The following is a 70,143-nucleotide window of genomic DNA, read 5'->3' as shown; positions in this document are numbered from 1 at the left end:
TGACCTTATTCTTTACCAAAGGAAGCTTGTTTTGATGCTAAATGTTAGGTTGCTTAAAAATGTTGGTGTGGTCTGGGTCTCCCTTAACTCTGCTTTGTGTCCCTTTCTTTTTGTAGCCTTTCATCACTGACATTGCCATTGCTTTTTCCCTGGTGACTGATGGTTAGACTAGGAAATCTGTGGTATGGTCTGTGATGTACATCCTTCTTAAAATGAACTGTTCCAGGATATTCAGTCCTTATTAATAGTTTCTTTGCCCTTGAGAAATGGTGGGTGGGGCGGGGGAATCCTACAAACATTGCATTGGATTAAGAGACAGGAATCACACGTGATGTGATTCTGAGTAACAGCATGTGTGCAGGGGTGCAGGTATTTGATAGGATATCTGTCTGATTGCACCACAGATGTGTATATATCTGCCTTTCCTGGAGGCTGTGCCGTCCCCTTCCCCATCCGTGTTAGGTGTCCCTCTGTGTTGCCTGAACACCTCGCTGTAGCACTGCCTACACGCTACTGTAATTGCTGTTTGTCTTTTCCCTTAGAATGTGAATACTGATTAATGAGAACTTTCTTTCAGATAGTATTCCAACTCTGCCAGATTTAACTCCACTTTTCATCACTATTGACCCGGAGAGGGACACAAAAGAAGCCATCGCAAATTATGTAAAAGGTGTGTTTTATTCACAATACTTTACATCTGTTTAGCTCTTAAAGTTTTTGAAAGATCAGCTTATTCAGACCTTGGAATGCTTTGTAAGATACGGGGGACATATGGTACTGTCACCAGTTTTACAGGTGGATGAAAAGAGGCTCAGAATTGTGACTGTGGCCGGTAAGTAAATAAATAAGAGGCCTCTCAGTTCCTGGTGCAGGGCTCTTTATTTTGTCACAGAGGAAAGATTGAACTTGGCCTTCATATATCAACAAAGTAAAGAGACCCTTGAATTGAGGGGACACATTGCTTCTGATTCCAGCTCAGTACCTCACTCTTCCCTTTGTAAAATTAGGACAGACAGACATTCTGGGAGTATGTTCATTGGGAGATTAAAGAAAAATTATTAAATATAAGCACATTTTGAATTCATAGTATATATTTTATAAATCTAAAATATTAATGATAAACACATTTATAACCATTTTAAGGAAGAATTTCAATTCAAACATCTCAACATGCACTTAAAAACTATTAGAAGGTACTTTTAAAGACTATAAATTATGGTAGAATTAAGGATGAATATTTAGGTTCTTATGAGCTTGGGTAATTTCTCTGAATTCAAGTTTCTTCAGCTGAAAAAAGTGATGAGAATAAAAATCTGATCAGACAGGTTTTGTTGTTGTACTAGTGTGTGGAACATGCGTGCTTAAAAATCAGGAATTTCCATTTTAATTATGGTGGAATTGATATAAGCTACTCGTCAGAAGGACTAATGAATAGTTTTCTATTTATTTTTATTGTATGATACCTTCTAATGCATATCCACTAAAACTTTGAGTTATTTTAAAATGTGTCTTATGTAAGACATGCTGTATATTTTATTATTTAACTCATGTATTGAGAGATAGTTGACATATAAAAAGAGTACATACTTAAAGTGCACAGTGTGTTACCTTTTGACACATGTGTGCAGCTGGGAAACCATCACCGCAGTCAGAGTGAACATATCCATCACCCCCAGCAGCTTCCATGTGCCCTTGCTAATTCCTCCTTCATGTCCCTCCTCTGCACCCACCTCCTGTCTCCAGGCAACCACTGATCTGCTTTCCATCAATATAGATTAGTTTGCATTTTTAGAAGTTTATGTAAATGGAATTATACAGTATATGCTCTTTCTTTTTAATGACTTCCTTCAGTGTAATTATGTTGAGATTCATCCATGTTGTAGCGTGTGTCAATAGTTCATTCATTTTTATTGCTGAGTAGTATCCCATTGATGGACATTGGAGTTACTTCCAGTCTTTGCCTATTACAGATAAAGCTGCTGAGCACTCATGTACACGTACGTCTTTGTGTGGACACATGCTTTCATTTCTCTTGAGTAAATACCTGGGAGTGGAGTGGCTGGGTCATGTGATAGGTGAATGTTTAACTTTTTAAGAAACTGACAAACTTTTTTCCAAAGTGGTGGTACATTTTTACACTCCCACTGGCAGTGTATGAGAGCTCCAGCTCCTCCACATCCTCGCACACTTAGTAGGGTCAGTCTTTTTATTTTAGCCACTTCAGTAGATGCTTAGTGGTATCTCATTGTGGTTTTATTAATGCATTTCCCTTAATTACTTTTAACATTAAGCATCTTTTCATGCCGTTATTTGCCATCTGTATGTCTTCTTTGGTAAAGCGTCTCCACATCTTTTACCCATTCTTATGGGGCCGTTTAATTTTACTTATTTATTTATTGTTTATAGTCCTGATACAAGTCTTTTATCAGGTGTATGATTTGCAAATATTTCCTCCCGGTCTGTGGCTTGTCATGTCAGCCATGGCTTTTGAAGAGCAGTTTCCATTTTGATGAAGTTCAGTTTATTAGCTTGTTCTTTCATAGATAATTTTTTGGTTTCATATGTGAGAGATCTTTGCCTAACCCAAGGTTACAAAGGTTTGTTTTCTCGTTGGAGTTTTAGAGTTTTTATTATATACAAGCAGAATTTATGTCCACAGTTTACAGGTATGTCAGAAATTTGAGCAATAGCATCGTTATTTTCTAAAGCAGTAAAAAGCAGGTATAACTCATTGGGTGATAAATGATCTCCAATTTAAACGTGTGTCATACTGGCAATTGTTTATTATCACATATTAACCAAACCTTAGATAATCCCCAAATGAGTAGACATTTGAGTTGCCGTACCTAATGGAAATACCAAAACCTTACGGTAATATTCTTCATCAGCAGGTACATACAGTGATTGGTGATGTGATCATTTCTATGCATTTGGGAGGGATTTTTAAATATTTAAGTTGGTATTTAGAAAATTACTGCAGTTTCAACAATTTTTTGAAAAGGTTTGGATGTGCAACTAACTGAGGCTTCACTTACCTTCTCTTCATTTAGTCAGAGCGTAGGGAAGAAGAACAAGCTACCTTGCTTTTTCAGTATCTGAGCAGTTTTTCAATTTAGAATGAATTAGTCCAAAGAATAAAAATAGGCTTCCTCTACCTTTGGAAGAAGGTACTGCTGTTAAAATGTTGGACTCGGCTCAGTAGTCTGATGAATCCAGGTGTTTTAAGTGACTTCCCCAGCTTACTTACATAAATTCCAAAAACTTAATAGCAAATGCATGCTGTGAGATTATGTGTTAGAAAATGAGATACAGGTATTTTGATCTGGTATGAACTAATTGTCAGCAAACTTTTTTCTCATATGATACAATGGAAAACTGTTGTGCTTAATTCATAATAATATCTTTAAACTTCAGCATATCTCAGAACTACAGCTAAATATTTAAGAACCACTAAATTAACAAAAATTGTGATTTAAATAATTAGAATATATTCCCTCCAGCTCTTTACTAGTCATGAAAGGATTTGACTTATATATTACCAAAAACCAACTTTTGGTTTCATTGCTCTTCTCTATTAATAGCCTGTTTTAAGTTTCATTGATTTCTGCTCTAATTCTCTTCTTCCGCATACTCTGGATTTAATTTGCTCTTTTCCTAGATCCTAAGGTGGAAACATATTACTGATGTTAGATCTTCTTTTCTACTATATGTATTCAATAAGTTGTGTTTCCATTTTTATTTTATTCAAGATATTTTTAAAATTTCTCTTGAGATTTCTTCTTTGGCCCATGTATTATTTAGAAGTGTGTTTAATTTCCATGCGTTAGGGGATTTTCCAGATATCTTTCTGCCATTGATTTCTAGTTTAATTCCAGTGTGATCTATCTTGGTGAATGTGACATATATTACAGAGGAGAATTTTCATTTGTTCTATGTGAATTTGTTTTTCTTTGAAACATGAAGAAATGTTTAGGGACTCACAGGAAGAAAGTGGCAGTAGGGCTGCTGTATAACTGATACTGTTTTTTGAAGTGTAAGGATGGTTGTTTTGCTTGCTTCTTTTTCACTGTCTTTTTCATTTTTTATTTAGAATTTTCTCCCAAACTGATTGGCTTAACTGGCACAAAAGAAGAGATCGATCAAATGGCCAGAGCATTCAGAGTGTATTACAGCCCTGGCCCCAAGGACGAAGATGAGGACTACATAGTAAGCAAATGCACTGCTTTCAACACCTGGACAGGCTCCCAGGTCCCAGACGTTCATACAGCTTTCCGTGACGATGGCTTTAAAAATGAAATTAAAACGAAAGATAATCTGAGATCATAGCGAATTCCTTAATAATTCGGGATGTTTGAAAGGATAGAAGAAGTATATATATTTTTTGAAGGATGATTGTTTAATTTATATTCATTGTTCTTAGAGTTTAATTGCCTGCTTTTCTAGTGGCACATAAAATTATAGGGCAATATAAAATCAGGGATATCTTAGATTCAATAGAATATAATATAATCGTTTGGGGCAAAGCTCATTTTAGTTGATAAACATTGTATTGGTTCTCTCTGCCCTCAATGAAGAGGTATAAGAAATATACTGCTTTTGAGAAATAGTGTTAGGCCGTAGGGAACTGCGTTTTTGGGTTGAGTGAGTAAGAATTCTGAAAAGCAAGAGAAAAGAAAGCCATAGGCAGCTAGACTTCCCATAAGATTTCTTTTCATACCAACTATGCGTTTGCATAATTTTGTGTTTAGTTGCATTTGCAGCTATTATGCTCTACGTAATTAGGTACTTGATAAAGTTTTTTTTAATGATGAAGAACAAATTCTATCAGGTTGTTCTCCTGTAGCTCTTATATTAAAGAGCCGTCTTCACGTTCATCAGCGCTGCCCAGGAGTCCTGGGTCACCTTGTTCCTCTTCTCGTCAGTGGTTTCACAGTGAAGCATAAGCGCCACCCCTACGCACCCAGTTTCCTTCTCAATGTGGACGTTTTTCCCTATCACATGAAGAGTTGACATTGTATTTTAGTATTATTTCAGGTTTTTTCCTCAGTTGTCATGCTCTAATTTCTCTATAGTATTGGTTAGACAAAGTGATTAATCATAAGAGCCTTTCCAGCCACAGAGCTGGTTTTGTAGAAAGAAAGATGGTCAGGATCTTGAGTCGTTGCTCTTCCAGCAACGCCATGGCCAGCTCCCAAGAGTGACATGCAGAGGGGACATCCCACTGTGGTGCTTTGTTTCTACGGCCCACTGTGATTTCCTCACCACTTTTGAACCTGGAGCACATGTGCCCCTGTAGCTTTTTTTTTTTTTTAATATTTTATTTATTTATTTATTTGGTTGTGCTGGGTCTTAGTTGTGGCAGGTGGGCTTCTTAGTTGTGGCATGCGAACTTTTAGTGGTGGCATGCGTGTGGGATCTAGTTCCCTGACCAGGGATCGAACCCAGGCCCCATGCGCTGGGAGCACAGAGTCCCAACCACTGCGCCCTCAGGGACGTCCCAGCACTGTAGCCTTTGGCCTAAATTAAAAGCACGTTTCTGGTCCCTTTGCCTTAAGCCCACACAGTAATCTTATTTTCTAGTTCTGGTGCCTCATAGACTTAGGGAAACTTGGGTTCGTGGGAGAAAAAGACAAGAAAAGTGAGCATTTTCTTCTTACACCCTAAGTTTAAGGAAAGTAGAGGGACCCTACTGTGGCTTCCTCTTGTCACGCCAGCAGCATGAGAAGAATGAGAGGAGAGCAGAAAGGAAGCCGTGGAGAAACAAGAGCTTTTCAGAATTCTGTACTCTTCCTATGAAAGAGAGCTGTATTGACTGGTTTTGAGGTTTAACCTATGATGATAGTGGGAGCAGTTGAGCTAGTCCGTCTGACTTCCGGTGCTGAATAGTTTTATTCAATTGTTTACATACGTACAGTTGTTAACTAGGTAACACCCTTTAGTCTTGTTGCTTATAGCTCATAATTCTAGAGTTAAAATAAATTTTACAAATTAGAGCAAACAACTTATAAAACTCAAGTAAAACATTCAGTTAACGTAATAAGAGATACTTGGCTGAAACCGAAGCGCTGCTCACCACAGGAATGTGATTTGAGACACCCACCTCTATAGTCAGCCGCCCCTCGCGGTTTTTTACTTAAATTGCTTTGGAACCTTTCATTGTGTAGCCTACCTGGACTGGTTGTTCTTGACTTAGTAAGAATGCATCTTTTTTTTGTCTGACCGTAACCAGCAGTATACAGCGAGGTGCCAGGGAGCTCGTAAACATAAACAAGGTTTGGGCACTCTAAGGTAGCCATGCAGATAATCCAGAATATGGATATTAACTTTTTTAGTCTTAAAAATCAAGATGTAAATATGTACGTCTTATGGAGATTCTTGGATCCTCTAGAACCCATCCCAGACCCCATTTTGACAAATAAATACTGGTCTACTGCCATAAGAATGTGACGTTTGATAAGAATCAGTGAGTTCACTGCTGTACATTTGCCAAATCAACCAGTAGGGGGAGACACTCTCCAGCTTCTTGGGTTTTTCATTAGTATGACTTCTGTCCCTTGAGGTTACAGATTTTCATCCACAAGATGGTATGGGGAACTTCTCTTAAGATTTAAGGACATGTAGGGAATGAGGGAGTACCTTAAAGGTTGAGATATAAAAGAATGAAGTTTTCTTAATCTCGATAGCAACAGAGGTGAGCTTCTGGCTTTGAATACGAGTGGCATCCTCTGACCCATAGTATATGTAACCCAGGTTACAAACGTTTAGGATTCCACTGAAAGCTAAATGTGCACATCATTGCGTTATATGTATAGTATTACATTATTTTCTAAATATTAATTAGGAAATACTTTTGCAAAAGAATACAAATAGCTTTCACACCTAAGAAAAGATGTTCAGTTTTATTCACAATAAAAGAAATGTGAATTGTATAATGTGATGCCATTTTTCACCTGTTAGATCAGAAAGGCCAAAGATATTGTCAAAATCTAATTTAGGAAAAGAGAAAATGCTGTAGTGTTGGAGTGAAATTGGACCGGCTGGCACTTTCATGCATTGTTGATGGGAATTAAACTGATACGCCCTTGTAAGAAGGCTGTTTGTCAGTATCGTCAGCCTCTAAAGTGGAATACTTTTTAGGTTAGAGACCCCATTTTTTGGAATTTGTCCTACAGAGATAACCTATAGCATTGTTTGTAAAAAAGACTGAAAACCAAGCAACCATTCTTTAAAAGGCTACTATATATGTACTGATACAGAACAACGCCCAGTATATTGCTAAGTGAGAAAACAAGTATAGTGTGTTGTTAATTCTGTCTAAAAAGAAATAGGTGGTTATCGACACACTGATAGACGCAGAGGGTTTCTCTGGAAGAATAACAGCAGGAACTGGTGGTAGTGGTGCCCTCTGAGGAGAACTGAGGGACTCTGGGAGTCTGGAAGGAGTGGAAGACTTCATTGTATACATTTACTGTGTATTCTTTCATTCTTATTTACATATGATTTGCTGTGCCCACAACCCAAGTGAACACTGAGACGTGACCACTGACAAGTTTGACAGTTTGTGTAGAACGATATTTTTATTATGTATTAGAAAGTAGTTTATGTGAAGAACACTCATAAAATAAGCCCAACACACGCTGAAATTCTGGTTTTTTAAGGGGGAGAGAGAATAGAAAGAATAGGAAAGAGGAAGAAATGGGGAGAAAGAGAGGTGTAAGCTGTGGAGTAGGGCTTTAAGAGACACCTGGAGACCTGGTTCTGACTCTGTCAGACAACTGGAGAAACGGGGGTTCCCTGTCCTCCCGCGGTGAATTACTCGCAGCCCCTCAAGATCGCCAGCTGTCTGAGCCCTCTGGGTCTGCATTCTTTCCTTATGTGAATGAGCAAGTGGCTCTTTCCATTTACTCTCTCTTTATGAATGTGTGTGTATAAAAGCACGATAACCTAACAGACACATCGTGTGTGTCTGGGTACATGTGGGGTGTCTCCAGCTTGGTATGTATGATCGCATTCCTGTCTTTCTTTTTGTCTTGCCAAACAGCAATCAAGCCTGGAATAAATTCCAAGAATTCTAAGTGCCAAGTCTTCAACTCATTTAAAATTGGATTTGTCGAAGCATATAACTAAAAAAAATTGATGGCTAGTCTAAACTTTAGGTGGAGCTAGGAACACTTTAAGAACTTTGCCATGAAAGTGGATAATGGATTTAAGGTAACTCCTTGGGGGTGTAGCACTTACGGCTCCTGAGGAACTTCTGGGTGATGTGCTTCAGGTAGGATTGTTCAGTGTAGTAACATTTCTTAGGGGAGGACAACACTCGTTCTCATGTTTCCATCTGAGTCACTAATATGAGGACTAAATACTGTATTAGAATTTATATATTATATATTTAGTGGTTACTTTTCTGTTTTTGTTTGTAATATAACATGGTAAGCAGAATTTAGCCTGTTGAATGATAACCAGTTCTTCCTAAAACATAAAAGAATATACCCAAGAACTTAATAAAGAAAGTATTTTTCACCAACACTTTTAATCCCGTGTGGTGTCTCTTTATAATATGGTTAAGGGGTCAGATGAAATATTTTACTCATAAATGTAGGCTCTTCCCAAGCAGGCCTTGCTGTTCGACAAGCATTGGCTGTTTAATGAAGGCTGCCAGTGGCCATTTCTTAGAAGTGCGTTCTTTTCTCAGAAATTATGTGGATGAGTGTGTTAAGGACTGAACCAAAAGAATTCCAAGTTCTAGCTGACGTGTCAGGCAACAGTCGGCACGTTTCTGGAAAGATTTTAGATAATTCCTTGCTGTGTACTTAGTATAATAGACTTAGGCCTGTTCCATAAATAATAGATGCTACAAAGGTTGCTTAACTAGTAATGTGAAGTCTCTTATCCTGCAGCATTTATTCAGTAAAATAAGCAGCTTATTTTGGTGAACTTTTTGTCATCCTCTCCTTCCCCCCCTTTTCTCTGCAGGTGGATCATACAATCATAATGTACTTGATTGGACCAGATGGTGAGTTTCTAGATTATTTTGGCCAGAACAAGAAGAATGCAGAAATAGCTGGTTCGATTGCTGCGCACATGAGGGAACACAGGAAAAAGAGCTAGCCAAAGCAGTGCGGCCGTGCGCTATTCTGCTAAAGAGGAAGGAAGCTTTGTCTCCCATAGGGGCCGATACTTATATGTATATACATGCAGCCTACGGAATGGCCTTCATACCAGGAGAACACCTAAATTTTGGGCAGGGCATGCTACTCTTGGGTTCAGCAAGGATGGATTCTTGGAACTGTAAAGATTACAACCAGAAGTCTCCCAAATGGTCGCCTTGAGACCAGAGGACCAAGTTTCCGTGAAGCCAGCAGAATGGACCTCAGGGAAGGACGCAGCCGGAAAAGACGCAGCCATGGGGTCTCTCCACGTGAGCAGGGCCGTCTGATCAGCATGGCTGTCTCTCCAGTGTCTTGGACTCCTGCTCTGTCAGGTTGTAGTGAATTTCCAGGAAGAGCGTAACTGCCATGGTGACCTTGCTTTCCTCTTTGAGTTCTTGGTGGCTGATAACAATCAAATTAGGCTCTCTGACATTCACAGTTGATCTTTATGCTTGAAAGCATTAGTGTAGTCTTGCTTGTTAATGAAAATCACTGTCAGGTTTGCATTGTGTTCCCCTGTCAGCAGGTGCTGATTTTACTAGTGGAGAGAAAATCTGTTGTTTGGGGCAGACCATTAGATCAGATTCCCTAGGGATCTTTCATGTGATTTTTAGCTGAATGATGTGCCAGGCTTTCAGGGACCTGCCAAATGGGTATAAGAGGATACAAATCATGAGTGTGTACAGAGTACCTTCCTGCCTGTACTGGATTGCACTTGTCTGAAATAAAGGTGTGCTCAGTTTTGCAGCTTGGACAACCGTGGCCTTTCTCGTGGGTGCAGAGATGGCAGCTTATAGCTCTCTGGGCTGAGACCCCCCCAGACTCGAGGGGGTGGGTAGGTGGGTGCTTGTTAAAGTGCAGGTTCCCGGGCCCAGGGCTGGGTTCACTGAGCTGAGGAAGGATGCAAAGACCTGCGTTCACACGTGCCACCCCAGGTGCCTCCGATGCGGTGGCTGGGGGACTGGGGCCTCGAGAGACTGTTTTGAGGGTGGAGGAGGGCAGGTTTGGATCTGGGTGAGTTAGGTGCGTCATCTTCTGGTGCATCCATCCACAAAGTGCTAGGCAGACAGCCATTCAGGAAGATGCTGGCTTTTGTTTCTGAATTTAACTTCCCTGCTGTCTGGACTTGACCGTTTATCACCATTCTCCACCTGAAGCTGCTGCAAAGCCTCTAAAAGTCTCAACAAACCGTAACAGGTGTGGCGCCTCATCAGACATGGGCTTTCCTTGCACATCAGTTCTGTGCTCTGTGCACGTGACATGGCGCTATCTTTTGGTTTTTAAATTCTCAATACTTATGTTAAAACCTACTATAGATATTTATGTCAAGGCAATGTGAAAAAGAAAAGTCATAAACTCTGTAGTGGTTATGGGCTGAACTTTCCCCCAGATTCATGTGTTCGTTGAAGTCCTAACCCAGTGGAGACAGTCTCTAAAAGGGTGATAAAGTTAAAATGAGGCCTTTAGGGAAGGCCCTCATCCAACATGCCTGGTGTTCTTATGAGAAGAGATTGGGACACAGGCAGAGAGGAGACCACGTGAAGACACAGAGGGGCCTCCAGAAACAAGCCCTGCCGACCCGTTCATCTGGGACGTCTAGCCGCCAGAACTGCTGAGACAATAAACATCTGTGGTTCAAGACCCGGTGCTGTGGTACTTTGTGACAGCGCCCTAGCGGACTCATACAGTGCCATTCTCCTTTTAGGTTCCCTTACTAAAAAAATACCAAGATTTAGTTTATATGAACTTCAACTCAGGAGTAGTTGGTTTGGAATGACTTTCCTAGGAACCTTGTCAAGAAGGTGAGGAACTTAATAAAAGACTACTCTCATGTAACAAAGATCTTAAGTATCTAAAATGCCAGACATTTAAAAAGATGGTCTGTTTTAAGCCACAGAACATTTGTGTGGATCACTTTGCAGCAGCTAGTGCCGGAGAAAATTCAGTCTTCATTCTCAGCTGTTGCAGGTTAGAGCTTGTGTCATGATCCAGAAAAGGAACAGAAGCTTTTGAAGAAAGCTTTTATTTGCTCTTCATTCCAGTGTCAAGTTTAAAGGCTTAGAAGCAGGGAAAGGCACCTCAGATGACAAATCTCTCTACTCATGAGCGGACAATCCCAGAGATTAAGGTGCTGGCTTCACTCCTGAATCTAGCTTAGAACTTGGGTCCCAATTTCTAGTCAGGTCCCTGCCTGTTCCAGTGCTGTGGGGCGCTCATGGGGAACTTGTGAATCCAGACAAAACGGGGGCACTGTGTACCCATGGGGCAACCTTTCCATTGTGAATCTCGGGAAATTAAAATCAAGGCTGCCTCTCAGCAAAGTGCCACTTGCAGACCTTGACCAGGGTGGGTTATGGTGTTTTTGCTGGACTCTTCAGTGGAATTAATATTTTAAGAAATGGCATTTATTTGAAAATTATAAGAATGCTGTCCATGCAGCAGGCCCGGAAGTACTTTCTGCATCTGGCTGTCTGTGAGGTAGCTGATACCTCAGGTGTAAGAGCCGAGACTCACTGAATCCAGTAGAAAGCCCGTGTGGGTTGGACAGCTAATATGAACCCAGTAAATGATTTGAAATTGTGAATGCATCTGCATGAGAGATTGTAAAATATCTCATTGTTTTTAAATACAAGGTTAAATTAAAATTTTCAAATCACCAATAGTGCTCTAAAGAAGTGTTTTATTTTGCATATAGGACAATTTAAATTGTGTGTGTGTGAGAGAGAGAGCTACCCTTTCAAAGAGCAGTCACACAAGCATTTTTCATCCATTTAGCTGATACTTTTTACTCGTAGTTCTGAGTTACATTACTCTGTAAAGATATGGGTGGTTATTCCTATTTATTAATGAGGTACAATTAACCTCTAGCCACATGTTCCTTAATACCCTCTTTAGAACTTAGGTATTTTCTATTCATTTAAGAATGTACTTTAAAGTTTATTTGTCTTTCCATGATTATAACATAAAAATTTGGAATATACAGAAAAGTTGAAGAAATTTTTAAACCACCATTGTTCCACCACCACGGAACTATTTGGATGCATTTCCTTTGGATCTTCAACATTAATCTTTTATTGTAGTGGAAATCCACCAATGTGTTCCTTTAAAAATTAGACATGGCAGGTCAAGCTCAAGTCTCTCTAACCAGCACTCCCCCACCTTCCTCATAGGCAACTGCTGTTTAGTGTTGGGTGGGTATCATTCCAGAGTATTAAGGACCCACTCAGGCTGTGTTCTCAGGCTCCAGTTATGAACACTTAAGTTAAAACTAGCACGGTGCTGCTCAGTTTTTATGTAGCTGTTATTTTTGTTATATTTTGTATAATTATATTATTGAACTTGAAGGTAGCCCGAAATAGCCCCCTCTTGCCAAGGTTAGGTAGTGGATTAACTAGAGGGGGAAAAAAAAAAAAACAGTTTTCAGGGCAAACTTCAGGTGTCCCCTCACCATTGTTGACTGATGGCGTCATTTCAGGTGTGTTGGTGGAGAGACTTCGTTCTCTGGGAATGGTGACGTGGAACTGGGGACCACACGGCCAGTACCCTTCAGAGCTGGCCGGACTCGGGCTCCTCCCCCGCAGGTGTGGCCGGTGTGCAGCGCCTGCACGCAGACTGTCCGTCCAGCGTGCGTTGCTCCTCAGGAGTTCCTTGCCCTGAAACCAGCCTGGTTTCAATGCTGACGATGCTGAGGTAACCTCTTGAAGCCTTACTTTTCTTACCTGTAACCTGGGGATATAATAGCACTGGTGTGGTAAGGTCGGTGTGAGGGTTAGGGAAGCCGTGTAGAACACCAGCACATGCTCGGGAAGTGATGGCTGATGTTATTTTTGGTCCTGATGAGGGCAGTGATTTGAGGCTTGCTTAACAGGTGGTGACAGCAAGTGGGTTTGATTATAAGTGTTTTCTACCCTGCCTCCACCCCCCTGCTCCCCACACTCGAGCCTGCCTTGCAGTATCCTAATTCCTGGAACTCCCCCATCTCCTGTCCCCCCCCACCCCATACATACCCGAGCCTGGAGCTGTTTGGTCACGTTGCCTTAATGAACTCTTCACACCTGTTTTCTTAAATGGTATTCAAGTATAGAAAAAAAAGTTTCTGGGAAAAACCATCAGGTTGAAACCAGAAGTTTTGGGGCATTTGGTCCTGACAGGACCAGCAGGGCATGAGTACACGGTCAGAGCAGCTTCTTCCTCGGGAGTGGGGTGGGCGCAGGGGCCTGTTAGTCTTCAAGCAGCTCTGAGTCTTCCAAGGAGGAGGGCAGTCCTCCAAGTTCTAGAATGTGATGCTCAGGACAGCGGGTTGTCGGAGGGCTGCCGGCTGCAGCGAGGGCTTCGACCGCAGGTGCAGCTGCTCTGTCAGATTGTGACTGTTCCTATCAAGGATTTCTGGCTTTAACGATGGAGTGGCACTCCCACTTTGACCTCAGGGGCCAGTTGCTGTGTCTGGCTGCTCAGATTTTCCTGGGGCCTGGTTTCTGCCAGTCTGGGCCAAGTTGGTTTAATTCTGTGCCATCTCTGCCTGTGCTCGGCTCACCGGGTGGTGCTTACTTGCCCTCGAGGGTCCAACAGCAGGTCATGAGCGAGCATTTCTCCTCCTCTGGCCCCAGGACACCCGCTGTGCTCAGCAGCCTGTTCGTCTGTCCCTTCAGTATTTACCGCGCATCTGCCACGTGCCAGGACTGTTCTCTGCGCTGGGAGACCGGAGGGAACTCTCCTAGCTGGGGGAGCTCGTCTTTAGTATGGCAGACAGACCATCAACAGATAAATGCATAAAGTGGCATCAGATAATCGTATAGTGGGGAAGAAAAATAAGGTAAGGGCTTGGAGAATAACGAGGATGGGTATTAGTGTGACTGGTCATGGAACGACTCTTTCAGGAGGTGACCATTTGGAAACTGGGAGTGAGCCATGTGAGTGTCTGGGGGGGAAGCCCCTGACCCCAGAGTGAGCATGGGACGCTCAAGAAGAGCAAGGAGCCCAGCGTGACAGTGGCCGGTGAATCAGGCAGGGCAGGAGGCTGGAGAAGGGGCCGGAAGCCACATTCATTGGGCGCTGGAGTCCACGGCAGGGACTCTGGCTCTATTTTGAGTGTCGGGGAGGCCCTGGAAGGGCCGAAGGCAGAGCTTCATCTGACCCATCCACCAGGCGCCCACCATGACCGTTGCTTTGATTCACGTTAGGAGTCTGAGGGCGCTAATGTTGCCCCTCCTAGGGGGTCTTAAAAGTCACTCACTTTGTGTCATACTTCAGGAGAACATCTCTGTGGATATTTAATTGAAGGAAAACTTGAGTTTTCTTTTTCCTTTTTATTGTGGGAAATTTTAAACATACTCAAAGAGTGGCCTAGTTTAGTGAACTTGATATGCCCATCACCAAGCTTCAGTAACTCTCAAGGTGGCTGACCTTGTTTCTTCTACACCTCCGCCCATTCCCACCCCACCCAGTCCCGCGTGTGTGCACATCTGTAAAAGGTACCAACTCAGTCTTTTAAAAACAACCACAATCTCATTATCACACCAAAAAATATTTATTTTTGCTCAATATCACTGAATATCCAGTCAGTGAAAAGTCAAGTTTGTAAATTGGGTCCTTTGCTTTCAGGGAGCCACAATACCTCATCGTGGAGGGGTGTCCTGCCCGCCTCGCACGTGTGACTGTGTTTGCGCCCGGTCAAGGAGGACACAGGGCTTACCACTCCCACTCACGGGGGAGGCAGTACGCAGGTCGGCCTCTTACCCAACCAAACTTGGGTCCCCTCACCCACACGCAGTAAAGCCAATGCACTGACACCGGGTGAAGTACAGCATTTATCACAGGGCACCGAGCAAGGAGTCCAGGTAGCTGGTGCTGGAAAGGCCCAAACTGCCCCGACGACCTTTGGGGAAAGGTGTTTAAAGACAGGGTGAGGGAGGGGCGTGGTGGGGTGCGTGATCAGCTCGTGGACACTCTTCTGATTGGTCAGTGGCGAGGTAATCGAGAGTCAGCACCGTCAACCTGGTTCCAGCTGGTCTGAAGTCTACGTGCTTGTGATCAGCATGCAGTCAACTTCTTCCACCTGGTGGGAGTTTCAGTATCTGCAAAGCAGCTCAAAGGAAATGGCTCCGAATATTATCTACAGCCCTTGAGGAGGAACTAAAGATCCCTGACTTTAATAGCTACACTCTTATTTTGTCTTACTTGACTCTTTTCCTTTCGTCTGTATTTTCTTACTTCTCTGATTAATTTTTCTCTTTGGAACTCAGGGAAGGCCTAGGAGGCTAAAACTCTCCTGCGGACGAGAGGCTGGTGGAGGATATGGGCGGGGGGAGGGGGTCTGTTCTGTGAAGGCCCCACAGGGTCCTGCATGGGTACAGGACCAGGTTAGAAAGACCAACTCACTTGTCTTGGATTTTTTATTTGTAGAACAGGGATAACTGAGGATGAGATGAGATGCTGTGAGAACAGGGAATGCTAATCTACAGTGGCGATGAGAACAGTGCTCACCTGCGGCAGGAGGTGGGCGGTTACTATGAGAAGCGCAGGGCTCCTTCCGGAGCCGTGGAGACGCTCTGTGGCTGGATCTGGGCGATGACTTGCGTAGCTCAGGAGGTGTTAAGTATAAACTTCGGGTGTTTGCATTTGATTGTCTGTAGTCTATGACTCAAAAAAACAAAAAACAACTGAGGAGGGGAAGAAGAGTTCCCACGAAGGGCACTTGAAAGAAAACAGTGCGATGTGGAGAAGGCATCGGCCATCACTCAGCAACTCACTGCAGCTTGGACGCGGGAACGCAAGCTACCAGCTCCTCCAGGTTGCAGGTGAGAACCGGCTGAAAGGAGCCTCTCGGAGAGCTCTGACAGAGCGGAGGCGGGATGGGGCCGGGGGTCATGCAGGCGGTCAGATGAGGGCTCCTCAGCCCCACTCAGCAGCTCTGGTGACTCGAGCTGGAGGATGGGGCTAACGGGCCTGGCTCAGAGAGGCAGAGCGGTTTGCTCAGCGGCCATGGGGGCACTTTCTGGGGCCCAGGACGCCGAACGGGGAACGAACTGGAGGGGAGAGCAGGCAGTTTCCCCTCGGGTTGCAGGTAGCAGCACTGGGTCACTGTCAGCTGCGGGGCTGGTGACTCGTGTGCCCGCCGAGTCCCTTTTTGTGGACCAAGCCTAGGTGCTGCTGTTACACATGAGCCGTGTGAAGTACTCCTTGAGGGGGTGGTCCTCAGCTGGGGGCCCCCTATCCAGTCTCCACTGGGATGATGCAGAGGTACGGGGCCAAACTGAACTGTGTAGATGGTACGACAGCCTCCCAGTCTCGAGAGCCTTGGGCTCTGCATCTGCTGGGTGCCGAGGTCTCTCGGATGACCTTGAGGTTGTTGTGTCATCACGGTATCAGACGTGGCAGAGACCATCCCGTACGTCCTCGCTGTGTAGGAGAGGAAGGGCCAAGGGGGACCTGTCTGCAAGTCTGCAGCAAAGCTAACCCTAGACCTCCCTCTACAGCCTTGATGCCCAGAAGTGGTCTCTGGACCAGCAGGATCACCTGAGAGCTGACTAGAAACGCAGAACCAGGCTCCATCCAGGTGTCCTGAGTCAAAATCTGTAGTTTAACAAGATCCCCACGTGATTTTTATGCACATTAAGGTTTGAGGACCACTGCTCTGCAGCACATTGGCTTTCCCCGCCCCCGCCCCCCCCACTCCAATACCACGGAGCCTACTAATTTTCTCCCAATAGAGAAGAGAGAAAGTTAAGAATAATGAAGTAATTCATCTTTCCCTGACCAGGAAGCTCTTTAATTAATTTTGCTTCCTTGAAACACATAATTTGAAAGCATCTCTCAAGTAAACAAATTCCATTTTCTGGTAATTATTTGATCACTCCATTTAAAATTTTTAATCAAAGACATATATTATTCCCTATCAGAACTTCTGTTCAGCATAGGATACCAAGGGTTTCTCCACTGAGTTGCTGTAATTCCAGCAAAAAGGAGAAATAAGCTGTTTGGTTAGCCTGTGAGGCTTTATCAAGGCTAAATGCAGTATTTCCATTTGAGCATTTTCAAATACTGAATTGAAACCAGATTGAGGACCATTTGACTTCCACCCTGCCCTTGCGCAGTCAGGCTGATGAGAACAGCCGACGTAATTAAATGAAGCTGAGGGAGGCTAAATCTGCCCGTCTCCTGGTCAGCTCAGACGCCAGAAAGCCTCTCAGTTACAGAAGAGAGTGGGGCTACGGAGCCCTGAGAGAATCAACTTCCACCCTTAACAGGGACAGGCATGAAGGGTATAATTTAGTTTATATATACACACCTCAATAAACTTTAAAAATTTGCAGGGGGGCTTCCCTGGTGGCGCAGTGGTTGAGAATCTGCCTGCCAGTGCAGGGCACACAGGTTCAAGCCCTGGTCTGGGAAGATCCCACATGCCGCGGAGCAACTGGGCCCGTGAGCCACAACTACTGAGCCTGCGCGTCTGGAGCCTGTGCTCTGCAACAAGAGAGGCCGCGATAGTGAGAGGCCCGCGCACCACGATGAAGAGTGGCCCCCGCTTGCCGCAACTAGAGAAAGCCCTCGCACGGAAACAAAGACTCAACACAGACATAAATAAACAAACAAATAAATAAAAATTTAAGGAAGAAAAAAAAAATTTGTAGGGGCATTTTTTGGGAGCTCAACAAAAAAGATTCTGAAATTAATCTGGAAAAATAAATGTGCAAAATAGTTCAAGGAAAGATACAGGAAAGTAAGGGAAGACAGTAAAAATAATAACAAGGAGAAAAGACTTGTCTTACTGTTACTAAAATATATTACAAAGCCATAATGATTTGTTAAAGTGTAGTGCTTACCTAGCATTCAACAGGTGGATGAAGTCACAAATGAAAGTATGGAAACAGACATGTGGCTTATAAAACTTGACTGTGTGACAAAGGTAGTATATTGTACTGGTGGTGATTACTAAACATTAATACTGGAACTTAATGAACTTAACGAAATGAAGACAGAGATTCTAATGCGACATCCTCCTTTAAAATGAACACGCCGGAGGGCAGCAGCCCACTCACGCGGGTCTCTGGTGGGCAGTGCAGTCTACTGCACCACACGGTCAAACCCTCCGCAGCCCGGAGCCTGCCAGTTCGCAGCTGGACCGGTCAGAGCCAGCTCTGGAACACGGACAGAAGAAGGCTGCGCCGATCAGCAACAGGAGCCGAATGAAGCGAGAAGGTCATGACGAGGAGGGGCCGGAGCCGGGCCAGCGCGGCCACCACGAGCCGGGTGCAAACCGCTCAGCAAAGGAGGCCTGTGGGTAGAGCAAGAAGCTGGCGGGCAGAGACAAGTGGGGCCTCAGAGTCAACAATTTGACACGCCTCCTCCAGCGCACGCATATTTACTTACTCGCACATGGTCTACGTGTACTACTGCACAAACATTTGGCAAGTGGTTGTCAGGGGTAGCATGTGGGGAAAAAAGCAGACATCTGAAAGGATGAGATAACAAATAAATGGTATTATTAGCCCAGGTGATGGATGCCTGAGTGTTTTATTATTCTATAAACTGAACACGTATTTTTGTACATCTTATGTACGTTTGTTCTAGTTTCCTGTAAAAACTGTAAACGTATATGTACTCAGGTAGGATGGCTGATGTTTTCTTCCCACACTCCAATGTGGTGTGTGCTCCTGAGTCTGGAGACCAGTGCTTTAGGCTGCCTAGGCTTCCCGGATTTTGATGTCACCTACATCCACTCTAACACTACCCGCCCTCCCCATCCCACCTCCTTTCTGTGGAGGTTCTGCATGAGATTCTGTTTTTTGCAACCATAAAATGCAGACTAAAATAGTAGAGAAAGCTTTTGTAAACATGATACTAAAGGCAAAAAGCATAGAGTAAGTCATTGCTAGGCCTGATCAAGATCATAGAGTTACTATCACTAATATATAAGGAATGTTTACAAATCCATAAGGACATAGAAGATGAACACCCCAAGATAGAGTGGGGCAAAGGACATAAAGAGTTCGGAAAAGAATATCAAATAGTTAACAGCCATACATACAAAAAAAAAAATTACTAGTGATCAGATAACACAAATTAAAACGGTGGAATTTTGTCTCACATAGAACTGGTGGGCTATACAGTGTGGCAGACTTTCTGGACAGCAGTTTGTCAACGTAGAGCTAAGCCCCACTGTTCCATCTTTATACATTTTATCCACAAAAAGAGCGGTAGGTTTGCACGAAGGTCTGTTCACTGCAACATTTTTGTGATAATAAATAATGGAAATAGTAGATAATGGAAAGCAACCTATTTGCCCAACTGTGGGGATAAATAAACTGTGGTACATTTATGAGTGGAGTGCCATGGAACCTTGAAAATGGAGGAGCTGATTTATGTTTAATGATATGGAAAGTTGTCCAATATATGCTTTAAGTGAATAAGCTGCAAAAGTTTGATCTCATTTTTTGTATAAACACAAAAAAAATACACACCAAAATGTTATTACTAATGATGGTATGTTTATGAATGATTTTTTTTAATACACACTCTTTTTATTAAAACATTGAAAAGCTTCATACACACTAAAATTCACTGGTTTTAAAGCACGTCCTGTAAGTTATGACAAATGCAAAGCACTGTGTAACCATGACCACAATTAAAAGACGAAACTGTTCCATCAGTACCACCCCGCCCCCCGTCAAATTCTCTCAGACTCCCTTTGTTGTCACCCCCCACCCCGCATTCGGCACAGGCAACCACTGCTCTCTCCTCTGACCCTATAGTTCTGCCTTCTCCACAACTGATGTCACGCAAATGGAATCACACCGAATGGAGGCCTTTGGCCTGGCTTCCTTCACTTGGCACGCACAGTGTAGGTCACCCATGTAGCTGCGAGCCCGGGGAGCTTGTTCCGTTGGTTTGCTGACTAGGTTTCCATTATCTGGAGGAAGCAGTTTGAGTCTCCATTCCCACTCGAGGGTCACCTGGGTTCTTTACAGTTTGGGGCAATTACCAAAAAAGCTACTAAAAGCATTTGCGAAAGTGTTTTTGTTTTTTGTTTGTTTTTGTGAACACTGGTTTTCTTTTTTCTTTAATTTAATTTTATTGTTTTATACAGCAGGTTCTTATTAGTTATCCATTTTATACATATTAGTGTATACATGTCAATCCCAATCTCCCAATTCATCACACCACCACCACCCACCTCTGCTGCTTTCGCCCTGTGGTGTCCATACGTTTGTTCTCTACATCTGTGTCTCTATTTCTGCCCTGCAAACCGATTCATCTGTACCATTTTTCTAGGTTCCACATATATGCGTTAATATACGATATTTATTTTTCTCTTTCTGACTTACTTCACTCTGTATGACAGTCTCTAGGTCCATCCACGTCTCTACAAATGACCCAATTTCATTCCTTTTTATGACTGAATAATATTCCATTATATATATGTACCACATCTTCTTCATCCATTCGTCTGTCGATGGGCATTTAGGTTGCTTCCATGACCTGGCTATTGTAAATAGTGCTGCAATGAATATCAGGGTGCATGTGTCCTTTTGAATTATGGTTTTCTCTGGGTGTATGCCCAGTAGTGGGATTGCTGGGTCATATGGTAATTCGATTTTTAGTTTTTTAAGGAACCTCCATACTGTTCTCCATAGTGGCTGTATCAATTTACATTCCCACCAACAGTGCAAGAGGGTTCCCTTTTCTCCACACCCTCTCCAGCATTTGTTTGTAGATTTTCTGATGATGCCCATTCTAACTGGTGTGAGGTGATACCTCATTGTACTTTTGATTTGCATTTCTCTAATAATTAGTGATGTTGAGCAGCTTTTCATGTGCTTCTTGGCCATCTGTATGTCTTCTTTGGAGAAATGTCTATTTAGGTCTTCTGCCCATTTTTGGACTGGGTTGTTTGTTTTTTTAATATTGAGCTGCATGAGCTGTTTATATATTTTGGAGATTAATCCTTTCTCTGTTGATTCATTTGCAAATATTTTCTCCCATTCTGAGGGTTGTCTTTTCATCCTGTTTGTAGTTTCCTTTGCTTTGCAAAAAGGTTTTAACTTTCATTAGGTCCCATTTGTTTATTTTTGTTTTTATTTCCATTATGAGGTGGATCAAAAAAGATCTTGCTGTGATTTATCTCAGAGTGTTCTTCCTATCTTGTCGTCTAAGACTTTTATAGTGTCCGGTCTTACATTTAGGTCTCTAATCCATTTTGAGTTTATTTTTGTGTATGGTGTTAGGGAGTATTCTAATTTCATTCTTTTACATGTAGCTGTCCAGTTTTCCCAGCACCACTTATTGAAGAGGCTGTCTTTTCTCCATTGCATATCCTTGCCTCCTTTGTCATAGATTAGTTGACCATAGGTGCGTGGGTTTATCTCTGGGCTTTCTGTCATGTTCCATTGATCTGTATCTCTCTTTTTGTGCCAGAACCATATTGTCTTGATTACTGAAGCTTTGTAGTATAGTCTGAAGTCAGGGAGTCTGATTCCTCCAGCTCCGTTTTTTTCCCTCAAGACTGCTTTGGCTATTCGGGGTCTTTTGTGTCTCCATACTGAAGCTTTGTAGTATAGTCTGAAGTCAGGGAGTCTGATTCCTCCAGCTCCGTTTTTTTCCCTCAAGACTGCTTTGGCTATTCGGGGTCTTTTGTGTCTCCATACAAATTTTAAGGTTTTTTGTTCTAGTTCTGTAAAAAATGCCATTGGTAATTTGATAGGGATTGCATTGAATCTGTAGATTGCTTTGGGTAGTATAGTCATTTTCACAATATTGATTCTTCCAATCCAAGAACATGGTATATCTCTCCATCTGTTGGTATCATCTTTAATTTCTTTCATCAGTATCTTACAGTTTTCTGTATACAGGTCTTTTGTCTCCCTAGGTAGGTTTATTCCTAGGTATTTTACTGTTTTTGTTACAATGGTAAATGGGAGTGTATCCTTAATTTCTCTTTCAGATTTTTCATCATTAGTGTATAGGAATGCAAGAGATTTCTGTGCATTAATTTTGTATCCTGCAACTTTACCAAATTCATTGATTAGCTGTAGTAGTTTTCTGGTGGCATCTTTAGGATTCTCTATGTATAGTATCATGTCATCTGCAAACAGTGACAGTTTTACTTCTTCTTTTCCAATCTGTATTCTTTTTATTTTTTTTTTCTTCTCTGATTGCCGTGGCTAGGACTTCCAAAACTATGTTGAATAATAGTGGTGAGAGTGGACATTCTTGTCTCGTTCCTGATCTTAGAGGAAATGCTTTCAGTTTTTCACCGTTGAGAATGATGTTTGCTGTGGGTTTGTCGTATATGGCCTTTATTATGTTGAGGCAGGTTCCCTCTGTGCCCACTTTCTGGAGAGTTTTTATCATAAATGGGTGTTGAATTTTGTCAAAAGCTTTTTCTGCATCTATTGAGATGGTCATATAGTTTTTATTCTTCAATTTGTTAATATGGTGTATCACATTGATTGATTTGTGTATATTGAAGAATCCTTGCATCCCTGGGATGAATCCCACTTGATCGTGGTGTATGATCCCTTTAATGTGTTGTTGGATTCTGTTTGCTAGTATTTTGTTGAGGATTTTTGCATCTATATTCATCAGTGATATTGGTCTGTAATTTTCTTTTTTTGTAGTGTCTGGTTTTGGTATCAGGGTGATGGTGGCCTCATAGAATGAGTTTGGGAGTGTTCCTTCCTCTGCAATTTTTTGGAAGAGTTTGAGAAGGATAGGTGTTAGCTCTTCTCTAAATGTTTGATAGAATTCACCTGTGAAGCCATCTGGTCCTGGACTTTTGTTTGTTGGAAGATTTTTAATCACAGTATCAATTTCATTACTTGTGATTGGTCTGTTCATATTTTCTATTTCTTCCTGGTTCAGTCTTGGAAGGTTATACCTTTCTAAGAATTTGTCCATTTCTTCCAGGTTGTCCATTTTGTTCTCATAGAGTTGCTTGTAGTAGTCTCTTAGGATGCTTTGTATTTCTGCAGTGTCTGTTGTAACTTCTCCTTTTTCATTTCTAATTTTATTGATTTGAGTCCTCTCCCTCTTTTTCTTGATGAGTCTGGCTAACGGTTTATCAATTTTGTTTATCTTCTCAAAGGGATAAACTAACCAGCTTTTAGTTTTATTGATCTTTGCTATTGTTTTCTTTGTTTCCATTTCATTTATTTCTGCTCTGATCTTTATGATTTCTTTCCTGCTGCTAACTTTGGGTTTTGTTTGTTCTTCTTTCTCTAGTTCCTTTAGGTGTAAGGTTAGATTGTTTATTTGAGATTTTTCTTGTTTCTTGAGGTAGGCTTGTATTGCTATAAACTTCCCTCTTAGAACTGCTTTCGCTGCATCCCATAGGTTTTGGATCGTCGTGTTTTCCTTGTCATTTGTCTCTAGGTATTTTTTGATTTCCTCTTTGATTTCTTCAGTGATCTCTTGGTTATTTAGTAACGTATTGTTTAGCCTCCATGTTTTTGTGTTTTTTACGTTTTTTTCCCTGTAATTGATTTCTAATCTCATAGCATTGTGGTCAGAAAAGATGCTTGATATGATCTCAATTTTCTTAAATTTACTGAGGCTTGATTTGTCACCCAAGATGTGATCTATCCTGGAGAATGTTCCGTGCGCACTTGAGAAGAAAGTGTAATCTGCTGTTTTTGGATGGAATGTCCTATAAATATCAATTAAATCTATCTGGTCTATTGTGTCATTTAAAGCTTATGTTTCCTTAATAATTTTCTGTTTGGATGATCTATCCATTGGTGTAAGTGAGGTGTTAAACTCCCCCACTATTTTTGTGTTACTGTCGATTTCCTCTTTTATAGCTGTTAGCAGTTGCCTTATGTATTGAGGTGCTCCTATGTTGGGTGCATATATATTTATAATTCTTATATCTTCTTCTTGGATTGATCCCTTGATCATTATGTAGTATCCTTCCTTGTCTCTTGTAACATTCTTTATTTTAAAGTCTATTTTATCTGATATGAGTATTGCTACTCCAGCTTTCTTTTGATTTCCATTTGCATGGAGTATCTTTTTCCATCCCCTCACTTTCAGTGTGAATGTGCCCCTAGGTCTGAAGTGGGTCTCTTGTAGACAGCATATATATGGGTCTTGTTTTTGTATCCATTCAGCAAGCCTGTGTCTTTTGGTTGGAGCATTTAATCCATTCACGTTTAAGGTAATTATCGATATGTATGTTCCTATGACCATTTTCTTAATTGTTTTGGGTTTGTTTTTGTAGGTCCTTTTCTTCTCTTGTGTTTCCCACTTAGAGAAGATCCTTTAGCATTTGTTGTAGAGCTGGTTTGGTGGTGCTGAATTCTCTTAGCTTTTGCTTGTCTGTAAAGCTTTTGATTTCTCCATCGAATCTGAATGAGATCCTTGCCGGGTAGAGTAATCTTGGTTGTAGGTTCTTCCCTTTCATCACTTTATCATGCCACTCCTTCTGGCTTATAGAGTTTCTGCTGAGAAATCAGCTGTTAACCTTATGGGAGTTCCCTTGTATGTTATTTGTCATTTTTCCCTTGCTGCTTTCAGTAATTTTTCTTTGTCTTTAATTTTTGCCAATTTGATTACTATGTGTCTTGGCGTGTTTATCCTTGGGTTTATCCTGTATGGGACTCTCTGCACTTCCTGGACTTGGGTGGCTATTTCCTTTCCCATGTTAGGGAAGTTTTCGACTATAATCTCTTCAAATATTTTCTCAGGTCCTTTCTCTCTCTCTTCTCCTCCTGGGACCCCTATAATGCGAATGTTGTTGCGTTTAATGTTGTCCCAGAGGTCTCTTAGGCTGTCTTCATTTCTTTTCATTCTTTTTTTCTTTATTCTGTTCTGCAGCAGTCACCATTCTGTCTTCCAGGACACTTATCCATTCTTCTGCCTCAGTTATTCTGCGATTGATTCCTTTTAGTGTAGTTTTCATTTCAGTTATTGTCTTGTTCATCTCTGTTTGTTTGTTCTTTAATTCTTCTAGGTCTTTGTTAAACATTTCTTGCATCTTCTCGATCTTTGCCTCCATTGTTTTTCCGAGGTCCTGGATCATCTTCACTATATTCTGAATTCTTTTTCTGGAAGGTTGCCTATCTCCACTTCATTTAGTTGTTTTTCTGGGGTTTTATCTTGTTCTTTCATCTGGTGCAGAGCCCTCTGCCTTTTCATCTTGTCTGTCTTTCTGTGAATGTGGTTTTTGTTCCACAGGCTGCAGGATTGTAGTTCTTCTTGATTCTGCTGTCTGCCCTCTGGTGGATGAGGCTCTCTAAGAGGATTGAGCAAGTTTCCTGATGGGAGGAACTGGTGGTGGGTAGAGCTGGCTGTTGCTGTGGTGGGCAGAGCTCAGTAAAACTTTAATCCGCTTGTCTGCTGATGGGTCGGGCTGGGTTCCCTCACTGTTGGTTGGCTGGCCTGAGGTGACCCAACACTGGAGCCTACCTGGGCTCTTTGGTGGGGCTAATGGCGGACTCTGGGAGGGCTCATGCCAAGGAGTACTTCCCAGGATTTCTGCTGCCAGTGTCCTTGTCCTCATGGTGAGCCACAGCCACCCCCCGCCTCTGCAGAAGACCCTCCAACACTAGCAGGTAGGTCTGGTTCAGTCTTCCCTGGGGTCACTGCTCTTTCCCCTGGGTCCCGATGCGCACACTACTTTGTGTGTGCCGTCCAAGAGTGGAGTCTCTGTTTCCCCCGGTCCTGTCGAAGTCCTGAAATCAAATCCCGGTAGCCTTCAAAGTCTGATTCTCTAGGAATTCCTCCTCCCATTGCCGGACCCCCAGGTTGGGAAGCCTGATATGGGGCTCAGATTCTTCACTCCAGTGGGTGGACTTCTGTGGTATAAGTGTTCTCCAGTTTGTGAGTCACCCACCCAGCAGTTATGGGATTTGATTTTATTGTGATTGTGCCCCTCCTACCATCTCATTGTGGCTTCTCCTTTGTCTTTGTATGTGGGGTATCTTTTTTGGTGAGTTCCAGTGTCTTCCTGTTGATGATTGTTCAGCAGTTAGTTTTGATAATGGTGCTCTTGCAAGAGGTAGTGAGAGCATGTCCTTCTACTCCGCCATCTTGAACCAATCTCATCATGAATGATTTTTATTTTCTTATTTTTGAGGATTGATTTTCTAAACCTGCCTAAACAAACACATATTAATTTTGTAATAAGAAAGAGTCATTATTAGGAAGAATCTCCTAGTATCAGGAAGACAAATAGTTTATCCCCACATCGATTTTGATCAAACAGCAGTTGCTTCCTGAGATACATTGCTAAGAAGGAGGAGGAAGCGGTGACCAGGCTCCCATGGTGTGTGCCCTGCTTGGTGACAACTCCGGGGATCCTGGGAAGACGCAGTAGCTACCTTGCTCTAGCCCGAGACGTGGAGGTGCTGGGGTTTATCGCTCTTGCCTTGTGTGTTTGACTTGACTGGGGAGAGACATGGCCAGGATCAAGCTCCAGGTTCCTGCCTGGGCAAGTCTAGGGAGGAAGGGCTCTTGGTATCATGCCGTTGTGGACATTCACCCTGCACTTCACACGTGGAAACGGACAGCCTAGCCGCCTCCCGCACCCACATACTTGCTTGGAGGATAAAGACAATGCATGTCTCTCCTGTGCCTTAAATCACAGAATCAGAAGATCGTCGAGCTGAAGAGGACATAAGGGATCTTTTTTTTTTTTTAATTCCATTTTTTGGTTTTTTTTGTTTTTTTTTTTTTTACAGAAGAGAAAACTGAGGCCCAAATATTCAAGACATTTTAATTTGCATAGGGGAAATGTTATTTCTCCCATAATCCTGAAGGATGCCGTCAGGGCCCTTGGAACAGTAGGACAGCTTGGCCCATCAGACTCAAAGCAAGGAAACCATGGTCCTCCCACACCCCTCTTACATTGGCCAGTATTCCTCACTGAGTCACAGTTTCCACATCAATTAAGTGGGGATCATTCCACCTGCTCTGCCAACCCCCTGGGATTGTTGTGAGGCTCACATGAGATGAGGAACAAATGGGGAAAACATTTGCAATACACATGAAGAGATTACTAAAATCTCTGAGACATGAAAGTTCTTAAAATAGAAAAAGATTAACTTCTCAAGAGAAAAAGGACAAGGGACACGAAGACTATTTATAGAACAACAAATGACCGGCAGCAACAAGATGAGATTCAGCCTCATTCATAATAAAAGCAAAGTAAAGCATGAGTGAGTTACCTTGTTCACCTATAAAACTGGCACCAGCGAGTGATGAGACCTAGAGTTGGCAAAGATGTGGGGAAATAAGCCCTTACCGAGGGGGAGGAGGGATAGTAAATGGATATAATCCTTCAGATTAATATGGTTATATGTACCAAAAGCATTAGATTCTGTAATCCTATTTCTGGAAGTTTATCCTAAGGAAATAATTGGATAAATGTTCAAAGAAACAAGGAAGTTCCTCACTATGATATTTTTAAAGATGGGACTTATTAATTACGGTACCTCTGCATAACAGGATTGTGTGGCCCCATAAAAAATGATGATGTAAATCTAAAGTCCCTGACATGGAATTATATCCACAACCTGTCAAGTAAAAACAAAGTTGATTACAATTACATTTCTGCATGATAGGATTTTGTTTTTACAGTGAGCATGTATTATTGCTTTAATAAAAATATGTAAAAATCGCCCCTTTTTATTTTGAAAAGACAAATATGAATAGGCATAATAAAATGCTTGGAAGTAATATATAATATTAGTGACTGCTAGCTCTAAGTGGGAGATTATGATTTGCCTTTATCTTATACTTCCTATAATTTAAATTTTTACATGAATATTAATTTTATAATCAGAAGAAAATCTTGGAGAAGGCAACATTTCCCCACAAGCTGTGGTTACCAAATCATTTCTAAAGTAACTCTTTACTCACTGTCATTCCCAGTTTCCTGAAGAGCCACAATTTGCTTTCCTAGAGTTGACTATTCTGCTAGAGGGATGATCCCTGTTCTGGACTCATGTTTTCGGCAGAGCCCCCAGCCCCAGCCCCAGCCCCAGCCCATCCCAGTGATGGGAAAAGCCATGGCGCTTTCGCGCTTTGGGAAGAGAAATGTAGTGAGGCAAGAGAGGCGCCTTACCCTTCGCGAGGAGCGTGCTTGGCACCAGCGGACCTCGGGGAGCGGTGACGTCAGGTGTACGGGAACGGATGAGGTTACCCACAAGTGACGTGGTGACAGGAGGGTCGTGGCAGGGGACAGTTGACATTTGCTGCCGGAGGGCAGGGCTGTGGCCCTTACAGCCCCACCTGGAGGGAGCATAAGGGACAGGTGTGCGTGGGGTGAGAGTGCCATGGAATGGAGGGAGTGTTATTTGCCGAGGCACCTGGTGCGAGACGTCTTGAAACTCTGGTAAGGAAACGTTTACTGACCCTACTTGAGGGGACCTAGGCCCCAGATGGGCTTGTGTCCAGGTCTGAGACATTGAGAAAGCTCCTCGGCACGGCCTAGAGAAGAGGAACTTAGGCTCCCTGGTTGGAGGGTGGTGAGGGGAATCTGGAAGCAGAGGGGGAGTAACATGGAGGAAGGTGATGCCCTGCCCTTCCCCTCCCGTCCTCGTAAGATTCCCACAGACCGTGGAACGCTCAGTGCGGCTGGGTTTCTTGTGGAAGGCAGGCAAGGACTGGAGTTTTGCACTGAAGCCTTCAGGTGCGTGAACTAAGGTGGCACTGATGTGCCTCGCCTGGCTCCTTCCTGAGCTCCCTGCATTTCCCCTTTTAGCACCAACCACAAAGGTCAAAGGTATGGAATTCATCAGTTAGTTGCACAGTCTATGTTTCGCATCCGTTCGGTTCACTACTTGGCTCCCACTGCCTGGCACAGGCCTGAGCACATCCGCAGGGGCCTCTATTTTGGGTGAGGTGGGTAAAGAGTGTGTTAACCGACCTGGAGTCTGGAGGCCGTGGTGACTGGACGAGCGGGGACAGGCCCACTTCTCAGCCGAGACCACTGTGGGCAGATGGCAGTTGTAGACCAGAGGCCCCTCTCCCATCCCCCCAGGATGAAACATAAGATGTCCCCCTCCCTGAGTCTAGGGCAGGTTTGAGGATATAGGAGGAAGGGGCAACAGGCAGAATCCTGAGTTGACTATTTACCAAACAACACTAAAAAATTCTGGAAGCTGCTCAGTTACTATGCAGTGACAAATTTAGTTTTCTCCTCTTTGGTGGAAGTGGAGGTTTGTAAACGAAGATAAAATCTGTTAAAGAGAAATAATGGCAATTACATCTTTTCTTTCTCCTGTAGTCTGGGAAGTCGGTACCTGCTTCACAAGGGCAGTCTTGCAGGCGAACAGCGTTGGCCAAGGGCTGCCACAAAGTGGGTGTGAGGGTAGAATAAATATTGTGACACATCGCAGCCCAGTTCATCCTTTTTAGGGCATGTTGGTGTGTCCTCCTGATGAGAATGGTAAAATCAGAGAAAGGAGGGACCCAAGGGGACCTAGGAGATCAGAGAGACCCATTTCTCAGATGAGGAGACTGAGGCCTTGTGGAGGGAAAAGATGAGCCGAAGTCTCAGGTCAAGGCCTCCCGACTCGCCCCCTCTTACCCCCTGCCCCCTCGGAGAGCGGCAGACACCACTTCTGGCCCTGGCAGCTCAAATGTTTGGCAGAAACTGCTTGCGTTCTTTTTTCTGCCCCCTGGATCTCCCCTCCCCCTCCCCTGCCCATGTTAGAGTAGTCACAATGTTGGGGACAACCCTGCCACCTGCTTTTCCCCAAGGCCTCTGGGTTCCCTCAGGGAAGGTGTCTACCTCCTAAGGAAGGGGCTGGTCAGTTAGGGGCGAGGACGCCCCAGCCCTCTTAGATTTGGGAATAAGGTCTCTAAGTGTGGAGTCGCATAGCGTCAGGGTCGGAAGGAACTGAAGGGATGGTCTAACAGTAGTTCCTAATCAGGGGCCTTCCTCAAAATGACCTGGAGAGCCTTTGGAAAGCCCACACACCCAAGTCTAGCCCCCAGAGATTCTGACTTCACGGGGTTTGGGTTAGGAAACCTCATCTAGTTCAATGACTTTAATTTACGAGAAGTGTCTGAGCATCGCTGGCCCCGAGGCTTCAGCTTCAGTCACTGCTATTTGAGATTCTCCTTAATGCTCGTTCCCTCCAGAACCATCCCCCACACACACCCCCACCCCAGCCCTGCTAACTGCGTCCTCTTCCTGCCCTTTTCAGTCACTACTTGGGGAGTATCTGTGCGCTTTCAAATCCATCTCTTCACTACAGAATTCTATCGTTCTTTTTTTTTTTTGCCCACACCCCCTGGAACTCTGAATGGTTAGTTCTCAGCTGCGGGTGTACATAAGTATCCGGGGTGCACTAGATGGGGGAGCCTCACGGATGGCACCCAAACCTAGAGATTCCATTGGTCTGGGGCAGGGGCGGGACTAGGCCCTTTTTTTTTTCATTCTCCCCCCAGCTTTTTATTTGAACATTTTCAAACCTACTGAACACAGATTTACCCTTTCCCTAGGGTCACCTATTGTTACATTTTGCTGTATTTGCTTATCTGTGTGTATACATTTCATTTTTTTTTGTTTTTTGGCTATACCATTTGAAATTCATTGTATAAGATGCTATCTCCCTAAATATTTCAGTATGAAACATCTAGAAATAAGGTCAATTTTCTACATAGCTACAATTCCATTTTTACACCTAAGAAAAATAACAGTAATTCTGTCCTTGATTTGTCCCCTTTTCAGGTTTGTTCTTTCTTGTTTCCCTCCCTTCTGTTCTCTTTTCCAATCTAGGATCTAACCAAGGTTCATGTGTTCCACTTGGTTCTATCTTTGTCATCTCTTTTCACCTAAACATTTTTTTAAAATAACATTGATTCATTTTGAACTATCTAGGCCAGTTTTCTTACAGAATGTCCTACATTCTAGATTTGACTGATGGCTTCTTCATGGTGTCGCTGACTTGTTCTTCTCTCTACTTTCTGAGGTTGTGGACAGAGGCTTGAATAGACACAGGTTAAACATCTGGCAAGACTATTTCCCAGGGAATGTTGTGTAGTGCATCCTGCATCATCCTTGTTAGGATGGTAGGCTGTCCATTATTGGTGGTGCTGTTTCCTCACCTGGTTAAAATAGTGAATATCTTCCTCCCTAAAACCCTTTCACCCAGTGGTTTTAGCGTCGTTGATGATCCTTGCCTGGATCATTGATTATATCAGGGGTGGCAAAATGATAATGTTCATTTTCTTATTCTGTCTACACTTATTAGTGGCGTTCTTCTATAAAGAGGCAGAGCTTTCCTTCCTCGCTGCCCCACCCCCCGACCCTGTCTCACCTTAGGACTCACAGATTATTTCTTATTCAATGTGTTGATATTTAAATACAGTCATTCTTTCAGATGCTCAAATTGATTCAGATAAACAGGTCCAGTTCAAATTAACATTATGAGGTTTTTCTAACCTTTTATTTTATACTTGTGTCTTTTTTTTTCTCTTAGAGTGAAAATCTTGGTTCTTGTAAGATGAATATATTTATTTATTTGCACTATCTAAAAATATATAAGTTGTTTCACATTTTAATCCAGATTACAACTAATAATTAACCTACTGGGAAAGGTTCCCAATTTCTTTGTACTTCTCTCTCCTCTTTGAATACACCTCATGAAGAATGTACAGGCTACTTTTCAAAATTCACAAGAATTAACTCTTTTCTAAGTGTCGTTATATTATTAATTTGATATGCATTAGGTTTATTTGTGCTTTTTTTAACTTAATTTTAGGAATTGCTTTTTTCCTTCCTTTTTCTTAAAATTTATTTTTGAATAAGCCATTTACGTGGTTCAAAAGTCAAAACCATGTAAGAAGGCATTCACTCTCTATGGGGACCCATTTGCTTAGTTTCTGGTTTACCTTTCTTATGTTTCTTTTTTCAAAAATGAGCAAATATGTATAGATATTCTTATATCTTCTTTCTTACATGGAAGTTAGCATTCTGTATACACTGTTCTGGGCCTTTCTTTTTTCACAAACAATATATCCTAGAAATGACTCCATCTCAGCTTTTAGAGATCATTCTAATTCTTTTTCATAGCAGGCTCACCATATAGCCACATATTCTGTCATGGGGGTAGAGCATAATGTATTCAATAAGTTTTCTACTGCTCAATACTTGGGCTACTTTCAATCTTTTGCTATTATGATAGTGCCACTATAAATAACCTGGAACTTACAACGTTTTAGTATTTGTGGACTTACATCTTAGGGGTTGACTCCTAGAAGTGGTTTTGCTGGGTCAAAGGGAAATTGCATATTTAGTTAGTTTAGTTAGTTTTTTTCTAAATTCCCCTCCATAGCAGTTGCTATGCAATTTTTAACCCACTAGAAAAGTATGAGAGTGTGTATTTCATCACAGCTTGCCAACAGAATGTTTTGTCCAGCATCTGGATTTGTTCCATTCTAATTAGCGAGAAAGTGTGGTTTCGATATGCATTTCTCTTAAAATAATGATGAGCATTTTTTCACATGTTTAAAGACCACCTGTGTATCCTTTTGTGTGAATTTTCTGCTTGTTTATTTGCCACTTGTTTCCATCTGAGGGTTTTTTAAAAAATCCTTCTCAATGTATAAGAATTATTTATATATTAAAGACATTGGCCCTTTGTGATGCAAATTACAGATATTTTCTCCCAATTTGCCATTTTGTCTTTTGCTCTTTTTTTTTTTTTTTTTTTGCCATGAAGTTCTTTTTAATTGCTATCATGTTGTCTTAATTTTTTTACAGTTCTGAATTTTGAGTCATAGTTGGCCTCTCCCACTCCCAGATTGGAAAGGAATTCACCCATGTTTTCTTTTAGTACTTATTTCTTTACATTTGGGCCTGATACATTTGTTATTTAATGTGTGGTATGTGTGTGGTATGAGGCATGGATCCAAATTTATCTTTTTCCAAATGGCCATCCAGTTGTCACTCTACCACTTATTAGAGTCTATCTTTGCCCTGATGACTTGAGATGCCCCCTTCATTTTTAATCAAATTTCCATATGTATTTGGGCCTTTTCCTGGCCTTTCTAGTATGTTCCTTTGGTGAGTCTGTCTCTTCATGCATCAGTACAACATCCTGCATTATGTAGATTTTACTGTGTATGTTTTAATATCTGGTAGGATGTCCTGCCTGTGACTTTCCTTTTTTCTGAGTTTTCTTTATTGTGCATGCATGAAATTTAGAATTAACTATTTAGCTCCAGAAAAAAAAAAAGTTGGTATTTTTATTGAGATTACATTAAATTCATATATTAATCTGGGTATAATTGGCATCTTTATGATGTTAAATCATCCTATCCAATAGCAAGGAAAACCTATGTTTTTGTCTTTCAGTATTATTTTAAGGTTTTGCACATATCTTAAGTTTATTCTTTAGTATTTTATCTTATTTGTTGCTAATGGAGTCTTTTCTTCCATAGAAGGTCATATCTTTCAGTTGGTTATGCAAATTTTTGTAAACAGCCCCTCGGGTGATTCTAAGGTACAGCCAGATTTGAAAAGCACAACTTTATTTTTTTATTGAGGTATAGTTGATTTATTGTGTTAGTTTCAGATGTATAGCAAAGTGATTCAGATATACACACACACATATATATATATACTTTTTCAGATTCTTTTCCATTATAGGTTATTACAAGATATTGAATATAGTTCCCTGTACTATACTGTAGGACCTTGTTGTTTATCTATTTTATATAGAGTGGTGTGTATCTGTTCATCGCAAACGCCTAATTTATCCCTCCCCACCCTTCCCTTTTAGTAATCATAGGTTTGTTTTCTATGTATGTGAGTCTTTTTCTGTTTTGTCAATAAGTTCATTGGTATTATCATTTTTTTAGATTCCACACGTAAGTGATGTATGATATTTGTCTTTATCTGACTTACTTCACTTAGTATGATAATCTCTAGGTCCATCCATTTTGATGCAAATGGCATTATTTCATTCTTTTCTATGGCTAATGGTCCATTGTGCATATATATACCACATCTTTATTCATTCATCTGTCTTTGGACATTTAGGTTGCTTCCATGTCTTGGCTGTTGTAAATAGTGCTGCTATGAACATTGGGGAGCATGTATCTTTTTGAACTAGAGTTTTTGTCTTTTCTGGATATATGTCCAGAAGTGGGATTGCTGGATCATATGGTAACTCTATTTTTAGTTTTTTAAGGAACCTGCGTACTGTTCTCCATAGTGGCTGCACCAATTTACATTCCTACCAACAATGTAAGAGGGTTCTCTTTTCTCCACACCCTCTCCAGCATTTGTTATTTGAAGACTTTTTGACGATGGCGGTTCTGACTGGTACAAGGTGATACCTTATTGTAGTTCTGATTTGCATTCCTCTAATAGTTAGTGATGTTGAGCATCTTTTCATGTGCCTGTTGGCCATCTTCGTGTCTTTTTTGGAGAAATGTCTATTTAGCTTTTCTGCCTGTTTTTTGATTGGGTGGGTTGTTTGTTTGGTATTTTATTTTTGGCTGCGTTGGGTCTTCGTTGCTGCACGCAGGCTTTCTCGAGTTGCAGGGAGTGGAGGCTGCTCTTCGTTGTGGTGTGCAGGCTTCTCATTGCAGTGGCTTCTCTCATTGAGGAGCACGGGCTCTAGGCACGTGGGCTCAGTAGTTGTGGCTCACGGGCTCAGTAGTTGTGGCTCACAGGCTCTAGAGCACAGGCTCAGTAGTTGTGGCGCATGGGCTTAGTTGGTCCGCAGCACGTGGGATCTTCCCGGACCAGGGATCGAACCTGTGTCCCCTGCACTGGCAGGCAGATTCTTAACCACTGCCCCCCAAGGAAGTCCCCAGTTGTTTGTTTTCTTGATATTGAGCTGTATGAGCTGTTTGTATATTTTGGACATTAAGCTCTTGTCAGTTGCATTGTTTGCAAATATTTTCTCCCATTCTGTAGGTTGTATTTCTATTTATGGTTTCCTTTGCTGTGCAAAAGCTTGTAAGTTTGATTAGGTCCCATTTGTTTATTTTTGCTTTTATTTCTTTTGCCTTGGGAGACTGACCTAAGAAAACATTGCTACAGTTTATGTCAGAATGTTTTGCCTATGTTCTCTTCTAGGAATTTTATGGTGTCATGTCTTATATTTAAGTCTTTAAGCCATTCTGAGTTTATTTTTGTATATGGTGTGAGGCAGTGTTCTAACTTCATTGATTTATATGTGGCTGTCCAGCTTTCCCAGCATCACTTGCTGAAGAGACTGTCTTTTCTCCATTACGTATTCTTGCCTCCTTTGTCGAAGATTAATCGACTCTAGGTATGTGGGTTTATTTCTGGGCTCTCTGTTCTGTTCTATTGATCCAAATGTCTGTTTTTGTGCCAGTATCACGCTGTTTTGATTACTGTAGCTTTGTAGTATTGTCTGACGTCTGGGAGGGTTATGCCTCCAGCTTTGTTTTTTTTTCCTCAGGATTTCCTTGGCAATTCTGGATCTTTTGTGGTTCCATATAAATTAGGATTATTTGTTCTAGTTCTGTGAAAAATGTCATGGGTAATTTGATAGGGATCACAATAAATCCATAGATTGTTTTGGGTAGTATGGCCATTTTAACAATATTAATTCTTCCAATCCAAGAGCATGGGATAGCTTTCCATTTCTTTGAATCATCTTCAGTTTCCTTTATTAATGTTTTATAGTTCTCAGCGTATAAGTCTTTCACCTCCTTGGTCAGGTTTATTCCCAGATATTTTTTTTTTTTGGATGAAATTTTAAAAGGGATTGTTTTTTCACGTTCTCTTTCTGATATTTCATTGTTAGTGTAAAGAAATGCAACAGATTTCTGTATGTTAATCTTGTATTCTGCTACCTTGCCGAATTCGTTTATCAGTTCTGATAGTTTTGTGTGTAGTCTTTAGGGTTTTCTATATAGAGTTACCATGTCATCTCTCTGTTTTACCTCTTCCCTTCCAATTTGGATACCTTTTATTTCTTTTTCTTGTCTAATTGCTGTAGCTAGGACTTCCAATACTATGTTAAATAGAAGTGGTCAGAGTGGGCATCCTTGTCTTGTTCCAGATTTTAGCAGGAAGGCTTTCAGCTTTTCACTATTGAGTATTACTTCTGTTTGATGGGTATTCTGTTAGATACCCACAGTATCGGCTGTGGGTTTGTCATAAATAGTTTTTATTATGTTGAGATTTGTTCCCTCTATAACCACTTTGGTGAGAGTTTTTATCATGAATGGATGTTGAATTTTATCAAATGCTTTTTCTGCATCTATTGAGATGATCAGGTGGCTTTTGTCTTTTTTTTTTTTTTTTGGTTGACATGGTGTATCACATTGATTTGTGTATATTGAGCCATCCTTGCAACCCTGGGATGAATCCAACTTTATCATGGTGCGTGATCACTTCTATGTGTTGTTGGATTCAGTTTGCTAATATTTTGTTGAGGATTTTTGCGTCTATTTTCATCAAAGAATTGTCCTGTAATTTTCTTTTTTGGTAGTGTCTTTGTCTGGTTTTGTATCAGGGTGATGGTGGCTTCATAAAATGACTTTGGGAGTGTTCCCTCCTCTTCAGTCTTCTGGAAGAGTTTGAGAAGGATCGATATAAGTTCTTCCTTGTATGTTTGGTAGAATTCCCCAGTGAAGCCGTACAGTCCTAGACTTTTGTTTGCAGGGAGTTTTTTAAATTACAGATTCTATTTCACTTCTGGTGGTTGGTCTGTTCAATTTCTCCTTGATTCGGTTTTGGCAGCCTGTATGTTTCTAGAAACTTACCCATTTCTAGGTTGTCCAATTTGTTGGCATATAATTGTTCATAGTATTCTCTTACTTTTTTTTTTTTTTTTTTTGGTATTTCTGCCGTATTGGTCGTTATTTCTCCTCTTTCTTATTTTGTTTATTTGGGTCATTTCTCTCTAAAAGCATGACTTTAAATGAAAATTCAGTGTTATCCTTCAATTTAAAAGTTATGGCTTAAATATTAATCAACTACCACACCACAAATTGGCCACCTTTCTTCCAAGTTCTCTATTATTATGGAGCCATTTGTTCTCTACTTCCTCCCGCTGGTGACCTCCTGGTGATCTTTGATTTTTTACCTTCCACATCCACATGCACCTGGTGGACTAGTTTGCTTGCCTCCTTCTCCGTGGCATTGTTCAGATACATGCGTTATTCTTCGTTCCTGTCCTCAAATACCCTGGCAAAGCCCTGGGTCATGCCTGCTGTTTATAAACTCCTTTCCTTGGAACGCCCGTCTTCTCCTGTCCCTCTCAAAGCATTCTTCCCTGCTTCAATCATGTTGCTCCAAGCTCCCAACCACACGGGCCCATCAATCTTCTGAATCATCTGCAGACTTAGGACAGCAGCTGCAGCTGCCCCATCTCAGGTATGGGACTCATCTCTTCTTTGCCAGCGACTGTCTCTCAAACCTTCTCTCACTCTCACCTTTGGTCTTCTCCTCTGATTCTCTGTGTGTGGAATCCTCCCTTTTCCTGGTCACCTTTTAGCACCAACTGTCCCTTTCACTCACAGATTGAGGTTTGACCTTTTTAAAACGTTTGCTCTGATTGACTTCACAAACTTCTGGCTCAGGTCATAATTCTGGAAGCATCCATTCCCGAACTCCTCTCATACGATTAGCGAGGTGGTTGGTAGCATGGCTTTGACATCAAATCCAACTGCATTATAATCCTGGATGTTCAGTGCTGCACTTTGTACTTATCTAGAGGTTTGACATTGTTCATAATGGAAAGGTGGGGAAAGTAGGTGTTTGTCGAATTGAATTAAAGGAGAGTTATGGGCCCTCTCGGCTTTATTTATTACCTAGGGCTCTGGACACCGGTTCAGGACCTCCACCCTTCACCTCACGGGCAGGGAATGGTCTTAGCTCAGAATAACCAAGTTCCCTGCTTCCACTGACACCAAATCCCCCTCAAGCGGGACATGGAGAAGGCACTTGATCCTGGAGGCATCTGCTCCTGAGGCTGACTTCATGCTCTGACAGAGCGCTGTCCTGAGGGGCTCCATGTGCACATGTTGAGCAGACATCAAACAGAAGTAGAGGAAAATAGCTCAGGAGGAAGCTGTCGGCTCTGACGAGGGGACTCAGCCGCTCTCCAAATAGCGCCTCCGGAGCTGCCTGCATTCTTGAGACACTATACATTTTCTTCCAGCGCATCCAGGAATAAACGCAGCTCTCTGTCCAGGCTGTGGGGATTAGTTCTCGCTGGGTGATGGCTGAAAGAACAAGGGCTCCTCCTGTTCCCATAAAGCTGGCTAATAATACACTGGTAAGTCATCTGTCCCCCTGCTGATCAGAGGAGGAATTCCACACCAGCCGAGGGTCCAGTTAGCCCTGAAAGCTGCCTGTTTAAGCACCAAGAGGTCTTCTTCTTTAAGATTTCTCCCTCTTTGGATGGAAATCTTTTAAAAACACACACACACACACACACATATATATATGCCCCTTCTCCCTCCTCATATCGATAAAACAAATATCCAATATGATCTACTCAATGTCATCAGGATAACCAGTCGTACTGTGTGTAACACATGGAAACCTTCAGACAGGGAAGAAAACTTCAAATCTACAGTGTGCTATAAACAGCACTGGGCAGGGCGTGCCTGACATTTTAATATCCTATCAAATGCACATAAGTAGTCTGTGAGGCAGCTATATCATCCCCATTTTACAGATGAGAAAACAGAGGCTCAGAGAAGTTAGGCACAATGCCTGCCATCACACAGTAAATGAGCGGGCAAGCAGTGGGATTCACACCCAGGCCCGTCCGACTCCAAAGCTCCACAACCCGCAGCTGCTGCTGCACGTGCAGTTCTTCCCTCCTGCAGATAATTTTCCAGACGGCCGTACTTTTTGATTCCTGGTATCTAGTTTTAAAACTTTTCTCTGTGGCAGTTATTGTTGTCATTTCTGTCCTCAGAGTTTCTTCTGGAGAGTGGAGCACCCTGCCTAGCTCTGATCCTCCTCCTCTGGCCTTGGGCAAGCTTCCTACCCCTCCTGCCTTCCAGCTTCTCCTATGCAAAAGCAGGCTGACCAGCAAACGACCTCTGAGATCCCCCAGCTGAACACTCTATACCTGCAGGAGGAAGAAGCGTGATGGGAAGAAGGACGACAGGCTGCGTGATTTGGAAAAGCTGGGGTGGAAGGCTGTCGGCATTTCAGAGCTGGGGCTGGGCTCAGTAATGTGACCTGGGGCTGTTCTACAACGAACTCAGAGAAGACCTGTATGGAAAACATCCTTTCAGCTTCCTGGAGGTGGGTATGGATATGGTTATACAGAGAGATGGGTAAACTGGTGACAACAGAAGGTAAAGAGCAAACTGACCCTTTTTCCGTTGCCCACAAAGCCCCTCCCAGCCGTAACTCCAGGTGTTTAAGAAGGAACCGCCAGCACCTCTCCCTGTCCCGTGGCCACCCTGCTACGTCACTGCCCAAGGTGTGGTCAGGGCCCCTCGCACTGTCCCTCAGCCCCATGGGGCTTGCTAACACCTCTGCTCCCACAGGTGACATGTCCCTGTCCTGACCAGGCCTCCAAGGAGATGCCTGGCCAATGGCACAGAGACTTGGACTGATGTCACTGGGCAGGCAGGACAGGACCTCAGGCAGACCGCTCCCCTTCAGAACACGGATGCACCCTTTAGGAGGGTCGGGCTCTCTTCTTGGATGAGGAGGGGCTCTAGGGATGGGGGTTTCAGTCCCAGCTGGAGCAAGGAGGTGGCGTGGGGGGGTGTGACAGGCTGCTGGGGCAAGCGAGCGGGTTCCGTACTTCCTGACTCCCCCGCTGGTGGCCACGCACCTGCCTGGCCTTCACAGAGCAGGCACGTCATAAATGTGCGCTTTGATCTAAAATATCCTAAATGTCAAAAACGATTGAGTCACCGTTTATCCTAGAAACCATTAAGGGTAAAGGCTGCATCTTCCGTTTCTTGTGTACCTTCTTGAAGTGCTCTGCATTGGGGCCAGCATACAGTGGGTGCTTAATTAACGTCCCTGCATCTTGGGGACCACAGTCCTGCTCCCCTTGCCCTACCCACACCTCTTCGAGTGGCCTCCGTATCCATGCCTGTTGTGGGTGTGTTGGGAGGGGCAGCTCTTATTCTCAAGTGGGAACTGCTGACACACTTTAAAATTAATGACCATAGGATGCCCGCTGGCCACCCTCCCAAAGATTTGTCAGGAAAAATAGGGAAAAAAGAGACATAAAGTAGAAGGGGAAGAAGCTTCATTCTTCTCTGGAAGCTTCATTTTTCCAACCCTGACTTAGAAACAACCACACTTGTTAGACAGCCCCCTCCCATCACCCCCCGTTTCTCTGCAGGCCATGCCATCCCCTACCCCCCACCCAGGCCAGCAGCTGGTCTTTCCTAATTGGTAACATATCTCAATAACAACAGGTCCTTAAAGCAGCTGTTGCTGTGGATACTGTCTGGCCGGGTAGCTCCCCCATCATTAATTTACTTGTTGGTCTTACTGGCACTTAAGAAAGGATTAAGTTCATAATGATACTAATGAGATAGAAAGTTACACAGTGAAAGGAGGAGGAGGAAGAGGATCGTTGTTGTTGTTGTTGTTTCTGGCACGAGTTTTACAATCGCACAGCCCTGTGTTGTGACAAAAGTCTTGCTCAGAACTCCAAGAGGATTGTAATTGTTTTGCCCTTGGCTTCCTCCCTTTTCCCACAGGACAAGATTTCTAAGTACCCGCTGCCCAGGGCTGCACACTGATTTCTGAGCCCGTGGCGCCTGCAGGATGGAGTTAGGCAGGAGCCCCAGCGAGGCTGTCCCATCACACTGAGTGAAGACACCCCGGCCCCAAGTTCAAAGGAAGGCATCTCAAACTTCCAGCTTTCTCCAGTGGGAGAACGGTTATGGGTCCTGCCCGTTTCTATATATACCTCTCCCTTGGCAACGACAAAAAAAGAGTGAGGAAGGAGCTGGTGCTCAGCTTGTGGTGTCGGTCATTCTCTTTCCAAATATAGAGAAGGAATGAGCGGTGGCGTTAGCGGGGGGTATAAAAGCCCGCGGGCAGCAGCCCCTCTGTAGCTGCTCTGTGGGTGGAGGAGAGTCGCAGCGCCCCTCGCTGGCTCTTTTCCGAGTGCGGCTTGGAGGACGCCACCTGGTGCGGGCCTGCCTGGCTTTGGTAAGGTTAGTTAGAGGCGGAGCTGGGCCTCGGGCCCCAACGCCCACCCCGCTGCCTGCAGCACCCGCGTCCTCCTGCCCGCTCTCTCCTCGACGCTCCGTGGGCCACGGCCTGTCACCGCGGCCTGCCCTTCGCCTGTCTGATCTGTGCAGAGGCCAGCGGGGTCGCCGCCTCCCCTGCCCTCACCTTCTCCACCTGTGCTGCGTGCCTGGCGGGTGTCCGGCGGCCCCTTTGAGATTTCTCCCTGTTCACAGAAGACAGGGGGCCTGATCCTGGCCTGGAACCACTGGCCTTTTTAACAGGGATTCTGTCCTTCCTGCCCAGTTCTGAACGGGAGGCACTGCAGACGGAGGAGGGTGCTGTGCTGGGCTGGTAGGAGCCAGGTTTGGGGCGGTTGGGGGCTTTTCCTACCTCCGCGGCTCACCTGTGGGTCACGCCCCATCTGCTCCTCCAGCTTGTCTCTGGGGTAAGGCTCTTTCTAAGTTATTAGTCCTTTATCCTTATTTGGTTAGTTCATCAGGACCCGATTCAGAACCGACCCAGACACCAGACACTCTCGTGTCCTAAGCTTGCTTTCTGCGTATTTATTGCAGGTCTGATTGCCCACGACTGCTGTTGTCCGCTGTCCTCCCGTGGGTGTGACCCTCAGGTGAGGAAGCAGGTCGGGTCCCTCGGCTCAGAAGTCTCCAGGGTACCAGTTCCTCCCACCTCCAATGGCCTGGAGGGTGAGAGCCCTGTAGAGCTTAGACCAGGACAGGTTAGGCTGGAGCAGAGCGGAGAGGAGGCAGCACCTGGGGAGATGCTCTGAGTAGATGCTGATGTCAGATGCTGCTTCTGTTCTCAAAACAGAACCAAAGGAAGCAAAAGCCGGTTTCCTCCTGTGAGGAGGTAGCCACCTTGAGTCAAAGAGGTCCCCAAACTCCTCAGCTATTTGCCAGTTAGCACACTCTCTTTGAAGAATGGCGTTTATTTCTGATGGTGTTTATTTTTAAATCTTCCCTCAGCAACACCTGGGTTTTTGCAGAAGAGGAAAGTGAGTCCCGAGAACTGCACCCGCCTCTAGGGTCCCTTCGCCCGTCCGAGCCCCGGCTAATGGGGGAGCTTGGATTGCATACGCTCCGTGCCCTTTGCACAGAGTAGCTGCTCAATAAATACGTGTGCATTTGATTTTCCTGGGGGTCGATGGAGGGCAGCCTTGCTCCCGGGGCTCCGCCTTGAAGGGCTCCCTCGGGGGCAGGGCTGGAGCCTGGGGGCAGCAGGGCTCACCTGGTGGGTTCGCCTTCCAGCCGACACCATGAGCAGCGACACCGAAATGGAAGTGTTCGGCATAGCCGCTCCCTTCCTCCGGAAGTCAGAAAAGGAGAGGATCGAGGCTCAGAACCAGCCTTTTGATGCCAAAACCTACTGCTTTGTGGTCGACTCGAAGGAAGAATACACCAAGGGGAAAATTAAGAGTACCCAGGATGGGAAGGTCACGGTGGAAACCGAAGACAACAGGGTAAGCCCTGTCCACACCCTCTGCAGGCCGGCCAGGCCTCTGTCTGCTCCCTATGGCTGCCCAATCTGTGCGTCCGGTCCATACCTGGCCATCTCCAGACGTGGCTCTGGCACCGGAATGCCTCACCTGGCATCACCGCCTTAGCGTCCCAGGTGTCCTCGGAGGAAGCAGAGTGAATACTGGCCTCAGGTTGCACGGTGGGAGAACCACCTGGTTGTGGCTGGCCAAAACAATCCATGTTTGGGTGCTTTTGTTAATGTTCGTGTCATCCTAGGTCAGAGGGGACCAGCCCTGTGCATCCCAGGGGTGTGGAGTTGGGAGTCCAACAGTAAGAGGACCTTTGTTAGAACACTCTCCTTTGGTAGCCTAGGTTTCCCCCTAATTCTTCTAGCAATAGCCATCTAACTAAGGAAGTAAGGAAAGCGAGTAAAGGATCCTAGTGGACCACAAGCTCGATGTGACGTAGCAGCCTTCCCATATCATGAAGGCAATGAGCAGTGTAGCCCACTACATTCTGGCCCAGGTACTGTGGGCATGCTGGGAGGAATTGTGGACTTCACTACTCTCTGGAATCTAGACCAGAAGAATCTGGAAATGTTCTAAGAAAAGTTAAAAAAAAAAAAAAAAAAAAAAAGCGGGGAGGGATCCAAAAGAGAAGTGTAAAGGAAATAGCGTCATTGGGTTGGATGTGAAGGAAAAAGGCACTGAAATTGTCCTGTGATGCTTGCAAGCACTGAAGCTCCAGATGGCAGCTCTCAGTACATTTCAGATGATGGAGTTAAGAACGGGCTTATGAAGCCACACGGAAACACGGAAGGTAGACCTGATGAATGACAACCTAAGACGTCTAGACCCTCACAGGGAGGGCTGATGGCATGGATGGCTTAAGTGAATCTCTACTTAAAGGCAGGTTTCCCACCGCCTTGCCCAGAGGCGAGATGGGGAAAATGACCATCTTCAAAGGAGGTCTCAGACAGGAAGGAGGTGAGGGCAGAGCAGGGGAGAGGAAGCTGAGCTCCACGCCCACTATGCCAGGGTCCTCCAGCCCCGCTGGGCACTAGGGCAGGGGGCTTCTCCTCTCGAGGGGAGCACAAAGGCGCCTGCCAGCGTCTGGAACCACCGCTCTGCCTTGTGGTTCCTTCTCCTGGCTTGTAACACTCCAGCCCCAGAGAGGGAGCGAGGCTGGTTCTCTTTCACCAGCAAGGGCCAGAGGGGGTGAACGGGCAAGATGCAGGGTGGGGGCTTGGCAGCTGCTTTCGGAGAGCTCAGAATGCCGGCTAACTCTGGGCACCGGCCTGGTGACCCAAGGCCACCGGCCTCCTCTTCGGTACCTGCCTCAGGAACACCAGTGGACCTGCCGTGTTCCCTGAGTAGACAGCAGAAACCCATGAGCTGCTGGAGCTGGGTTTCGGCCCAGCCGGCATCACGGAGCTGAGAGGTTCCCGCTGGCACCCGCGCCTGCATCATCCCCGCATCCACCCACAGAGACCCTCTTCTCATTTCTGTCATCCTTCCCTCACCTCAGGCCCATAGGAGATGGAAAAAAAAAAAAAAAGCCCAAGTAACAGAAACAAATCCCATTCCGTCACCACCACTGCAAGCCGCCCCCAGCCCCGTCTCCCTCCCTGTCAAATGGGCGTTTTCTCCAGCACCTGCTTCTTCTGATCTGGGCGTGGCAGACAGATAGCTGCAGGGGCAAAACGCACAGAGAAGCCCAGGTGTGCACTGTACCCCTTCCCTTTCAGACCCTGGTGGTGAAGCCAGAGGACGTGTACGCGATGAACCCCCCCAAGTTCGACCGGATCGAGGACATGGCCATGCTGACGCACCTGAATGAACCGGCCGTGCTGTACAACCTCAAGGACCGCTACACCTCCTGGATGATCTACGTCAGTGCCCGCGTTTGCTGGGTTCCCGGGACCTCTGCCGGGGCGGGGTGGGGCTGAGCTGCTTGTGGGGGTATGGGCTCTAGGAGGACTGGTGCTGACCGAGCTGCTCAGCCAAAGATGGGGAACGAAAAGGAGAAAGGGCAACGAGAGTGATGCAAGATGAGAAGGTGAGAGATGAACGGGGCGGGAGGAGAGCAGCTGGAGGGGGGGGCGGGGCAGGCGAGGTGAGTCCGAGGCTGGGGTCCTGGCGCCGGCACCCACCAGCGGCAGGAGGTCGCTTACAGCCCTCTTGAGTCTCAGCTGCCTCATCTATAAAGAGAAGTCGTATCTTGCCTCCTTTACAAGTTTCTTGTAAAGAAAAGTAAAATAACAAAAAGGCAGAGGGTTTTATGTGTACAGGCACACACCCATGTATACATACATATATATTTTTTACGCTCCCCCAGACCTACTCGGGCCTCTTCTGTGTCACCGTCAACCCCTACAAGTGGCTGCCGGTGTACAACCCCGAGGTGGTGGAGGGCTACCGCGGCAAAAAGCGCCAGGAGGCCCCGCCCCACATCTTCTCCATCTCTGACAACGCCTATCAGTTCATGCTCACAGGTAGGTTTCCAAGGAGGAAGCCTGGAGGCGGGGGGAGGGCTCAGGGAAGCTGCCACGCGATCCTGCACCTCGCCCGTCCAGGTCCAGAGTGCAGCCTCCACACAAAGGACAGGAGGGTAGAGGTGCTTAAAAAAGACGAAAGAGGCCACATATTTTAGGGCCTTGCAGGCCCTGGTGAGAAGTTTGGATTTAGTGCAAGCATGGGTTACCTCATACGAAACTGACATTTCTGTGGGCCCAAAACAAAGACTGACAATTTCATATGGTTCAGCCTAATCCCGTGAGAAGCCCGTGGCTGGTTGTGAGCGGGGGCTTAACCTCTCTGAGCCTCGTTCTCAAAGAGGAGTCTCTTCAAGCTCCCACGTAGGACCAAACCGGGTATTAGCGGGAAAGGGAACTGTGCAGTGAACTCTGACTGCTGGAGACACGGCGGAAAACTGGGAAGCTCTTTTTATTTTTGTTAAAACATTTTTTCTTGGACTATAGTTGATTTACAGTGTTGTGTTAGTTTCTGGTGTACAGCAAAATGATTCAGTTATATCTATATATTCTTTTTCAGATTCTTTTCCACTATGGTTTATTATAGGATACTGAATATAGCTCCCTGTGCTATACAGTAGGACCTTGTTGTTTATTTTATATACAGTCGTTTGCATCTGCTAATCCCAAACTCCTAATTTATCCCTCCTCCACCCCCTTTCCCCTTTGGTAACCATAGGTTTGTTTTTTACCTATGTGAGTCTGTTTCTGTTTTGTACATAAGTTCATTTGTGTCACATAATCACACACAGGTGATATCATATGGCATTGGTCTTTGTCTGTCTGACTTACTTCTCACTTAGTATGATAATCTCTAGGTCCATCCATGTTGCTGCAAATTACACTATTTCATTCTTTTTTATGGCTGAGTAGTATTTCTGTGTGTGTGTGTATGTATGTGTGTGTGTACACACACACACACACACACACCACACCTTCTTTACCCATTCCTCTGTCAATGGACATTTAGGTTGAGGAAGCTCTTTTTATATTGCTATCAACTCTATTTTATTTTTCCCTTTGGCAGATCGTGAAAACCAGTCTATTCTGATCACGTAAGTATCCAAGGTGTAGAGTGTTTTCACAGCTGTGGCCCTTTGTCCCCAGTGCAGAAGGGGAAGATGCCACTTGCTCTGTTTTGTTAATGAGCAAGTACCGAGAACGAAGTCTGTGATGCAAAGATGTGGGGCTGGGCATTGGGGAGAGATGGGCAGGAAGGCCTGTGAGGCCTCAGGAAGCTGGAGCTCCCCATCCAGCCTGCTCAGCCGTGCCGTTCTCCCCCGGGGCCCCTGCCTCTCCGAGTGGTCTCACATTTGTTGGGAGGTGTGTGTCTGCTGTGGCTCAGGTGACATCTTAGGGGGCCAGTTTACACTCACGGGACTTGTTTCTCTGTCTCTCTCTCTTTTGACTGCTCTGAATAGCGGAGAATCCGGGGCAGGAAAGACTGTGAACACCAAAAGGGTCATCCAGTACTTTGCAACAATTGCAGCGACTGGAGACCTTGCCAAGAAGAAGGACTCCAAAATGAGGGTATGGAGAGGAGAAAGGCTTGCTCTGCTTCCACTGCCAACCTTTGTCTTAACTTCAGAACGAGGGGCACGGGGAGGCGACACCCCACCTCCGCAAGGAAGGGAGAGCAGGCCAGGATTTAAAGTCTCGCAGGACAGCCAGTTCTCCTAGACGACCCAGCGTGTGGTTGATGTTACAGGACCAGATCCTGTGATCGCCTAGAAAACAAGCCTCTAAGCCTCCACTAAGAAAAGTCAGTTTGGGAGCAGCTCACATATACCAGAATCACACATACCAATTGGAGAGAACTGTAGTGTCTACTTGCCTTTCAAAACGAATATATTATGACAGTATGAAATGAACACCGATGACCTAACTACCTGGAGAATCAAGGAACTGAAGGGTTAAGTAAGGAGGTTTAGGTCAAGACACCCAGCTTGAGCCAAATCTAACAGAATGGCAAGAGTGAGGCATGCTGATGGTTTGGTTGGGCCCCAGGTTGGAAAGCAGGGCAGGGAGGATCTGGCAACCCGGGGCTGCAGGAGCAAAGGCAGCAGGGGCCGCGGAGCTCACTGTCGCATGTGGCTCTTCCCGCCCCGACTCCCTGCTCCAGGGGACTCTGGAAGACCAGATCATCAGCGCCAACCCGCTGCTGGAGGCCTTCGGGAATGCCAAGACCGTGAGGAACGACAACTCGTCCCGCTTTGTGAGTCTGCACCGGCTCAAGCTGGGATCTCCTCTGAGGCCCGCAAGTAGGCGAGGGCCCTGCTTCCGGGAGGCTGCAGTCTTGGGGGTGGACGGCGAAAGAAGGAAACAAATCAACAAGACAGTCTGGGACAAGGATTCCTTGGTAGACAGTGCAGTAAAGAGGGCGTGTGGTATTGTAACTGTGGGCTGGGTCTCCTTTAGACAGGGCTGGCAGGGAAGCCCTCTTGGTGGGGGGGCTGGCCTGTGAACCCCAAGATCCACAGGACGAGGACAGGGGACCTCAGAGGGTCCGAGGGGCTGCGGCGAGGCAGGCGCCGTGAGGGGAGGTGCGGAGCGGTGGTAGGGAGGGACCTGGAGCCACGGAGTCTGTAGGCCCGGAGAAGGGGTTTGGGTTTCATTCAGGAAGCTACTGAGGGATCCTTTAAGAGGGAAGTGATATGGTGTGATTTGCGTCTTGAACAGAATCTCTCTTACTTTGTTGACCATCTTGGGGGTGGGAGGGTGGGGGAGTGGCGTTTGGAGGCAGTGTGGAACAAGGGAATGGAGAAAGGAGACACAGCCAACCGGAAAGAGGAGAGGGAGAGAAGGACATGCTTCACTTCAAATTACCGGGGAGTAAGGTTCCCGTTCACATTCCCCAGGAGATGGGTAGGAACACCTGGAGTCACGGTACACCTGGTCTCCCTTCCCCCACAGGGCAAGTTCATCCGAATCCATTTTGGTACCACGGGCAAGCTGGCCTCTGCAGATATTGAAACCTGTAAGTAGATCCCTGGGATGAGATGATGTCTCGGGACATCAGGGGAGCAGTTTGGAAAACAGTCCTGTGTTGTGTTCCTAGATCTGCTGGAAAAATCGAGAGTAACCTTCCAGCTGAAGGCTGAGAGGAGCTACCACATCTTCTACCAGATTCTTTCCAACAAGAAGCCCGAGCTCATAGGTGAGGACGTCCCCAGAGGGGCTGGTCTGAGGCATTTCGGCTTTTGGGTGAGTGGACCAAAGAGAGTTGTGTGTATGCACAGGTGAATCGGCAGCCAGCAGAGGAAGCTTGTTTTAGAAATGGGATGCGGCTGTTTTGACAGTGGCGTGCCAATTTGAAAAACGCAATCCAATGGACAGTAAAAGACTGAGGCACAATTGCCTTCAGCTCCGGTTTATAGAAACTGGCTGAATGACCAAGCATTTAGTGGTCCTCTAGCGCCCCCCTGGTGTTCTGGCACAGAAACCAACATTTCACCAAATGCTGTGAGGCCAACGCAAAATCAGATGAACCACCAGCTGGCGGATATGCACCCTGCCCTTAGTCCCGCACCTAACAGGGGCCTCGTGCCCTTCTTTGCTCCCTGGCTGTGTTTGCTCAGCCTTCTGGGCCCAAGCCTGGAAATAGGCTGCAGCTTTTCAACAGGTTTTGGGAAAGACTATGATTCTACCAAATGATCTGTGCTTCCCTCCCCATGGCTCTGTCCTGGCCCACACTCGGCCAGTTTTCCCGATTAACCTTTCCCAACCAACATGGATCTGCGCCCTTTGCACGCAAAGCAAGAGAATTTAAATATTCTGTCTGTGGTTCTTACCCTACATGGCCTGGGCGGGCTGCAGAGTCTTCCCTGGACTTTATATTCAGCCACAGCCTGAGTATCGAGAGACTGTTTAAGAGATTTCTAACTCTACACTCAGCCTGGGCCCCAGCAGCAAAAGTCTCAGCTGAGGACACAGAAGCTGAAAGACCCTAGTGGATGTTTTCTTTGCATCCATGTGACCTCCTCTAAATGGTCATCATTGCAGAGCTGCTGCTTATTACCACCAACCCTTATGACTACCCGTTCATCAGCCAGGGTGAGATCCTGGTGGCCAGCATTGACGATGCCGAGGAGCTGCTGGCTACGGACGTAAGCAGAACGGGGAGAACGGGGTGGGCGCGGGGCTCCTCCTCCATCACTGGGGTCAACCGGCTGACATGCTGTCCTCCGATGCCAGAGCGCCATTGACATCCTGGGCTTCACCCCAGAGGAGAAATCTGGGCTCTACAAGCTGACAGGCGCCGTGATGCACTATGGGAACATGAAGTTCAAGCAGAAGCAACGGGAGGAGCAGGCAGAGCCAGATGGAACTGAAGGTACCACGTCACCGCGTCGGCCGTGCGCCAGGGCTAGGGTGCGTCCAGCTGAGATCACTCGGGGCCTCTTTTGAAAGCGGTTACTCCTTCTTCTGCCTAGAGAGGTGAACCTCTTCGGGGCTCAGATGCCTACAGGCATGGTTACTGCCCCGTCTGCTGAATCACTAGAATGGTCCTGCTTCAGATACAGTAAGGAGTGACCAGGGTTTTCTGGAACCCAGTGCCCCCTTTTCATAAAATTTATCATATTCTCTGAGTGACTCAGCTCCCGCTGGCCATAGGTAAGCAGTTTAGAGACACGGAATGTAAACACACAAAGATGGGCTGAGCTGAGCGTGGAAACATCCGGATGATTTTCAGAGTGGTTCTTCCACTTTGCCAAGCATCAGGGGTTTCCCTTGTAATCAGCCTTCTTTTCCTGCCAGTGGCTGACAAGACAGCCTATCTGATGGGCCTGAACTCTTCGGACCTCCTGAAAGCTTTGTGCTTCCCCAGAGTGAAAGTTGGGAACGAGTATGTTACCAAGGGCCAGACTGTGGACCAGGTAAGTGGCTGCCGCAGGTTGGGAAAGGACGCAGCACCCGACGGCCGCTGCCTCCAGACTCACTGGCTGGTCCCTCCGCACAGGTGCACCATGCCGTGAACGCCCTCTCCAAATCCGTCTATGAGAAGCTGTTCCTGTGGATGGTCACCCGCATCAACCAGCAGCTGGACACCAAACTGCCAAGACAGCACTTCATTGGCGTCCTGGACATTGCGGGCTTTGAGATCTTTGAGGTTTGTGTTACACTCATTTGGCTTTGTGTTGGGGGCTGGTTTTTGTGATCCTATAGGCAAGATGTCAAGGCAGCCCACACGTCATCCAGCATCACATCTTGGAAGAAAACTAGATGGAGGGTGGATCAGGTAGAAGAGAACGTGGAAGGGTTTGTATTATTTTAAGAGGGAGGAAGGCTTGTGTCAAGTGGAATTTTAAAGACATCCTCAAATGGATAAAAGAAAAAAAAAATCAAATGCAATTACTGACAATAGGGAGAGCCAGAAACAGAGAAGAAGTTGACAATAAGCCAACCATGCGATATTTTACATAAATATCCTACTGGCTCTGGGTTAGAAGCATATAGCCATTCATCAAAGCACATATTTGATGTCTGCCAGGTATAAGACTTGCAGGTGAAAAAAACATGAGCTTGTAGTTTGTAGAGGACAACAAGAAGTATGTAAGGCACACAGAAGACCAGCTACAGATACGGGAGCCCGTGGCCAGTGCCCGGAGAGGCCCAGACCGTGGACTCAGGAGAAGCATCTTCCAGCTGGAGATCAGAGAAGACTCCAAGGACACGTGATCTCAGCTGAGCCCAAGAATGTGCCCATACCTGAAAGCATAAATGAGCTGGCGAGAGCCCGAGACCATGAGGAGGAAGGCTGATGGGTCTTTGGTTTTGAAAGACGTCTAACTTTTCATGTGAACATTATGTTTTGGTGTTAGTATAACAGCCTGGAGCAGCTGTGCATCAACTTCACCAACGAGAAACTGCAACAGTTTTTCAACCACCACATGTTCGTGCTGGAGCAGGAGGAGTACAAGAAGGAGGGCATCGAGTGGACGTTCATCGACTTCGGGATGGACCTGGCCGCCTGCATTGAGCTCATCGAGAAGGTACCTGCTGTGTGCACTCAGTAACCGCCCCTCGCCGACCTGCTGCTTGACACTGCAGCTCATACTCACCCCGTATGCACCCTGCCTTGGTCCAGCCGATGGGCATCTTCTCCATCCTGGAAGAGGAGTGCATGTTCCCCAAGGCCACAGACACCTCCTTCAAGAACAAGCTGTATGACCAGCACCTGGGCAAGTCCAGCAACTTCCAGAAGCCCAAGGTGGTCAAGGGCAGGGCCGAGGCCCACTTCTCGCTGATCCACTACGCGGGCACCGTGGACTACAGCGTCTCGGGCTGGCTGGAGAAGAACAAGGACCCCCTGAACGAGACGGTGGTCGGCCTGTACCAGAAGTCCTCCAACAGGCTCCTGGCACACCTCTACGCCACCTTCGCCACGGCAGACGGTAACAGACTGCGCGGGGTGCCTTGGACCCGCACTTTTTCACTCCACTCAGCCCACAGGACTGGAACAGCTCTGTAGGTCTGCTAACAGCACATGCCATCTTTTCTTTCTTTCAGCTGACAGCGGAAAGAAGAAAGTTGCCAAGAAAAAGGGTTCTTCCTTCCAAACGGTCTCTGCCCTTTTCAGGGTAAGAAAGATACCAATTTATTTGCTTGTAATTGGTTTAAGTCATCTCAAAATGAGCAACGTAGAGATGCTAAACTTGATTTACTCAAGAATAGTGATGTGGTCTTAATCTGGTTACTGCCACTTAGGGAGGGTGAGTGGCAGTAGGATGACATACAGGCGAGGTCTAATGCATGGAGGACCAGAACTGAACTAGCACTTTAAACGGCATCAGCTGGGTGTGCTGGCTGGCCTGGGAGGCGAGTCCTCAGTACAAACTTCCCGACTTGCCTGAAGGACACAGGCAGTAGCATGTCAGGTGCCCAGTGGAGCTGGATACTTCTCTTGAGTTGATTTCAGAGGGCATTTTGCACTTGGTTAGTCTCTGGTGGTTCACTGTGAAGCAAAAGTCTGTTATATCAGTTATTTGTCTACACTTCTAGCCAAAGGATTATTAAAAGAAAGAGTTAAATAATATCTTTATTCCTTAGAATTTATGATAAATTTAAAATACATACCTTATTTTTTGGTTACAATATATCTCCGTGTTTGTAAAAGCCTATAGTAGGCTCACTATCAAATGTAATCTTTTTCTTTTAGGAAAACCTGAACAAGCTGATGTCAAATTTAAGAACAACCCACCCTCACTTTGTGCGCTGTATAATTCCCAACGAAACCAAAACCCCAGGTAAGACACCCGCTGGCTCTGAAGGTGGCACTCAGGTTCTGTGTGAAGCTGACGTTTGTTGCTTCTCTTCTCAGGGGCCATGGAGCACAGCCTTGTCCTGCACCAGCTGCGCTGTAATGGTGTCCTGGAGGGTATCCGCATCTGCAGGAAGGGGTTCCCAAACAGGATTCTCTATGGGGATTTTAAACAAAGGTGTGTAATAAAAATGTTCTATCTGCTTCTTGAGAAGATGTGTAAATGCTGGAACTTGAGAGGGAGAAATACTGGTATGAAAAGACCCGTTTCAAAAGAACAGCTATGGACTCCGTGTAGAATGATTAACCTACCACTCGGCCAAGGTATACAGTTTTCTCCCACATTTTCTCAGGAGCTTATCTGATATACAACATGTCAGAAAAACACCTGGTCTAAGAGTCAGTAGGCCTAGATTCTAGGCCACTATCTGGCCTGTGACCAAGAGCAAGCTTCCTTCCCTCTCTGGACCTTGGCCTTCTCGCCTCTTGGAAGAGAGGCCTGAACTGGTTTCCAAAGTTCATGTCTTTGCTAATAGTCTACGATATTTCTGTGTCCACAACGGCAGATACCGAGTGCTGAATGCCAGCGCCATCCCTGAGGGGCAGTTCATCGACAGCAAGAAGGCGTGTGAAAAGCTGCTGGCATCCATCGACATTGACCACACTCAGTACAAGTTTGGACACACCAAGGTACTGCATCAGCTCTGACAGATGTTGGCGTGTGGTCCCCGTTAGACTTCTCCAGAAAACTGACTCAAGTCATCCTTCTCCCCTCAAGGTGTTCTTCAAGGCTGGCTTGCTGGGAACCCTGGAGGAAATGCGGGATGACCGCCTGGCCAAGCTGATCACCCGGACGCAAGCCGTGTGCAGAGGGTTCCTCATGCGCGTGGAATTCCAGAAGATGGTGCAGAGAAGGTCGAGTGGGGTCTGTGCTCAGACCTGAGCTCTTCGGGAGAAGTGGGGAGTCTCTCTTAGAAAAAAACTGATGTTTTGTTTTTAGGGAGTCCATCTTCTGCATCCAGTACAACATCCGAGCCTTCATGAACGTCAAGCACTGGCCCTGGATGAAACTCTTCTTCAAGATCAAGCCCCTGCTGAAGAGTGCAGAGACGGAGAAGGAGATGGCCACCATGAAGGAAGAGTTCCAGAAAACCAAAGATGAACTCGCCAAGTCAGAGGCAAAAAGGAAGGAACTGGAGGAAAAATTGGTGACTCTAGTACAAGAGAAGAATGACCTGCAGCTCCAAGTACAAGCTGTAGGTGTTTAGGAATTTTTTTAAAAGTTTCCTTCTAGATTTGATTATTTAAGAAAACGATTTTTGGTGGGAGTTTTGCTTTTTAGTTGCGATGCTTCATAAAGGACTTCATATATAACAAAATACTGGAATGTCACAAATCTTATCTTTTAACCACTAAAGGAAATCGTGATTTTTTTTTTTTTTTTTTTTTTTTTAAGGAAAGTGAAAACTTGTTGGACGCAGAGGAAAGATGTGATCAACTGATCAAAGCCAAGCTCCAGCTGGAGGCAAAGATCAAGGAGGTGACTGAGAGAGCTGAGGATGAGGAAGAGATCAATGCTGAGCTGACGGCCAAGAAGAGGAAACTGGAGGACGAATGTTCGGAACTGAAGAAAGACATAGATGACCTTGAGCTGACACTGGCCAAGGTTGAGAAGGAGAAACATGCCACAGAGAACAAGGTGGTACACTCTTTGTGGGCCCTTCCAGCTTGATGTGGTCAATGCAAACCTGACTTGATCTCTTCTTATAATTGCCTGTGGCTTCTTCTTAGGTTAAAAACCTTACTGAGGAACTCGCTGGTTTGGATGAGACCATTGCAAAGTTAACCAGGGAGAAGAAAGCCCTCCAGGAGGCCCACCAGCAGACCCTGGATGACCTGCAGGCAGAAGAGGACAAAGTCAGTTCTTTGAGCAAAATCAAGAGTAAACTGGAACAGCAGGTGGATGATGTGAGTAGAGGGTGAGAACCGGGAGGCCGGGGCTCCGGGGCGGGAAGAGCCCCCGAGAATCCTCTGGTGCAAAGCATTCGTTCTCAAAAGGAAATGGTGCTTTTTGCAGCTGGAGAGCTCCCTAGAACAAGAAAAGAAGCTTCGTGTAGACCTGGAAAGGAACAAAAGGAAGCTTGAGGGAGACTTGAAGCTTGCCCACGAGTCCATATTGGATCTGGAGAATGACAAGCAACAGCTGGATGAAAGGCTCAAGAAGTGCGCCCCGAAACCACCAAGTTCAGATTTCCAGTTCCCGGGTATTTGGTCTTCACACGTTCCGCATTTCCCTTCACAGGAAGGATTTCGAGTACAGTCAGCTGCAAAGCAAAGTGGAAGATGAGCAGACTCTGGGCCTGCAGTTTCAGAAGAAAATCAAAGAGCTACAGGTAGGAGGCGTTGGGGATTTTTCTTTCACACGTGGTCACGTACAGTGGGTGGGGGGTGTCTATTGCACGTCATTAGAGCAAAGCGGGCAGGACCGTGGGTCTCCTTTCTGCTAGGCTGACACGGTAGTGATGAACAGTTTTTCCGTAATTGTAGACAAAGCACATAGTTGAAGTATTTCAAGTCCACATGCGGTTGGAATGGACTATATCCTGGGTGGCCGCTGCAGGGGTAATGCCTGTGTTGAGGCAGGAAAAACTCATGTCAGAGGAAATTCACAGCATTGGTATCGTACCGGGAGCAGTCCAAGAGCTGGTTTGTCTAATGGGAGGGGAAACTAGCCTGGTGTTGACACTGGAAGTCAAGAGTGTCGTGGGACGGCCTGCCCTCCTCACAGGCCCGCACCGAGGAGCTGGAGGAGGAGATCGAGGCGGAGCGGGCCTCCCGCGCCAAAGCAGAGAAGCAGCGCTCGGACCTCTCCCGGGAGCTGGAGGAGATCAGCGAGCGGCTGGAGGAGGCGGGGGGCGTCACATCCACCCAGATAGAGCTCAACAAGAAGCGGGAGGCCGAGTTCCTGAAGCTGCGCCGGGACCTGGAGGAGGCCACCCTGCAGCACGAGGCCACGGCGGCCGCGCTCAGGAAGAAGCACGCGGACAGTGTGGCCGAGCTGGGGGAGCAGATTGACAACCTGCAGAGGGTCAAGCAGAAGCTGGAGAAGGAGAAGAGCGAGTTCAAGCTGGAGCTCGACGACCTCGGCAGCAACGTGGAGAGCGTGTCCAAGTCCAAGGTGCGGGGTGGGGGGCGCCTCATCCTCAGGTGAGGGGGACCCTGCATCCTTCCCACCTGAGCACTGACTCAGCTTCCTCCCCCTTCTCAACCCTGCAGGCGAATCTGGAAAAAATCTGCCGCACTCTGGAGGATCAGTTAAGCGAGGCCAGGGGCAAGAACGAGGAAAGTCAGAGGAGCCTGAGTGAACTGACCACGCAGAAGTCACGTCTGCAGACGGAGGCCGGTGAGCGACGGGAAATGGCAGGGGCGGTGCCTCCTGGACACCTGGACAGAGGGCAACTGGTCAGAACGAAAGGCAGGGTTTGTTTGGGGGAGGATTTCTAGGGAAGCAGATTTTCAGGAGAGAGGCAATCAGAATAACCCACGAAAGCACCATTTAGAATGTCCCAAAGGAGGAGAGCACTGAAAGTTCAGTAAGAATGAGAGAGGCGTGTACTGGAATGAGGAGGGACTCAGAACACGGCCTGCTTCGAGCGCTTTCAAAATTAATGTAAGCCTGCCTCAAAAAGAACCTAGAGGGCACAAATGGGACTAGGAACCAAGCCCCATGGCTTTTCTACTTCTCGCTGCACATTAATGCAGATTCGTTGTCTGCAGTGGAGCGTTTTAAACAGTAAAGAAAGAAACACGGCCAATCTGTGTAGGCTCTTGGTGTGTGATAAAAATATAGGGGAACATTACCCGGGACTTTCACCTAGAAAACATGGCTCCCCCAGCGCTGGTCCTCCAGCTCATCATCACAGGTGAACCAGTCCTTTGTAGCAGCTCGACCAAGACAGTGAGAGAAAGAAGTTCAAGGGCCACTTCTACCATGATCTTGGGAGTTCACCCCTGGAGTCCGAAGGCCTCTCCCCCACCTTCTTTTTCTCTTACCTCTACATAAGCATATAAACCAGAACCACCGTAGCCACCCAAAAATCCAACTTCAAACTACTAAAGCTAGAAGTCCTAAGGAACGCAGCTAAGAGATGCAGTATTTCCCCCAGTGACAAATCAGCAAGCAGCTGGAAGCACCAGCCACTGAGAGGTCTGATGGGAGTGTTTAGGTGGTGAGGTCTTGGTTTACAATTATTCTTAAGTTTTATTGACAAAAGTTACTCCACGCTTCTGGAAGTTTACAACAGTATCTTACCAGGGTGTGCTTTCAGTTTCCTCTTCATGGACACATCCCTTCGCCGCCAAGAAAGGACCGCACCTTATAATTTACTCTCTCCCCAGATCTCAGCACAGTGCCTTACATACACAGTAGGAAGCTGGTGAGTGAGTGAATGATATAAAAATATTTTCCTTCTGGACACAGGTGAGCTGAGTCGTCAACTGGAAGAAAAGGAGAGCATAGTATCACAACTTTCCAGAAGCAAGCAAGCATTTACCCAGCAAGTAGAAGAGCTCAAGAGGCAATTAGAGGAAGAGAGCAAGGTACGTCACTGGCGGGAGTGCTCCCTGACCTAGTCTCCCAGTACCGCCTGCAGAAACAGAAGGCAACTTTACACATAGGTGATGGCAGCGGGAACACACTTGGATTGCATCATGCACACGGCACTAAAATAGTCATCCATTGGGGCCTCTCTGTCCTGATTTCTGCAGGCCAAGAGCGCCCTGGCCCACGCCCTGCAGTCCTCCCGCCACGACTGTGACCTGCTGCGGGAACAGTATGAGGAGGAGCAGGAAGCCAAGGCCGAGCTGCAGAGGACGCTGTCCAAGGCCAACAGCGAGGTGGCCCAGTGGAGGACCAAGTATGAGACGGATGCCATCCAGCGCACAGAGGAGCTGGAGGAGGCCAAGTACACAACTCTATTTGTCTTCAGAAGAAACAGAACTCCTAGATGATTGAGTGACAGAAGGCACCGACTTTAGAACTACTGGGGAGTGAATCTGTTACAATGTTTCCCCACCTTTTAGGTCTCTTAAGGCAGTTCTGTGCCAGTAGAGGGACCTGGTGTTAGCACATTTCATTGAGACAAACGACTTTGACCTTGGTTAGAGAAAAGGCAGGCTATTGATCACTGATTTTTAGCAGACAGGAAGTTCTCCTGGGCTTATGAAAGGAAATCGGCGTTTGAATCACATAAATGAGTGATTCCAACTTGATGAATAGTGATGTTCAGGAGGATTGAAACTTAAAGCATCTGCTTCTCTTTCATCTTCTTCCAGGAAAAAACTTGCTCAGCGCCTTCAGGATTCCGAGGAGCAGGTTGAGGCAGTGAATGCTAAGTGCGCCTCCCTGGAGAAGACCAAGCAGAGGCTGCAAGCAGAGGTGGAGGACCTGATGGTCGACGTGGACAGAGCCAACTCCCTGGCCGCCGCGCTAGACAAGAAGCAGAGGAACTTTGACAAGGTGCGGGGCGAGCGCCCCCTGCCGGCTGAGCACCGCGACGCAGGGGCACCTGCTGGCGCCTGACTCCGCCCCCGTAGCAGGGTGACCTCGGGCACGCCCCTGAAACAGAGTGGGAGTGGGATGCGGCTGGAGGTCCCTTTCAAACACTGCCAGTGGAAACGAGCCATGGCCTCCAATGTGTCCAGTCCCGAGCGTTTTTGTTCCCCCACACAGCTCGTCTGTCTGGGGGGCTGATGTGGGAATCCAACTCGGGTCCCACTGCGAGGCTTTGTGGCAGCTTCCCTTTCAGTATGACAGGTAAGGTTGATTTGAAACAAAGTTTTAATGAAATATTTAGAAGTGCAGGGCCATTTTCATATTGGGAAAAGGGCAATTCGGCCCAGCTAATTCCTTCTCAAAGGATCCACTTGCTTTTTATAGAGGGCAGTGGTTACTGACCAGTGACTGATCTTGAGTCAATTTATGCAACGAAATCTTGGTTAGTCAACAGTCAGGAACAAGGGGCTAGGCAAGCGACTTGGCAGAGGCGGCCCCAATTCTCAGAGCGCTCACCCTCACGGGTGTACTCAGATAGAAACTAGAGGAGGGCAGCTCGTGAACAGAGGCGCCTTCCTCCCCGGTGCTGCAGGTGCTCGCCGAATGGAAGACCAAGTGTGAGGAGAGCCAGGCGGAGCTGGAAGCGTCTCTGAAGGAGTCCCGCTCCCTGAGTACTGAGCTCTTCAAGCTGAAAAATGCCTATGAAGAAGCCTTAGATCAACTTGAAACTGTGAAACGGGAAAATAAGAATTTAGAGCGTAAGCAATTTGTCTGAAATCCTGCTTCATGCTATTGCCAGAGCGTGGGGCTGGAGGGCCGTGACTGCAGGACCCAAACGCCTATGCGAGAGTCCGTTACTGCACACACAGGAAGCATTCAGATCCGAGGGGCTGTTTCTGAGTCTCTCTATATACAGTATCTTATCTCTAGGAAACAGCATCCTTAGAACTGTGATAAACTAGTTAAAAGCATTTGGTTGGTGCTTACTCTGCCTGGAAAACTGCACAGAGGACGTTCCAAGGCAACCAAACCTCTTTCTTTGCAGAGGAGATAGCAGATCTCACAGAACAAATTGCTGAAAACGGTAAAACCATCCATGAACTGGAGAAATCAAGAAAGCAGATCGAGCTGGAAAAGGCTGATATCCAGCTGGCTCTTGAGGAGGCAGAGGTGAGCAGAACGCCGGCGAGGCATTGGCCTGGAACAGATGCTGTGATGGTGGGGCTCCAGCTTGGGAGGCCAGCCGGCCCCGATCTGGGTCTGTAAAGTCACGGTCCTAATGCCGGCTCCTTTCCTATCAAATTGCATGGACTAATACCCGTGAATACCTGTGAATTATCTTGAACTTAACTGGAGAAAATCATTACGTTAAAATAGGTCTAAAAATGAGACTTTACAAAAATCTTAGATGAATTTAAAATATCTATAAAGTGCCTTAAGCGCCTAAGAAATGTGATGATTTAAATGTTATTGTTTGATAGTATAATAAAAACAAAGTGCAATGAAACATTCTATTTCTGCACTGAAGGTAAGTTAGGGATTTTTTTTTAAAAAGATAGTTTTGAATATTGTAGAGTTAGAATTACAAACATTCTATTGGAGTTTTTTTGCCCCAAAGAGTAGTGTAGCAGGCTCTATCCCATCACTGGTACTATTTCTGTCTTGTTCTTGTTCTTCAAAGGCCGCTCTTGAGCATGAAGAGGCCAAGATCCTCCGAATCCAGCTGGAACTCTCACAAGTGAAGTCAGAAATCGATAGAAAGGTGGCCGAGAAAGACGAAGAGATCGAGCAGCTGAAGAGGAACTACCAGAGGGCAGTAGAGACGATGCAGAGCGCCCTGGACGCCGAGGTGCGGAGCCGGAACGAGGCCATCAGGATCAAGAAGAAGATGGAGGGGGACCTGAACGAAATCGAGATCCAGCTGAGCCACGCCAACCGCCAGGCTGCAGAGACCCTCAAACACCTCCGGAGCGTCCAGGGGCAGCTGAAGGTTTGCGAGCTCCCTGGTGGGAAGCCTCTCCCACCCTCAGACACGCACAGCTGTCGGCTGGGCTCATGGTCCTCAGGCCTCAGCTTCAGCCGGACGTTTCTGTTACTGTCTGGCCAGGATACCCAGCTCCACCTGGATGATGCTCTCCGGGGCCAAGAGGACCTGAAGGAGCAGCTGGCGATCGTGGAGCGCAGAGCCAACCTGCTGCAGGCCGAGATCGAGGAGCTGCGGGCCACCCTGGAGCAGACGGAGAGGAGCAGGAAGATGGCAGAGCAGGAGCTCCTGGACGCCAGCGAGCGCGTCCAGCTCCTGCACACCCAGGTCAGGGGACGGGAGGGGAGGGGAGACGGGGGGTGGGGGGGGACCTGCGCTCAGACACGCCTGGGTAACTCCACTCCTCCCGCCCCAGAACACCAGTCTCATCCACACCAAGAAGAAGCTGGAGACAGACCTCATGCAGCTCCAGAGTGAGGTTGAGGACGCCAGCAGGGACGCGAGGAACGCTGAAGAGAAAGCGAAGAAGGCCACCACGGACGTGAGGCTCCCCCTGCCCTGCGTGGCTGCCAGGATTGCATTTCCTCAAAGCCCCCTTCCTCTCCAACCCATTAGACAGGGTGGGGCCTTCCCAGGGCACATGTGGTGTGAGTTCTGCTCCAGAAGCGCTCCCCACCTCCCCGGGAACTCAGCATGTCTCCTCCCGCACATTTAAATGGTGGACATGAGAAATGTTGGAGTGTGGATAAAAAAAGACCGGAAGGGATTATATTCGTTTCTTATGCCCTTGGAGAGGTATGCTCTTTTTTCCTTCAACGTATGACTGATTCCCAATATAAAAATGAGACCCTCAGATGTCAGGATCCCACCAAATGTCACCTCACAGGAAGCTGGCTTCCCTCCCACCAGCACCCAGCCTTCCTGCTCCAGAGGCCTTGGTTCTGGGCTTGTGGCCCCCACAGCGCCACCTGCTGCTCGATGGAGGGCACAACCTCGTGACGATTCCTCCTTGCTTGCTCAGGCACCCCCAGCTCCCTAGAGGCCTTCCCTTAGCCTCATTACCCCACACCCGTGATGCTAGGTTATGAACTCAGAATTCTCTAAGTCACGGGTTGGTGATAATGGTGATAAGGAAAGAAGGAACTTCCTTGGAGTTGGGGAGGTCCCAAGGAGGCCAGTTTAAGAAAGGGAAGAAACTATTTCCCATCCAGCCCTTGAAGGTTTCCCTTCTTAGCTTATGTTACGTGCCTGGTGCAGCTCTTCTCAGATCCCACGGTGGAGCTGTGGGCTCAGTCATCCCGTCACCTATTGTCCTTTGTCATCAGCATGGCTCTGGTCCTCCGGGTACCCAGATTTCGACAGCCCCAAGCACTTGACCTTGGTCTGCATCTGAGCGGGATGGTGTGCTTTCCAGGCGGCCATGATGGCCGAGGAGCTGAAGAAGGAGCAGGACACCAGCGCCCACCTGGAGCGGATGAAGAAGAACCTGGAGCAGACGGTGAAGGACCTGCAGCGCCGCCTGGACGAGGCTGAGCAGCTGGCCCTGAAGGGCGGCAAGAAGCAGATGCAGAAGCTGGAGGCGCGGGTACGTGCAGGACAGACCCCCGCCTCCGCAGAGCCTTCCGGCCTCTCCCGTGCGCGCTCCAGCCCCAGACTAACTGACACACGTTCCCCCAGATCCGAGAGCTGGAGTGTGAGCTTGAAGCGGAGCAGAAGAAGAACGCCGAGTCTGTCAAGGGCCTGAGGAAGTATGAGCGGCGGGTCAAGGAGTTAACTTACCAGGCAAGTACAAAGAAACCCCATGGCCATTTCCCCTGTGCCGTGCAAACAGCCCCCCGGGTCCTCTCTCCAGACAGCAGGGAGAAATCCTTCAGCCCCAGAGAACTGGGGCCTCTTGCATCCCGCCGGCCCCTGGCTGAGTACTGCCCCATGTTCTCTCTCAGTGCGAAGAGGACCGGAAGAACGTGCTGAGATTACAGGATCTGGTGGACAAGCTTCAAGTGAAGGTCAAGTCCTACAAGAGGCAGGCCGAGGAGGCTGTAAGTCAGCGGGACCCCAGCGCGGCGCCGGGCCTGCTTCTCCCTGTGAGCCCCAGGGAGGCGCTCGCTGATCGTACCCGTCCCGGCTCTTTGCTTTTAGGATGAACAAGCCAACGCTCATCTCACCAAGTTCCGAAAAGCTCAGCATGAGCTGGAGGAGGCTGAAGAACGGGCCGATATTGCCGAATCTCAAGTCAATAAGCTGCGCGCGAAGACCAGAGACTTCACCTCCAGCCGGGTAGGTGGTCCCGCGGCACTGGGTGGGGAGGGCGATGCGGCGGCGGGAGCTGTGGCTCCCGGGGAGGAACCCGCCGTGATGGACGGGACCTTGGAGAACCTTCGACTTTAGAACTGGTCAGTCTCGGGCTCAGGAAGGGAAAGGATTTGCTTAAAGCCACGTAGCTGCGTAGAGCCCGGCTAAACCCAGGTCTGTGAGTCCCAGTAGCACACCGTCCTGAACAGCGGCGAGCGGTTCCTGCGTGGGTTCGGGCGCCCTCTGCCGGCCGGCCGCCCGCCGTCTCTGCGCTCACTGTAGGCGTAGGTTCCTAGATCCCTGGGCTGTTCTGAGGACCAGGCTCTCAGGCTGTGGGGTGACGGCCGCCACGTCTGCACTCGTGTATCCGCCTGCGATCCAAGGAATATCCCGTGTCCCGCTGAGGAGACAGACAAGCAAGCAACCCCAGATGCTCGCTGGGAGGGGGAGTGGCCGGAAATGCGGCTCTGCCATCTGACAGAACTCAAAATGCCCACTTTCTCCCCAGATGGTGGTCCATGAGAGTGAAGAGTGAGTGATCCTACGCTGGAACAGGACAGAAAATATGCGAAATATGTATTTTCATGGTTCCTGACCCTTATACTTAATTTCCATGTGATTGCTTTTCACATGCAATAAATTTTGCTTTGTTTTCAATTTGGGGCTGTGTCATTCTATTTGTTTTCTCTTCCCGGTGTGGAAATGGTTCATTGGTGGTATTTATGCCCGATGTTGAAATCTCGGTATGCAGATGGCTTGATAAAGTCATTTGGCCTATTTTCAGGTGCATGTATGTGGGGACAGGGAGAGATTGCTTTTGGTTTAAATTTGAGATTAGGGCAGAAATAAAAAGTACTCACTCCTAGGTTAACCACTGCTTTGGTGGGAGGAAGGGGAGATTGCCCAAAGAGTCATCTCCCACTATGACATGAGGGAAACACGAAGGTTCGGTTCAGGAAAGCCCCGTCTCAAGTTGAATAGGGTTTTAAGGCAGAGGCCAGAGTCCCCCTACATCTTCTCAGGGAACTACCCTGGAATCTCGTAAAAGTTTGTCAGGCAGCGCTCCACGCAAGCGCTGTGCTAACTACTAGGAATATACAAATGAGTAAAATAGCGTCTGGTCCCTCCAAGAACTCGGGGTAAGTCTACCACTGAGGTGCTGAGAAAACTGGACAGCTACATGTAAAAGAACGAAATTAGAACACTCCCTAACAAACACCATACACAAAAATAATAAACTCAAAATGGATTAAAGACCTAAATGTAAGGTCAGACACAATAAAACTCTTAGAGGAAAACACAGGCAGACCACTCTATGACCTAAATCACAGCAAGATCCTTTTTGACCCACCTCCTAGAGAAATGGAAATAAAAACAAAAATAAATGGGACCTAATGAAACTTAAAAGCTTTTGCACAGCAAAGAAAACCATAAGCAAGACGAAAAGACAACCCTCAGAATGGGAGAAAATATTTGCAAACGAAGCAACTGACAAAGGATTAATCTCCAAAATATACAAGCAGCTCATGCAGCTCAGTATTAAAAAAAAACAACCCAAACCAAAAATGGGCAGAAGACCTAAATAGACATTTCTCCAAAGAAGATATACAGATTGCCAACGAACACATGAAAGGATGCTCAACATCACTAATCATTAGAGAAATGCAAATCAAAACTACGATGAGGTATCACCTCACACCGGTCAGAATGGCCATCATCAAAAAATCTACAAACAGTAAGTGCTGGAGAGGGTGTGGAGAAAAGGGAACCTTCTTGCACTGTTGGTGGGAGTGTAAATTGATACAGCCACTATGGAGAACAGTATGGAGGTTCCTTAAAAAACTAAAAATAAAACTACCATACGACCCAGCAATCCCACTACTGGGCATATACCCTGAGAAAACCATAACTCAAAAAGAGTCATGTACCACAATGTTCATTGCAGCTCTATTTACAATAGCCAGGACATGGAAGCAACCTAAGTGTCCATCAACAGATGAATGGATAAAGAAGATATGGCACATATATACAATGAAATACTAGTCATCCATAAAAAGAAATGAAATTGAGTTATTTGTAGTGAGGTGGATGGACCTAGAGGCTGTCATACAGAGTGAAGTAAGTCAGAGAGAGAAAAACAAATACCGTACGCTAACGCATATATATGGAATCTAAAAAAAAAAAAAAAAAAAAAAAGGTTCTGAAGAACCTAGGCGGAAGGACAGGAATAAAGATGCAGACGTAGAGAATGCACTTGAGGACACGGGGAGGGAGAAGGGTAAGCTGGGACGAAGTGAGAGAGTGGCATGGGCATATATATACACTACCAAATGTAAAATAGTGGGAAGCAGCTGCATAGCACAGGGAGATCAGCTCAGTGCTTTGTGACCACCTAGAGGGGTGGGATAGAGAGGGTGGGATAGGGAGACGCAAGAGGGAGGGGATATGGGGATATACGTATGCATATAGCTGATTCACTTTGTTATACAGCAGAAACTAACACACCATTATAAAGCAATTATACTCCAATAAAGATGTTAAAAAAATTTAAAAATTAAAAAAAAAAGTCTACCACTGAGTTCTTGGCTCAGTCTGCACTGTTTCAAAGCTGCGCAACAGAAAATCTCACCCCTTATCAAGGGTAAACCTGTCTTTAGCATAAGGGAAAATACAGCAGGAAGTCAGAAAACTACCTGGACGACCTACTACCGGAAACAGCATCTTCAAACGTAGAATCATTTGTTCATCGTTATCAGAAATAGTTGTCAAGTTCCCTTCTTTATCTGATTCTAGGTGATTAGATGACCCAGCTTGACTCAGGAGGAGTTAAAGGCCCAGGGGAGTTCAGCGCCTCCTGGGATTTGTCATTCTACAGAAAGAAGGCCACTATGGATGTCAGATTTGGCCTATCAGTGATTTCAGATAATTTTACCTCAAAGACCACATCTCTTTGATGTGCTTTCAATGCTTTCTGGCAACAATGTGACTAGAAAGTGTGTGTCCTCCTGGTGGTGGCTGTTACTGAGAGGAAATCACAGCAGTGAGAACAAGCCTGGTCCCGACCCTGGCCTGAGGCTGGGCCCAAAGGGCTGCAGTTGCTCTGAGCCTCTCAGTCTGTACAAGGACAGCTATCGGCTGCCTTCTGGGGAAAGTGGGGGATAGAAAAAGAAAATGAAGCTTCTCATTACAGAGGTATTCAAACTGGTAGATGAAGAATGAATGAAAGACCTGGCATGTCACCACTGTAATATGAATTATGAGCCCCTGATGAATTATGGCTACTAGCATCACAAAAATAAGACAACCGGACATGACACGCCTCCTGACAGAAGTATATACACCACTGCCCAGGAAGAATTCCTGCCAGCAATCTAACAGGGGTCTGATCAAGACCCTAAATGTGTCCACCAACTTACAGGAAGAGCAGAAACAGACCCAAGATACAACCAATAAACTCCAGGATACGAGGAACTCAACTGAACACAACATCTAGTTTTTTCAATAAATAAATTGCAAGGAAAAATACATTAAAGAAATGGAAGGGGGACTATAGATTAAAGGAGACTTAGACCTACCCACCAATTGCTCTGCTTGGACCTTGTTAGGATACATACATGTGTATCCCATCTGGTAAAATTCGAATACTGACTGGATATTCGATGATGATATGGGATTATTGTTCATTTTCAAGGTAATATTGTGATTATGTTTTCTAAAATAGTCCTTATCTTTAAAAAATACATAATAAAATACAGATAAGAGGGACTTCCCTGGTGGCGCAATGGTTAAGACTCCGAGCTCCCAATGCGGGGGCCCGGGGTTCAATCCCTGCTCAGGGAACTAGATCCCACACGCATGCCACAACTAAGGAGCCCACCTGCCACAACTAATGAGCCCAAGTGCCGCAACTAAGGAGCTGGTGCTGCCTGCAACTAAGGAACCCGCTTCCCACAACTAAGGAGCCTGCCTGCTGCAACTAAGACCCAGCGCAACCAAATAAATAAATATTTTTTTTAAAAATACAGATAAGAAAGGAAGAAAGAAAGAAAAAAAGAAGGCAGGTAAGCAGGAACGGCCACCTTTGCAGTGAACTTGTTTCATAGAATTTCAGACAAAGGATTGAAAAAAAGAGGCCCCTGATGCATTTTATGCAGAACTGGGCCACAAACTTGAAAACCTCTGAGACTGTAGGACCTGACACGTCCACACACTGGCAAAGTGCAATATTTCCCATGAAGGTGAAGATGAGGAGATGGGTTCTGGAAGCAATCCATAACTATCTCTTTTAGGCTCTGATTTTGTGAAGGATAAAATGGAAAAATTCATTTTCTCTGAGTTAATACTGTGACCAACTGTGCCAGTGTTCATTTATTCCACGAAGCAAAGGATGCCCATGAGTATAGAAAATATAAGCCCTGTTACTGTGGAGAGAAAGAAAAGCACGAATCTCATTCCAAATAAGGCCCTACCGTGCCCCACGTGGGAGCAGGTGTGTCTGGGAACGGAGAGGAGGAGGGTGGACTCAGCCCCTGTCCCTGAACTCCTTCCCCGGGCTCTCAGCACCGCATATTGACTCAGTGATGACAAGACAGGACTATCGCCCCGCCCCTGCTTTACAGATGAAGAAACGGAACCACAGAGTAGCTTGCTCGAGGTCAAGATGGCAGAGCTGCGATTCTCTCCAGATCCCAAGACTCCTTTACACTACAAAGTGCCACCTACCTGAGCAGCTGGGAAACAGATGCAAGAAATATAATAGCTTGAGGAGGTGGGCTCAGGGGTGAGGGTCCATCAGAACTGGATGGATAAACTCACAGTGTACATGTTTTTCCTTTTGACTGCTGACTATTTCCGTTAACTTCCTCCAGGCCTCCACTATAGCCCTTCTCTTGACCACCAACCCAGCCCACCCCATCTTCGGAGAGTCTCCCCTCAGACAGGCCAAATTCAGTAGGAACTTGGGTGACTTAGCTCATTTGCAATATCTCCTGGTCCTTTTGCACATGAATCCCAAAACAGGATGGCAAAAAAGGGTGAAGGTGCCGCCTTCCGGATAAGTTCTTTGGGTGGAATCCCACTACCTCCAGATTAACGGCCAGTTCAAGTTACTTTTCCTTTTTCTAAATAGACTCACTTTTCTCTTCTATTTTTCCTGGTACTTGGACATAGAATTTATTTTTTCCCCTGTAATTCTTACACTATCCAGAAAACTCTTCCTGGATTCTTTACTGAGCCTCGAATCTCTTGGCAGTAGATTTCTATTTTTTATTACTTTTATAATTTTTTAATTATACAAAAAATACGTGCTCAACACAGGATTTAAAAAAACGTATCTGTCAACTCTAAAGAGACCGCGGGCTAGGACTCCTTTATTTGGAAGTGATGAGATCTTGATTTACGATTTGCAGAGGGCCCCCTTCTTAACAACATGCAAGGGGTTCAGCTTCTAATAGGAGCAACGTGTCCTCACGGGGGGCAAGTGGCTGCAGCCGGCTGGGGAGGGCAGCCTTCCCTTCCTCCACGCCTGGTCCCCGCGACAGCTGAGCGCTTTAATAAAGCAAAGCGTGCCTGGGAATGTGGGCTGAGGAAGCTGCCCAGAACACAGAGGCCTGTTTCCACCCCTCCCAATAATCCCACTGCTAAAAACATCTGAGGCTGAGAGGTCCCGAGGCTGCTTGCTTGGGGCTGAGCCGTGATCCGGTTACACTGAGCAAGGCCGAGACATTCCGGAGGCCCTTGTGCCCACACTTGCAGCAGCTGGGGCCCAGGAGGGCACCGATTATTTTTAGCTAAGATGTTTCATGCTTTCCATGGCAGTGAGGGGCAAGTAGCCTGGGCATTTGGTGGCCTTCTCCATGTTTTATCAACTTAGAGGTGGCCCTGAGGAGCCCTGAGGAGGTCCAGGGAGCAGATGATAGTCACCCTTAGGCCACCTTTGTCAAGAACCTGACACCAGCTTGTGGAGAGAAGGAGCATCTCAGATAAAGAAATTGGACCATTGTCATCAGCAGAGGGTTACTCGGTGACCCAGAGACACACAAATAAATGAGATGGAAACTTGAACCGCAAGGACCGTCAAGGAGATATAAATATTCAAATAATGATGATGGAAAACAAATCAAAACAAAACACAGAGGTATGGGAGACTGAGGAAGGTGACCGGGTGACATGCTTTCATAATCAGAGACCAAAAGAAAGTCAATCCCTTTAGCAGTGAGTACAGTGCTGTGTACACAGCAGGCGCTCAATGCATGTGCTGAACTGAACTCCTAGTAAGAAGGGAAAAGAGGTGGGGGACTCTGTGTGCCTGGGGAGAACCGGCTCTTCTGACTTTCTGCTTCTCCTGTCACTAATAAAGACACAATAATAACCCAGAAGCCGGTCTTTACCAATCTGTCAGCAATCCTAACCATACACTTGAATTTCTTGGCTTCCTGAAACGATGGGTGTGGGCACGGCTATGTGTAGCTCACACTGGCTCAGAAGCCTGGAGAGAGAGTCAAGTACCCCTGAGGAGGCCCAGGGGGGCGAGGTGCTGCCGTGTGAAGACCGCGCCCGGTGCGGAGCCGGCATCGCCCCACGCTTTGCCGCTACCCGTCTCGGGTCTGTGGTCTCACACACTGACTCATTCACCTGTCGTTTACCAGCTGCCCACTACGTGCCCAGGAACAGGAAAGAGGCGGACAGAAGTCTCCAAGAAAGCCAGACCAGGAAAAGGGACAGAGGCCTCCGGCTCTGAGGTCCCAAGTCTGGCGGCACAAACGTTTCCAAATACGGCGCAGCCTCAGCGCGGGACGGGATTAGCATCGCGGCAGCTGCACCTATTTTGGGCCTGGGGGTCTCTGTCCCCTGGGCAACAGGTGTGGAGACGTGAGGAACAAGGCATTTACATGGGCTTATTTTGGGGGCTTCCTGGCCTCATGCCCAGGGGTCAGAGCCAGCCTTTCACATAAGGGTCCTCAGCTAGAAACCCAACACCTTCTGTCTCCCTAGGGGCCCACTGGCCTGTCTCCCCTCCACCCCCAGGCTTGCTTGAGACGCCCACCAAGCGGAGTCAAGTCAGGGAGGCAGAGAGAAGTCGGACCCTTCTCGCCACCCACCCCAGTGCTCATGTCCTGGTGCCCAGCGGTGGGGACGAGGGGAACGTGCCTGGGACCAGACACCATTTAGGCTCTGTCCTAAAATGCGCTCTCCAGATCATTCCCACACCAGCCCATGAGGCAGCGAAGACGGGGTGGTCCCTTTTGGAAAGGAGACTAAAGGACACGAGTTTTTCTCTGTTTAAGCGACTTGCCTTCAGTCCCACAGTAAATCCAGACCACAGAGGGTCTTAGGTGTAGTGTCATGAGTGACCAATAGACATACACTGAGTCAGTGTGACGTGGCCACAATCAACCTCCCAGGGCCAAGAGCGTGCAGCCCACAGGGCCCATTCTCGCCTTCCGAGTGGTCCTGAGGGACGCGGCAGCACAGGCGCTGGGAGGTCCCCCGGGAGGACCAGCTGGTCCTGATGTAATCGGAGGGGCCTTGAATAGAGTGTCTTCTGCCACCTGCTTCCCACCTCCGTCCGTGTCTCCCTAGGGAGGGGTCAGAGTGGCAGCACCAACGGGGCTGCCCCCAAGCCTACAATCGGTCCTGTCAGCCATGAGGGACCCCCAAACTTCTGAACCCCAAACAGCTCTACAGCTGGGATTCGAATTCCCAACTCTGGTCCCAGGGACATTTCCGCTGCCTGAGTGGCTCGGTGCTGACGCTCAGTTCACGCTCGCTCGACCTGCCCTGCCT

General features: G+C 46.2%; 2 protein-coding genes across 6 annotated transcripts in view; both read left to right on the top strand.

Annotated features, from left to right (window-relative positions):
* Positions 1-9,906, top strand: part of SCO1 (synthesis of cytochrome C oxidase 1) — a 14,889-nt gene extending 4,983 nt beyond the window's left edge. The window contains exons 4-7 of one of the 2 annotated variants that reach the window (XR_014238654.1): positions 578-670; positions 4,091-4,206; positions 8,042-8,211; positions 8,974-9,109. Coding sequence is in view for 1 of the 2 variants with exons in the window: in XM_082373337.1 (XP_082229463.1) it covers positions 578-670; positions 4,091-4,206; positions 8,974-9,108 (344 nt within the window). In the remaining variant the exon portion in view is untranslated. Of the gene's footprint in view, positions 1-577; positions 671-4,090; positions 4,207-8,041; positions 8,212-8,973 lie in introns of both variants that reach the window. The other variant, XM_082373337.1, reaches the window with a different exon arrangement.
* Positions 9,907-15,782: 5,876 nt separating this feature from the next.
* Positions 15,783-63,015, top strand: LOC309618859 (myosin-3). Of its 4 annotated transcripts, XM_082373262.1 has the most exons (43): positions 15,783-15,946; positions 38,252-38,368; positions 39,182-39,354; positions 40,782-41,238; positions 41,832-41,887; positions 42,525-42,736; positions 44,482-44,625; positions 45,072-45,228; positions 46,295-46,322; positions 46,689-46,797; positions 47,390-47,482; positions 48,181-48,244; positions 48,326-48,424; positions 49,270-49,373; positions 49,462-49,600; positions 50,026-50,144; positions 50,228-50,377; positions 51,090-51,260; positions 51,356-51,662; positions 51,778-51,848; positions 52,427-52,514; positions 52,589-52,706; positions 53,095-53,218; positions 53,307-53,443; positions 53,529-53,784; positions 53,985-54,227; positions 54,320-54,496; positions 54,606-54,751; positions 54,831-54,921; positions 55,317-55,706; positions 55,805-55,931; positions 57,009-57,127; positions 57,296-57,492; positions 57,863-58,046; positions 58,675-58,840; positions 59,128-59,252; positions 59,764-60,393; positions 60,482-60,607; positions 61,481-61,651; positions 61,744-61,848; positions 62,010-62,105; positions 62,206-62,343; positions 62,867-63,015. In XM_082373262.1, exons 6-43 carry the CDS (start codon positions 42,533-42,535, stop codon positions 62,891-62,893), a joined length of 5,940 nt encoding a protein of 1,979 aa, XP_082229388.1. In that variant the 5' UTR covers positions 15,783-15,946; positions 38,252-38,368; positions 39,182-39,354; positions 40,782-41,238; positions 41,832-41,887; positions 42,525-42,532; the 3' UTR covers positions 62,894-63,015. The 4 variants fall into 4 exon arrangements, with proteins under 4 accessions (XP_082229388.1, XP_082229390.1, XP_082229389.1 ...); XM_082373264.1 differs by lacking the exons at positions 15,783-15,946; positions 38,252-38,368 and adding an exon at positions 41,541-41,704 and having other exon boundaries at positions 39,042-39,354; XM_082373263.1 differs by lacking the exons at positions 15,783-15,946; positions 38,252-38,368 and having other exon boundaries at positions 39,042-39,354; positions 40,782-41,243.
* Positions 63,016-70,143: the final 7,128 nt, after the last annotated feature.

Source organism: Balaenoptera borealis, assembly GCF_965194805.1.
Source record: "Balaenoptera borealis genome assembly, chromosome: 20".
Taxonomy (NCBI): Eukaryota; Metazoa; Chordata; class Mammalia; order Artiodactyla; family Balaenopteridae; genus Balaenoptera; species Balaenoptera borealis.
The sequence above is the reverse complement of the archived record's forward strand: the minus strand, read 5'-3'. Positions and strand labels throughout refer to the sequence as shown.

Coding starts and splice junctions, on each gene's coding strand:
- LOC309618859 (XM_082373262.1), top strand. CDS start 42,533: ATGAGCAGCGACACCGAAATGGAAGTGTTCGGCATAGCCGCTCCCTTC. Junction 51,663..51,777: donor CACCTTCGCCACGGCAGACG/GTAACAGACTGC, acceptor TCTTTCTTTCAG/CTGACAGCGGAAAGAAGAAA. Junction 54,752..54,830: donor CTGGATGAAAGGCTCAAGAA/GTGCGCCCCGAA, acceptor TTCCCTTCACAG/GAAGGATTTCGAGTACAGTC.